This window comes from Dipteris shenzhenensis, chromosome 20 (assembly GCF_047967505.1).
Source record: "Dipteris shenzhenensis isolate YYH24624 ecotype China chromosome 20, Dip_SZ_1.0, whole genome shotgun sequence".
In the NCBI taxonomy this organism is placed as follows: domain Eukaryota; kingdom Viridiplantae; phylum Streptophyta; class Polypodiopsida; order Gleicheniales; family Dipteridaceae; genus Dipteris; species Dipteris shenzhenensis.
In genome coordinates this window covers 37532878-37604966 of record NC_141615.1, presented here as the reverse complement: position 1 = coordinate 37604966, position 72089 = coordinate 37532878, and the positions used below count along the sequence as shown (strand labels likewise).

Genomic DNA, 72089 nt, shown 5'->3' with positions numbered 1-72089 from the left:
CTCGTTAGCATATCATCCTTGACACGTGGCCATTGCACGTTAGCACTCCGTCTGCCACATGAGCTTGCATTACCATATCACCATCCAAGATGGCAGCTGCCACATCATGTAGCTAGCCCCAAGTGCCATGTCATCCAACCTATCCTGCCACATCACCTTGCTGACTCAGTAGCCACATCAGCATCTCCATGTAGTGCCACATCATCAGTGGGGCCACCTCAACAGTGCCACATCAGTAGTCTGCTAGCTCATCTACCATATCAACTGCCTAGTCAATATGTGCTAGCTAAGCACAGTTCTCTTCATAAGCATACTTTTGCTCTCTGCATGTGACCTTCCTCTGCCACATCACCCTCCATCCACATCATCATTTTGACCACCCTCTTGGGATCAAAGTTTTGCCATTATTTTGGGAGCCATAACTTTTGATCCAGGTGGAATTTTGTAGTGCTCAAAAGGGAAAAGTGATCGCCAGATCATGCTCTACGCATTGAGAACCTCAGATTTGCATTTTGACTTTTTCATAGGTCAGAATCATAAAATCATCATCATCCAAACCACCTCTTGATCCATTGTAGCATACCCAATCCAGACTCCATAAAATGAATCCAGATAAAATTCATTCGATGCATTTTGTGCTTTGACATGTAGTCTAGTTGTATACTAGAATAGCCATAGAGGAGATTAAACTTAATCAAGCCAAGTAAGCCATTGCCATATTACCTGGTTAGTTCCCACTGACATCAGTTCATTTGGTTCTATCATCGGTATATACATTCACACATCTGACACCAGCACAGTCTCTTGGCATTTGGCAGTTCATCACACTTTGTGACACTTGGTAGAGTAATCTTCCACGGATTCAGGATTGGCATTCTTCTTGCATGCACATATGGCACCCATGTATAGTCATATTCTTTTGAACTTGGCAAATTTTTTCTAGGGGCCCATTCTTGGTTAGCTATGGTTAGTTCTTAGGGAGACTCAAGGTCACTATCTAAGATGATGGTGGCTGTCAAAGCCATGAGGGAGGAGGGAGAATGATGGTTGGAGCCATTAGATTCTTGCTTTTCTTCTGTGTCAAACACACAAGCCTACACAGCATTTGATTATAAAGATGAAGATTTAAGGGAAATGGATTCAAGGTTTGATGGTCTTACAACTAGAAAGCGCAAGACACTATTTACAAAAAGAAAGTATGTGAGTGTGAAGAGGCAAAGAATCATGGCATCAATTCCAGAACCAAAGAGACATGTGATGCTATCCGAGGAGAATATGGAAAGGATGCTTATGCGAGTTTGTTGCAAGAGACTTTGCATTAGAAAAGTTGGGAAAGATGATTGTGTAGCCATACACCTTGGTATTTGGAGTAAGACAGCGCCTAATAGACATAACTATCTTCTTCAAGAGTTTTCATGCTTTCTTCATCAAGGCACTAATCAAGATTTGAGCACAGGACACTGTAAACCTAGATTGAAACCCATGGTTAATGGGAGACCCATTTGCAATCGAGGATATCAATGGTTAACTGGACTATCACATGGCACATATTGGACCATCTGGGCAGAGGTGAAAGAAAAAGTTATTCATACAATTCATGGAAATACCTACAAGCTTAAATGCCATGGAAGCACCATGAATGCAACCGCAACATTAAAGCAAGTTCTCGAAGACCATGCATTACCACAGCCTAATCTTCAACAAACAATGCTAGATGGACGTGTCGAATGCCAATAACATCTTCCTTTGGGAATGACAAAGAAGGTCGTCCTAGAGACTGTCAATAAAACTTTACAAGACAGAGACGAGAGCATGATTTCACGATCAACCTTGTACAAAATTTGGCGTAGAGATTTTTGCCATGTCAAGACACCATCAAACTCTAAGATAGCCACTTCTGATTCTTCCTTGTGAGAACCTCCAATTTTTTTCCCAATTCGAAATAGCATATCCTCCATTGTCAAAACATCCATTTCCTTCAACTCACCAGAGATAACACTGAAGATTTGATCTATGTCTTCATGTGTATGGCCGACAAGAAGAAAGCCAACTTCCACGTCTTCAAATATTTTCAAACCAACCAACATAGAGCATAAAGCAAATATATATTTATTCTTGTTCTCTCTCCAACAATTATCAGCTTGTATTCGCAATGTGTTAGGCAAACATCCCCGAGCATCTCTGACCTTTCTTATTGCTTTCATGATTGATGTAACAACTTGGTTACTATCATGGTCATGCAAACTATCAATCCATACATCACAAAAGATTCGGTATCCATGTACTAATACTCCACACAAGTGTGTTTTTAGTCCACGTTTGCCCTCCAATGCCGGTGGGATACGTCTATATCATGGCAAAGTGGTTGTATTCTGGTCCATGCCATCAATGGTGATGCACATGGACTTATCGACATGTGAAATAGCTTCCTCTCTCCAAGAAGCATACAACTTTCGAGCATCCTGCACATGACATAAATGGATTGATTGCCATTTAATATATCTTCCTCGCTGCTGCTCACATTTACTATGTTCAATGGCATTTTTTAATTCATCACATGTCTTACATGGTAGATTGGAGAGCATTTATAGAGCCACATTTACAAATAGGAGATGATGCCCTAATAGGACACACAAAAACGAACTACTTTCGGTTTCACATGCATAACAATATTCCAGTGATGCAATGGAAGCACTACTCAGTAGATGGAGATCATTTATGGAGTGAGTCATATGCTTTATTACAACGAATAATTCCATTGGAGGAAACTAGATTTGTTCTTGCAAAAAACAAATCACTTGACATAGATGAAATGAAAGGCTTGAAAGCCTTCATTAAACATCTTCAAAGTATGATGCAGAAATATCCTGAGCAATCAACTAAGAATTTGGAGACAATTAAATCAACTAAAGCACTTATCCAATCTTTAGAAAGACAAGAAAACTTAATGAGCATTGAATACTCTGAATCCTTTTGGCCGGAACAAGCTAGGTCACCAAGTTTTCCTTTGGATATAAATATGAATGCCTTTTACCTCGAAAATATTGTGGCAGGAAGGGAGACAAACCCTTACCAGAGTTTATACCATTTAATGAGATTGAAGAGGGTCTATTTGTTGCAGTTTGGGCATCTGATCCGGGTTCAGAGTTGGATGACCAAGGTGGCCCAATTTGGGTTGCAAAGGTTACAAAGATAGAAAGGGATGACAAGGGAACTCCTATAACATTTATAGCTTTATGGTATGAACCAAAGCCATTAAAAAATCTCCCGAGAAGATATACAATAAAACAACTCTATAAGGGATGCTTGCAAAAGAAACGTGAATGGGTTCCAAATAATGAGGGATTAACAGAGGTGGAAGTCAGTAGCATTATTCATTGCTGGAAATCGAGGACACGAAGTTTTAAAAAGAAGCATGGATACAATGTTGAAAAATGTATCACAATCCCTGATCCAAGTCGTGTCCATATTAAACATCATTTGGCAAGACTTGACCCATCAAGCTCAAATACATTACATGAATCTGATAACTCTGAACGAGATTCAGATGCATAAGATAATGTTTTGTATGCTTTTTTCCATACAAATGGTGTATGTATACACCACCAATAAGAAAATTTATTGTATGGTTTGTTTTTTAAAAAAGGGTGTATCTATACACCACTTATGTATTGAATTCAACAAACTCTTTTTTTTCAAAAAAATGGTGTATCTATACACCACTTATATGTTGAATTCAACAAACTCTTTTCATATGGTGTCATATTTTCACTTCATAGTGTTAAAATTGAACTTGAGTTAGGAGACTACTATTATTATTATTATAGTTATTGGATGGGGGCACCATGCATGAGTTTGGGAATTATAGCTTCAGCGAGCCATTTTTTTTAAAATTAGAGGTTACCACTTGACTTTTTACTAGCTTAATAAGGCCATATTTGTATATAAGTGACCCATTAAGTGCTCAAAAAACCCAATTTTTTAGTTCACTAAGTGAAGTTGAGTGGAGAGGATATGCTCCAAAAAAAAGTCCAAACCAAGAGAGAGAGTCCAAAAATTTTGAATAGTGTGTTGTCATTGATGTGGTGGGGGCTAACTAATTTATAAGTGATGGACCAGTGGCCTTGTGAGCTACTTGCATCCTTGAGGTCCTTAGGGTTGTACTGTTGGGGTGATTTTTATGGATGCTTGTTGAAGAGATGGCATGGTCATGTCACCAGATCCTAAATTTTGGCCAACCTCCAAGCTTTGCTTGGCATCTTACTTTTGCTCTATCGCCTCTTCTATCTCTACCCTTTTGGAGTGACATGGTATGTTGTCTATGGAACTCATTCTCTTGGGTGTGGTAGGTGTTGTTTTGTAGTTCTTTCCTAGAGGAAAATTTTGCAAAGTTCTACATTTATTTCATTGAAGTGCACCTCTTGGGTGGGCACCCAATGTCATGAGATGTGCCCAACCACTAGTTTGCTTCTTAGCGTAATTTCTCCTAGACATGTTGGAATTGGCTCCTTGAGAGTGCTATTGGATTGACATAGAAGAGATCTACAATATCATAAGACTCCAATTGACTATTCTTGGGGTGCATGGGTTTGTGGTGTGAAAGGGCTAGATCCTCATCCTATTTTAAAGCCCACTTGGCTTATTGAGGGGTAAGGGTTTCGTACCAAGGGATGTTGTTACCTAATGAGGTTTCCTATTAAGGCCTTGTTAAACTAGTGGCATTGGAGACTTGGACTTCTCCTTGGTGGTTAGCTCATTGCTTGTCCTAGCCTAGTGCTTAATACTAGGTGACCCTTCCTATACCACAAGTGTTGGTCGATTGCTTGGTGCTATTGTTCAAACCTAGTGGCAGTGGGTACCACACTCTTCCATGGGCTATGAGCATTGATGGACCATTAAGATGATGAAGTTTTTTGCCGAACAGGGTGACCTAGTACACCATTCTACTAGTTTTGGCCAAGATTGTTTTGTCCATGAGGGACCTTGGGATGTTCCTAGTGTTTTTCTTCAATCTAATGTACTCCAAAAGAAATTAGAAGAATGGTTGCACCAACTCATCGAGGGTTCAACTAAATGAACTCGATCAAATAGCCTCTCCATGGAGAAGTTTTTGCATGCACAATAAGCTTTTATTAGAGTGAACTCCATTGTTTCATTCTCTACATGCACATATTACTTTTATTGCATGATGACAAAATGTGTTGTCTTTGATTTGTGGTCCTCACATGTGCTAATTTGATGCTTTATGACATGCCCATAAAGGCAAAATTTGAAGTGCAATTGCATGGTAAGGCTTTTCCTTACTCCCATTGAGCAGTTTGGGAATCAACTTCCCTTGTAAGTTGGCCAATTGTACTATGCCATTGTTCAATGCCTCAACTCACTTGAAGGATATGTTCCTCCCTAGCTTTAGGTTAAGTTTTTTAGGGGCCAAGTTTGGAATTATATAGTTGACCTAGCATGTTTTTCTTTAGATGCTTTGGAATAATGTGACAACCATGCCATGGTTTCCTCCTTCATTCAATAACTTATTGGGCCCATGCTACTTGGGCCTTGAGCTTATCTAGCTTGGCTAGTGGTTATTGAAGCCTTGTGCTTTGTGGCTACTTGGAGGCTTGGTAGACTTCCATAGTCACAACGGCTTTTGATCCATAAGCTAGGTAGAAGGGTGCTAGATTTATAGTTGCCTTGAATGCCATCCTATAAGCCCATATGGTTGCATTTAGATTAATGTCCCAATCTCTATGATTGGCACCAGATGTCTTGGTTAGGGATATGGTGATCCTCTATCAAGATGACCTACCAAGATTTTATACTAAGATTTTATCTCAGGGCATATCTTCATACTCTATACAACCACGTTTGGAAAGGTTGCTTTCTGTATATCTTCATACTCTCTACTGCCACTGACTTGAAACTCTAAAGTCATGCTACTCGAAGTTCTCTTGTGCTAGTTCCTTCTCCACCCCACATGCTATCACCATAGTCTTCTCCCTTGCTCACCTGCCCCTTAATAATGCCTCTTCTTCCCCTAGCCCGCCGCCCCTCTTGCTTCTTCCCTTTCCAATCACGTGACTGTTTTCATCATTTTTCGTATTTCTCTTGCCTCAATCACCTCTTTCTCCTTCCATGAACATTGCTTCTTTCCCCCTTTTAGTTGGCATTATTGGTAGATCCGTTGAAGGTTAAACAATAGCCCTTACTGACCATAGCCACACTTGTGCATAAGTATAAGACAATTTGGTTTGCTGTCCAAGCCTTTTGCTCATGATTTTTTGGGTTGATGCGGTCATTCACAGTAGTTGTCCCTTCTTTCCTTTTCCTTTGGCTATACCTAGTAGTTTCCCTTCCCTTTTTTTTCTTCTTTTTTCCTTCCTCCTCCACCTCTTCCTCCTTTAGCTAGTAGGAGAAGTTCTTTGGTTTTTTTGGGGGGGGTTCATAATCCAGGTGGTGACCTTTTCTTTGGTTTGGACAGAGGAGTTCTCATGGTAGCTCCCCTGACTCACACAACTATTTGGGTTAATTTTTTCCTAGGTGCAATTTGGCCACAAACCTTAAGTCTGCCAGATGGATGGACCTTGATGGCGACAGTCTGCTGCCACAGAATCTAGCCAGGTTGACTTTATAACAGGCCAATTTGGCCACAAACCTTACATCTGACGGATGGCCCTTCATAGGTTGAGAGTGTGTGTTCACCTCCCCACCTATGAGCCCCCACATCAGGACATGGGGAGGATGACCAGCAGCATAGAATGGGTTCAAAGAGATGCCATATGGGTAGAGAACAAGGCTGCAACGGGGGCAGATCGAAGTGAGATGGGAGGGCAGCCACATGGCAGCATGCAGGCTGCCATACAAGAGCTTTGCATGGAAAGGCACAGAACCCTCACTAAGCAATGAGTTGCTGGCTACAGCAGTCCCTATAAGGGCAGCACATAGGGCAGCCAAAAAGGGCTGCCAGGGCATATTTGTAGGCCTAGAAAAGAGTCTGCAACAGGTAGGCAGATGGCATCCTAGGGTCAGCCAGGTTCCCATGGCTTTTTCTCATGAAGGAAAAATCTAAGGTGTTCTGTTGGTTTCAGGAGTTCAAAGCTATGGCTGAGAACCAAACCAATTTTAGAATTGGAACACTCAACTCAGATAGAGGGGGAGAGTACATGTCACATGCATTCCAAGGATTTTTGAAGCAACATCAGATTAAACATCACTTGACATGCCCTTACACACCACAGCAAAATCCACTCCCTGAGAGAAAGAATCGTACTCTCATGGATATGACGAGATGCATGTTGAAATTCAAGAGAGTCTCAAGGGCTTTTTAGGGAGGAGTTGTGACAGCCACTTATATTCAGAACAGATACCCTACCAAAGCTTTGGTTAATGTGACTCCATTTGAGGCTTTGTATGGCTTTAAGCCAAAGGTTAGTCATTTCAGAATTTTTAGCTCAGTGGCATATGCTTTGGTTCCAGATGCACATCGGACAAAGCTTGATGACAAGAATGTCAAATGCATTTTCGTGGGGTATAGCACTGAAAGCAGGGGATTTAGGCTTTATAATCCCGCTACCAGGAAGGTAATAATCAGCAGAGATGTTCTCTTTGCTAAGAATGAGTTCATGCAACCCGCTAGTGCAGACTTGCCACCATACGATGACACCTCTTTGGACATCATCCAGTTTGAGGATGATGAGACGGAGTCTCCTGATGCTTCCCCTTCTACTTCTCATAGTTCAGATGGCTTGCCACATGTTGAGGATGGCTCTCCCTCAAATGTTTCAGATTTGCAGCAAGTGCAATTTGCTACTCTGCTGAAATGTCAATGCCTACTCAACAGCCTAAATCCCTCGCTGTCTGACCTTGTGGGATCCAATGGAAGCCAAGAGCGATCCCCTAAGCTGGCGTGAGGAAGACGAGTGATTTAGTCCAGTTGATCCTAGCCACGGATGCCATACATTATAGCTCAAGTGCTCCCTCTGGACTCACTGTTGTGCCCTCCACCAAAAGTGTCATGTCATCAAGAAACCGAGTCCATTAGCTCCTCCTCTTCGAGGATTGCAATGAGGCCCACCACCTAGGAGCACAAAAATATCTCAAAGCTTTGGCCACAGAGAGAAAAAGAAAAGAATAGAGAGGGTTTATACCTAGATGAATCCAGGAACATTCCCAAACTCATCCTCAAAAAACACAACATAGTGTAGTTTCAAGCTCACGACAGTCACTCATAAGATTGAAAACCATAAACTCCATCATGCATAGCAGGGACTAGCTACTATGACATCCCCACTGACATCATCAGCGCCTAACAGTGGGTGTAGACCACAGTATAAAAATATGCTCACACATACAAATCCACACACCCACACATACTTAGAGCATCCGTTTATACAAAGTCTTCGTACTGAGTTTCTGTCGGCACTCCGGAGGTGAAGGGCTCTCTCTTAGTTCTCGCCCTCTCAGTTCTCCCTCCTAGTCCTCCCTCTCACTTCTCCATATCTCTCTCACTTCAATATTAGTCCCTCTAAATAGAGCACTGGTGGGCCATATCATTGGCCTCACTCCCATGCTAAGCTAGGTTCATGATTGGATCCAAGCTAGTTTGGCCCTAGAGGGTGACCACATTTGGCAAGTCACTATCTATGGGAGAGGAGTTTTTATTCTTTAGTTGAGCTCCCCCGACACCACCCAAGATCTGGTGGAGTAGATTTCTATCTTTCTTGGCTTGCATGTAGTGTATTTCATTCCTTGGTACCATGGTTTCATAGTTGATGACATCACATGCATGGTTTTTAATGAGACTTTTCTTCTTAGGGTTGCTAAAGGGATCTCGACCCATCTTATCCTCCATAAAAAAGGCGAGCTCCAGCAACTTCAATTTTGATAAATGATGGTAGGGTGATTGTTGATACCATTAAGACTTTGTCGGATGAGATCTTTTTCAAGACAGTAGATGGGGGAGATTTCTAGCAAAGGGTTGAGGTTTTTGGGCTATCAAGAAAGTGCCTTTGTTTGTAGATGGGCCACTGGGCAAGGACCTATCCTAGGGAGGCAAGTCAGATGCCCACTTTCTTGTAGCCTTGCCAGGGTCACCAAAAAGAGGACAGTCCATAGCATCTTGCCAGGTAGGAGCAAGAGTCTTAGACACCTTGGGTGTACACTTTGTGGGGGCTGACAATGGGTGGTCCATAATCTTATGAAAGATGGAGTGCACAATGGAGAGCTTACAGATGGGAGAAGAGAGATGGAAGACCACTCGATTGGAGCCAATGCTTAAGGATTGCATTACCTATCACCTTCATAACATGGAAGGCTAAGAATGATCCACACATACAAAGGGGGGTGACCACTCACTAAATAAGAACCCAAGTCCTGATGCACTAATCCAAATCCTATTCTATATCCACATCCACCAATCATATGAATAGAGATTTTAACCCCTCTAATAATTTTGATGTCTAAATCTCAACCACTCCCCCCCGGGAAAAATAATAATAAATACAAACATGATGAAGCATTGTACAATCATCAAGTGATATAAATTGGGAGAAGCCTTTATAAGTATCAAGTTTATTCCAAGGTTTTATTTGAGAAGACATGGTGTTAACTAACAACAAACAACATAAATAGGGTTAAAATAATTCTCAGGTTTGGCACATCTACACACACATTATATGACATCCCCAATCAGCCCCACTCTTGATCTCTCACACAACACAACCCACCTTTTACACTCTATTCACTAAGGGGGTGCATCAAGGACATAGTAATGAAGCTTCACAATGGTCGAGCGAAAGATCACGAGGGTTTATGCACCGAGTTTGTTGCATACAGAATTGATATCCTAGCTCCTATCCTAGCAAAGTTGTTCAATGAAGGAAGCAGTTTGCCTTGGGTTTCCATGCACATGGACTCTCAACACCATCCCTATTTCACAAGACAGGGGATCCCATGAGTCTAAAAAACTATAGGACCATTATGATTGGGCATGCCATGTCCAAGATATATTGGAGGTCAGTCGCTATGTAAAGATCCAGGGACTCAGAGCAATTGGGGTAGGTAGGTTTCTAATGTGATCATGGGACCATGGACCACATACTTACACTTAGGAGTGCCTTAGAGGAGGCTAGAGGGTCTATTGCTGCTTTGTGGATTTCCGCAAAGCCTTTGATATAGTGCCACAAGCACGCCTCATGAGTTGGGTTATGGCCAAGAGATAGTCTAGGCTATTATGGCACTATACAAGAGGGTTTCCGATAGAGTTGGGACGGGTGGTGGATGAGCAGGTGAGATCATGAGCACCATTGGGGTCAACCAAGGCTGCCCACTTTTGCCGACCTTGTTTGGCCCTTATATAGATGAGCTTGAGTCTTTTATGAGGACCCTAGGGGGAGCAGGTTGCTCTCTTGCCGGTTCCTTACTCGAGATTCTATTATATGTTGATGATGTGGTGCACTTATCTTCATCCACTGAGGGGCTTCCGAGACACCTAGATGCTCTACTGGTTTTTTGTGAGTCCCATGACTTGAAGGTCAACCTGGGTAAAACCAAGGTTATGATCTTCCACACCTCCCGAGAAGCTGTATGCAGAGAGCAGTTTACTTTTCACGGGTCACCGATTGAGATTGTCTCATCATACACGTACCTGGGGGTTTTATTTCTGGCCCTATCTACATGATGAGACCGGTGATGCAGGTCCACCTGAGTAGAGGATACACCTCCCTTGCTTGACTGGAGAGACAATGCTTCCACTTGCATTTCTAGGATCCACGGACCAAGGTTCTCCTTTTCGACTCGTTGGTCCAACCTGCAGGCATGTATGACAACCCTTGCTGGGGGCCAGGCCTATTTGATATAGAGTGGACTCGAGTGGAGAGATTACACGTTCTCTTGTTATCACGGATGATCCGCAATAAGCTATTTGCTCCCCATCTGATCATTTAGGCTAAGTTTGGGGCATCTCCATTGCAGTTAGATTCCAGACTATCACTTATCTATGACTCCTATACTGTAGGGTGACATAGACTACCTTGGATGGTGCTATCCTCTTCTAAGGTATTAGTAGCTCAGGGTGATCAGAGATGCTGGTACGCACACATATGTAGATGGTTCGAGAGACTGGTTTTCCATATAGATAGAGGTTGCCACTCTTCCAATATAGCGTTGATGCTCCATTTGTCCCGTTTTGGGGCAACGTGTTCAACCCAATCACCCGAGAGAATCTTTTACAGTTACACATATTCAGGACCTGGTTGGCACATACAGAGCTTCCTGTGAAGCTCAACTTCTATAGGGACCACTACTTATGCATCTCTGAGGAGGGTTCATTATCCTGCCAGGATACACTCAGATCCACCTACCACACTCACTTAGTATTGCCATTGGGTAGTTTTGTGTGTCATCGCATCGACTCAATATCGAGAGTGGATTAGCAGAGGGGATCCCCAGAGAGAGTCGTATTTGTATACTATGTGAGGGACATGAGGTTGAGTTAGAGGAGCCTACTGAGTCCACTACGAGATCCATGGATGATACCACTGCCTTTCAAGAGATGGCTTCGGGCCCCTTTCCAGACTTCTCTCATACCCAGAGCAGAGGTGCCTTGCCGCTTTCATTCATGAGGTGGTTCGACATAGAAAGCGTCTACCAAATCACACAGAGACAGGGATGGGAGGCCTTATCTGACCCATCTCAGAGTGTGATCACAGAGTTCTTCCAGCCAAAGCATGTTACCCCCCTAAAAGAGAGGCAAAGATCCTGAGATTGAGATGTGACACATTCGACAAAGGACAGATGCATAGATCTTGCTAGCTGACATGTCATCATGTTTAGACCTAAGATACGATCAACAAGGGTTACTATGGCGCTTGTCAAGCGAAGAGCAGCTGCCAGGAGGGGATAACGGACTACTCCTTTGGACACTAGACAGTGATCTATCATGGACTTGTTGCCTACACTACCTAGTCTGTCACCAAGCGTATCTTGACGTTTTATGCCATGTGTGTACTGCATTGTATTGTATCGGATTAAATTATATATGTTATGATGATGATGCTAGTGAGGACTATAACTATGGTGGCATTGATGATGATGACGTTGAGTATGTCTGACATGGTTTTCTAGCATGGGTTAGGATGCTCGCTTAGTAGCTCCACCCTTTTGCTCATTGTATCGGTTTTCTATCAATCTCATATACCCATCGGTCTTTAGTAGACTTTAATAAACTCTCTCTCTCTCTCTCTCTCTCTCTCTCTCTTTGTTTCTGTCTCCGTCTCTCTCCCTCTCCAAAAAGGAAGCGCACAAGGCCAACAAATGAGCGCTTTACCAAGATGGTCAAGCATTGAGTATGGACTTCAAATCCAAGCCTAAAGACAATATTAAATTGATGTCACAAAGACCACCTTATGATAGTACTAGAATGTAGCTATGCCCTATAATACTCAAGAGCCATTGAGCCTTGTGCATTCCTTTGATTTTGTGGCTATCTAGATGTGGTAAGCCACTTTTTGTTTTTTGCACTTTGTCTCATACACCCGTGAGGTCTTCCGCAGATGTTGATAGCTCTCTCTCTCTCTCTCTCTCTCTCACACACACACACACACACACACACACACACACACACACATGCACGCACGCACGCGCACGCGTGCACGTGTGCCCATGCATGAGTGCAAGTGCTCGTGCACCCGAGGGGACCTATGCTAGAGTGTAAAAGATTGCATTTCCCAAGAAATATAACAATTTGCAGCAATTTGCAAAGAATTGAACTTAATATCCTAAGAATTCTTAAATTTTGCCAAAAATGAAAAAAGAGAAAAGTATTATATCGTAACACAAAAAAACTTAGTACATTATATTAATTTATATCTCGTTCAAAAATGCCAATGATCATTGTGTACTTTAGTCCTTTATAGTCCAAAAAATTAATGTGCCTCTCGATCCCTAGACTATAACATTTCCCCTTCAATCACATAAAGGGGGTATCAGTCTCATCGCCCACAACTACATATTGCCATGCCAAGAGCCTCATCAGCCAATTACCACGTAGCATAAGCAAGATCAATCTAGCATCTCCTTGTTGAGGTAAAAAAAGTGTACTTAAAGCTAGATGGACGTCGCCAAATGGATCGCCAAAGGTTACACCACAACCTACACCTAAATGCCTATCCTACAAAAACGACCAATAGAAGCCAACCATCAAGAGGCAAAATAATTAAAGGGCTATGAGCAGCAAGGTAGGAAGATAGGACTAGGGCGGAGAGAAAGGATAGAGGGTAGACAACAAGGCAAATGAAACAGAATACAAGGCGACTTGTGAGGAAGGGAGGGCAAGGTTGAGCATGGGTTGCCAATACTAGTTCTCCGGATGGAAATTATCTGCAGCTAAATGTCTCATCTAGAATATTTATACAGCACGTTCTCCATTGACATTTCATAAGGGTACACAATTTTCCATTCACTGTGATCATTGCAAGAGATTCTACTTGGGGAGTGCATGGAAAGAATACAACCCACTGAAGATCTCATTGGGTTTATGAAGTATAGCAGTAACAACACTTAAATTCACATCAGGCACATGCTAGCTCTTCATCTTGCTCGTCTTAAATGTTAAGTAATTGTGGATCTAAGGGGCTTGATAGCCCGCTTAGCAACAAAAAAGTTAGCATAGTACTCAGACAGTACATCAAGAACCATGTATAGGCTAGGTGGGGTTAAAAGCTGGTCCCAATAAGGCTAAACAATCTCTATTGTCATGCCACATGAAATCTTTGTATCAAAAAACAACATTGAAACCTGTCCAGGTGACCTCGGCGTATCAAATTTTTCAAGATAGCATTTACTTGGCTCTCTAGCAAATGAATAATTCGGACTAACTATCATTTGCCTTTGTTAGCTGCAAGTAACTGTACGTGCACATGCCGCGCGTCTGTTTCAACACCCCAAAATACATGGCAGACATTCTTCAACACCTCAAAAGACCCGGAAGTCTTCTAAACTGCACGCGTCTTTCAGCCTGCTTGTTAAAAACCTTCCAAGAAAAATACTTAAAAGGAATGGCAATGGGAGATATTATTTGAATTAGTATCTACATACATACATGCCGAGTCTGTAAGTTTTCCTCTTGTAAGGCAAAGATGTGAAGGATGAGCAAGGAAAAGGTGCAGTTGGAAACCAGTTATCGACACTTGACCCTTGAGGCTTGTGCAAGTGTATTGACACTCATCTATGTTCACCCAACGCTTGCAAAGTGCTTCTTCATTGCACGGTCCTTCCTGTGATGGTTGTCATGCTCCCTCCTTGACCCTCCCCTTCCACGATTATGTGTCCCTGTACGCCCTGAGAAGTCTGAGTGCGTGGGTCCCTGAACATTGGCTTGAGGAGTTGTTTTCCTGTCTGAAGCTTGAGGAGTTGTTTTCCTGTCTGAAGTTTCTTGTGGCTTGATTGGGACATTGCCACCACGTCCAAGTCCATGAATCATTTCTTCTTCTTCTACCTTTAGTGCCTCCGCTTCCTCTGCACTGGAGACAGCTATAGAACCTGCAACCTTGTAACTGTAGTTCTTTCCATCCTTCACGAAGTACTGTGCCCGAGGCTCCTCTCGCCTGCCTCTACCCATGCCTCTAATTGGGTGGAATGGAAGTCTGTTGTTTGTGTCAGAGAATCTGTTGCCAGTTTCTCTTTCAAATGAGGTACTCTGAGATTTGGAATTCATTGGCATCGCTTCCGATGCTCTGGAGACACCCCTGTCAACTCCACTCCATATGCCTTTGGGCAGCCCATCACTTTTAACTCTGGTAGGTACACTATTTGTCCATTCTTGGTCAGCTGATGGACCAATTAATGATTTCGATGCCATCAGATCAAGAAGACTTTCGGTCTCTTCCACTCCATCAGCAATATGCGTGCCAAGGTCATCAAACGAATCATCATACTCATCCTCATACTGGGCAGCATATGCTGCAGTACGAAGGGCATCCTCTGCATCTCGTTCGTCAAGTAATTGTGCTGCGTTTCCCTCCCCCTTATCTTTGCGTACAAATCGCCCTTTGAGGCTTTGAACAGAATCTGAAACTAAAACCTTTGAAGGTAATATTCCCCCTAGTTGCCCAGCACTTGAACTACTTGCTGACATTGATGAAGCCAGCCTCTGTGCTAATCCCTGTGCTTCAAAATCTGATACAGTTGAGTCTGAAAAAGTTGCATCTTTCATAGCCTCTCTCATTGTGCCTTTTAAGCTTCCATTCATGTTGAAAGCCAAAGGAGTTGCTTCATCAACCATCCTCTTTCCTTTATCCTTTGCCAATACAGTTAGGCCATCAGGTTTACATTCAACCAACTTTCCCTTACCTTTATCCTTTGTCAATACATTGGTAGCTAGGCCATCAGGTTTGGATTCAAGCAGCTTGTCTAAAGATAGTAGGCTCGGATGAAGAGTCCCTTCTAGAATTCTCTGGATTACTTCCTCCGGATTGTAGTCATATGCCTCAAGACAAGCTGCAATAAATCCATTTCCATAGTCAGGGAAGAGGTCCTTGATGTGACTGATCTTGGATTCATACATGATGTCAGCTTCTTGCTTTTGCCCACCCTGTTGATCCATGAGAGAGAAATTGGAGGAATTTGGCATTTGAGATGAAACAGAACTCATGTAGCTCACGAGTGCTGAAATAAATTCATACTGAGCACCATCCAAAGTAATCAAGCCTGCAAACATTCCAGAATCGAGGGTTCATAAAGTGAAAACATGACCATTGCCCCAAACAAGGTTACTCTTGAGAAGTAAAATGGATCAAGCACACAACTCCATGTTTTTGGATAAAATGAAACACATCTTCGTGGGCCTTTCAAGATCTCATTGAATTATGGCCCCATGCTCTTCTTTCCAACGAAGAGCACAACAACCAGAGAGCTACCTAATTTGGGCAATGTTGGATAAAACATTTACATCAGTACTATGCGACATATGTCAAATACACACATCATATTCTAACAAGTTCAGTATTATGAAACAGATGTCAAATGAGACAAATTATATTCTAACAAGCTGAGTGATATGTTTATCTGCTCTTTGCTTTTTGGATAGAAATTAAACACTTTTTCTTGGGCCTTTCAGATCTCATAGAATTATGGTCCCATGCTCTACTGTCCAAAAAAGAGAAAAACAACAAGAGAGCTACCTAATTTGGGGATGTTGGATAAAACACCTATGTCAGCACAATTTACTGTGAGACATGTAGAATGACACACATTATGTTCGAACAACAATAACATGCTGCGTGATATCGTTTATCTGCTCTTTGCTTTTTGGAGCAGCTGAGAATGCCTCTGTAGTTTTGAAATTTCCTTGTGTTTGTCCCACTATTTTTCCGTGAACTATTATCAAGGAAATTAAACAATTCTGAAAGTACTTGGGACAAGTCAATGGTCTTGGCATAGTAGCAATTGAATCAGTTGTCATCAAAGCAAGAATGGCTTGTTCTCAGGTACGTCAAAGGAATTCAAGAGTATGGCATCAGATACAGCTCAAGGGATATGCTCAGTGGTTTTTGTGACTCAGGTTGGGCAGGAAATCTCGTCACCCAGAGGTCTACTTCTGGATATTGTTTTATGATTGCAGGTAGCTGCGTCTCATGGTTGAGCACAGTTGCACTGTGAGAAATGAAAGCAAGATGCACAATGGTTGAGGAGAAACAACTCGCTGAGCTGCTGTGTTGAGAATTATAAAACCCTACAACCCTAGGTGTAACCCAACTGGGGCTAAGACCCTTAACCACTAACTGTAGTGAAGGAAAAGACTGAGGGAAAGTGCCCCTAGCCTTATTACTGACCTAACATTGACCTTGCATTAATATTTCAAACACCACCTTGCAATCTCAATGTCCTGATGTCCAAGGTGTGATCTCAATCACGAAATGGAAACAAGCTTCATTAAAGCTTTGCGGGAAGCCTCAAATTTTTCTAAATTAGTGCCTCAGTGAATAGACCGGCCACATTCTGATGTGTCAGGCAAAAGATCAGGATGATCTCTCCTGCATGTAACTGCTCTCGGACATAATGATAGTGGATTTCAATGTCTTTCGTGTTGAAACAAAATATTACATGCTATACAATAGCGAGAATTAGAGGGGGAGACTCCACTGATGCATGCAATCATCACAACCAAACACATTCAATTGTTGTTGTGAAAGCTGCTGCCCTATACTCAGCTTCACAAGAGGAGGTAGTTGAAAAATAACGAGAAATGAGAACTTACCCCTTAGTGTTAGGGTTTCATGTCTCCATTTCAAGAACCTGTCTAGACCTTCGCATATATATAATTTACACCATTCGTAATGCCCCTCTTAAAATTGCACTACATAATTAGAGGGTGATTTACAAAATCTCCAAGTGCTCGCCGGGCTTATGCGACAGTGCTTTCACTCTCACTTTCAAGATCTCCGGACCAAGTCTCTTCTCACTGATTCTTTGGTCCGCCTAGTTGGTAAATGGAAATCCATGCTAGGATCCTCATCTATCAGAGGTGGAATGGGTGTGGGTTGAAAGGCTCCAAGTTCTCTTATTGGCACAGAAGATCAATAGTAAGCCATCAGGTCCCACACTAGATCATCTTGGCTAGGTTTGGGGTCCCTCCACTCCAACTTGATGCACCATTCCAAGTGACCACGTACCTCCATCAAGTCAAACATTTTAGTTCCTTGACCTTGCGATGATGTAGGTTGCCATGGCTAGCCTTATCTGCATCCCTGACATTAGCAATTGAGCGTGATCAAAGGTGTTGGTATGCCTGCACATACAAATGGTTTTGAAAGCTTTGGACTGCACATAGATAGACTTCCCCCTTTCCAAAGGCCCCCTCTATTCCCCTCACCTATCATGAGATTAACAGCATCATTTGGAGGATCTTGTATAGCTACACACATACAGGACTTGGTTAGCACCTAGCGAGCTCCCAATGAAGCTTCTACATAGATCACTACATACAAATATCAGAGGAGGGCTTCATCAGCCCACCAGGCTATATGCAGATCCATCTCTCCCACTCCCCAAGGATCTTGATTGCGCAGTTCATGTTTCTTCACTCCAACTACATATTGAGACTGGATAGATTTTGGGCATACCTAGAGAGGGACACAGCTACACCTTATGTGATCTAAAGGAGATTGAGTCAGAGGAGAACTTCACTTTCAGTTGTCCTATGTACTATAAGATTCAAGGTCATCACGAATGTCTCTTCAAAGATGGATTATCTCTTGGTCTGTTCGGATCACAGACGTTTATGGACATTCATTCATGAGGTTATACAACACAGAGACACTTGCTTAGGACACAAACGAGATTGGGATTGTAGGAATGGGAAGAAGGTGGAAAGGAGGCAAGGGAGCTAGAAGGAAGGAAGCATAACTTGAAATAGAAATGAAAGGAAATGGAAATGGAAAGAAAGGCAAGAACCAACGGGAATCACTTACATGACCAAAAGCTCCACTTGAGTTGATTGATGTGACAAGTGAAAGTACAACACTCATATAGAGTGGACACACACACTCAAGTACTGTATGTACATGTGATAACTCCCAAGATGCCACATGGCACTCTCTCACACAAAGACTGATGAACTAGTTCCTAGTACACACTAGAACACACTCTTTGACTATGATTTCTCCAACATCCCCCCTCTGAGCAAAGAGCATGAGACCCATCACGCAAGAAGTAGACCGATTCTCCCTCCATTGCAATACTGCAAAGAGGAAGGCCAACTATCCCGGAGGGGAGCAGCTTCGGTCCACTCTCACATCTAATCCATTTCCATGACCAGGTCTGCATTGGGGTCTATCGATGGAGATGCACCAGCACAAAGAGACACTACTACAATATATCAAAGAGCAGCAAGAGGCATTTAGGCCACAGGATATAGAGGTTGACCAGGCACAGTGATGTGTCACAGACTTTTATACATTTGAGTCAATTCCAAGACACTATGGAGTAGAGGAGGAGGAGTTAGCTGATATGAGGGCAGCCACGATCAACAAAGAGAGCTGACACGGTGTCGCAAAAGAGAGGGACGTAGAGACCACGCGCAAGATAGAGAGCACCCAGAGCACACTCAATCGAGGTCCGATGTATCATAGCTTTGCTCAGGGGGGACCAACGAGGGGTCACTTTGGACATAGCCCAAAGGGTTCAGAGATCGAAGAGACCGTGTTCCCCGTCACAGCATGAGACAACTCGACATACGTAGATCCGAGATATCTTGACAGCTCATCAGAGAGCCACCACTGTGCCGGGCTTCGATTTTTGAGCTCCAGCTTTGAGATTGATTAAACTTATGTCAATTTGTATTTGATTGATTGTGATTTTTCTAGAGCCACTGAGCTCCGCGCCCTTTGCTCCAACGGAGATAGTGCAGTCATACACATATCTAGGAGCAGTCTTCACAGGACCCATCTTCACGATGAAACATACAACCCAGGCACGACTCACACGAGGGCATAGTGCTTTGGCTAGACTAAAGTGGCAGTGTTTCCAGGGGCACTTCCAAGATCCACCAACGAAGGGCTGGCTTTTCGACACACTAGTGCGACTGACTGTCATGTATGTAGCACCTTTCTGGGGGTGTGATCTTCTGAGGACAGATTGGAGGAGCTTCGAGCGGCTATAGGTGACGATGGGATCCAGGATGATCCGATGTAAGCCCTCAGTTCCACATGAGATAGTACAGGCGGAGTTCGCCATGACACCTCTCCAGGTTGATGCCATCTTTCAGACAGTGACTTTCGTCCACAGGGTGTGGGACTTACGAGATTGGCCCTAGAGTCATCCAGACGACTCATAGAGAGCAGGGCAGACACATGGTATGCACACATATCTACATGGCTTGCCAGGCACAGTATCCAGATGGATAGGCTTCCCCCCTTTCAATACAGCATGGATGCACCTCCTGAGTTGATCCCACAAGATGAGATCAACCGTATTATATGGTTAGACCTCCTCCAGCTTCACACATCCCGGACTTGGGACGACCAGGAACTCCCCACCAAGACCCAGTTCTATCGCGACCACTTCTTGCGAGTATCAGGGGAGGGATTCATTATCAGACCCCAGTATCTTGAGGATAGAGGAGTATCTCATGCACTGATGATTGGTAAGATGCGGGTTTCATCCCATCAGCTAAGGATTGAGGCAGAGAGAGCAGTGGGTATACCTAGAGAGCAGTGGATCTGCATGCTATGTACGTTGGGGGCGGTTGAGATAGAGGAGCATTTCCTTTGTGTTTGCTTGCCCAACCTACTATGAGATTCGAGGACGCTACCACTGTCTCTACCTAGAGGGAAATGGCTTCGGTCCTTTGTCACGACTGATCCATTTCCATGACCAGGTCTGTACTGGACTCTATCTGATGGAGATGTGGCAACACAGGGAGGCACTTCTACGACAAATCAGAGAGCAACAAGGGTTAGTCAGACCACTACAGGACATAGAGGGTGACCGGGCACAACGACACGTCCCAGACTTCTATACATTTGAGTCAGCACCGGACACAGTGGAGTGGAGGAAGAGGAGCTAGCCGATATGAGAGCAGTCTGGATGAGCAGCCGGCATAGTCCCACCGAGAGAGGGACGCAGAGGCCACATGTGCGACGGAGAGCCCCCAGAGTACACTCTATTGAGGTCCGACCTATCACAGCTTTCCTCAGAGGAGACCAATAGAGACGAGGGATCACTCTAGACATTGCCCAGAGAGTCCAGAGAGCGAGGAGACCGCGCCCCCTGCCACAGCTCGAGACAGCTCAATAGACACAGATACGAGATATTTTCGCAGCCCACCAGAGAGCCATCACTGTACCGGGCTTTGGTTTCGTCCCAACGCCTAGATAGATAGATTGATATGATATGATATGATTATGATTCTGTTAGCATAGATTAGTACTCAGCAAGGGTCCTAGCATACCCTTTGCTTCAGCCCACTGAGGCTTGTATGAGTTCGCTTTTCTGTGCACTTTGTCCCATAGGCCCGCGAGGTCTCCCGTGGACGTTAATATATCTTTCTTTCTCTCTCTCTCTCTCAGCCTGGGGGTTAATATCAACAAAGGGGCTTCTCAGCTTACACAGGCCAGCAACACGGAGTTCCCCAAGATGAAGACCTTCGCTTCGACCCCAAGTAATCCCTCCTATTCTGATATTGCAGCTTCATCTCCCCTCCCGTACATCTTCTCAAAGACGCCCTCTCCATATGGAAAGACATATCTGCAGCATAGAAAGCTTGTAAGCATGACAGACCCGCAAGAGCACATCTACTATTTACGACAGGAAATAGGTGAGCTCAAGCCTAGAATTGTAGCTCTAGAAAGGAAAAACAATGATATGGAAGGGACAGGCAAGCAGGAATTTATTCAAGAAGTGTTGCACAAATGCACTTCATCTCCACCAACACCTCAGCTGGTATCCATAGTGAAGGAATTGATCACAACTCAAGTAAGTTCTATCAAGCAGGAGATGACTGCAAATGTCAATAACAAAGTCAACAAAGCTGATTTATACATGGAGGTTAAAGAGCAGCAAACCAGAGTACATCGGGGGGTTGCAAGATGGATGCATTGGAGGCGGTGAGGAGGGTCTTATAGAAGACAGGATATTATGCCTCAAGAAAGAAATATCACAAATCGATTGGGATGAAGACTACATAAGCGATGTTACTCAAAAAGGAACACAAGCACAGGTACACTTCAATGAGAGGGCAGCAAGAATCAATATTCTCAGACAAACACGCAAGCTAAAGGGTACAAGAATTTGGATATTTTGAGGAGTTCACTCCAAGCCAGCTCAAACAAAGACACGTCGAACTCACAAAGGTGAAGGAAGCACGCAAGGAAGGTAAATGGGAAGTCTATCGGGATGGACATGCTTTGATTCGAGATTTCAAATCTAAACCCAAAGACTCTCAGTCTTAAACTGATGTTATCCAAGCCATTTTTCTAAGATACAACTAGTATTTAGTCATGCATCTAAATAATTGGGGCTAAGCTGCCTTGAGCGCTCCCTCAACTCTCTGGGTATCCAGATGTTTCTGCAACTTTTTGGTGTGCGCTTTGTCCCATAGACCCGTGAGGTCTTCTGAGGATATTACTCTCTCTCTCTCTCTCACTCACACACACACACACACACACACACACGCGCGCGTGCGCACACAAGGATCATGGATAGTCAATCACATCCTCTACTAACTCAAAATGTCTCAGTTTTCAGTTTTGAGTACTCATTCCTGAGTTTATTAATATAGCACTCAGCAAGGGTCCTAGAGCGAGCCCTTTGCCTAAACCCATAGTGGCTTGTATGAGTTACATTTTTTATTGTACTTTGTCTCATAGGCATGTTACTCTCTCTCTCTCTCTCTCTCTCTCTCTCTCTCTTGTGCATGTGTGTTTGTGGGTGCAGATGCCCGTTTCGTGGGTCCACCCATTCAGTTCATAGACCCTTTGGTCTTTCGAAGACTTGTAATAATGTCTCTCTCTCCCTGCACTGGATTCATCAACACTGAAGAAAGAGCAGGTGCATAAAGTTGCAAACAGAATGTGCGTTGAAAAGTCATAGCAATCAATGCAACAATCAAACAAGGACAAAGTCAAAAATGGGAAGGAAAAAATCATTTGCAAGCACATTAAAATACAAAGCATGGATATATACACCGGTACCCTTTTGACGCAGACGAGCCACCATATCCACAAGCTTGTGCTTTCTTTCAATGTTCCTAAGAAGAGCTCCTGTGCTAATCAGCTCTTCTTTTGCACCTCCAGGGATTTGATCAAAACCCTCGCTTGGATATGCTGCCATATTGGACAACAATTGCACAAATGCTTCTCCTCTTGCTCCTGGATCAATCATCAATGTCCTGTGCAAAGCATTAGCTGTACCCTCATAATGGCCCACTAGACTGCTTTCATTTAGATACGAAAGAGAGAGTGACTTCCAAGCAAGTTCCACCAATCTCACTCTAAGCCTTTTCATTCGCAAATCTGCAGCAGCTTCTGTGTGATTTGTAACAGTAGGAGGCCCAAGAAGAGTCAAGCTTCGGTGTATAGTTGGTAATAAAGCATCATGAACACCAGCCAGAGTAGGAAGAAGCTGACCTTTCCAATCACTGATAACAGGCACAGCTTAATGAGTGTGGATACTGGTAAGGAAGAAGAATAATCCACATGGAAGCAGGAAAGATCACCAAAATGATACCTCTGGGTTCCAATCGAGACTAAGATAATAGCACCTTGAGGATAGGCACCAATGAAAGAATAGAGTGAAACCACAACATCGTTCAAATAGTCAAGGATCTGCCAAAACAACTAGAATTGGTCATGCTTTTCTTAAGACCATTGTCCAAAATTACTGGTAACACAATTGGCATCCCTATGCAAGAAATCAATAGTCACCTCAAAGAGCTCCAGCTGCAATTTTGGGGCTACTGAGCCTTGTGAATTCGCTGTTTGCTTTTCCAGCTGAAAGAAAAGGAGGCATGGGAGAAAAACTATTAGCTTGAATGGTGGAGTTGACTGACATGGCAAAACAAAGCCGAAAAGAGTAAACAAAGCAATATAACCTCTTATCAATTAGAGCTTTGATGAGGATTGCAAGCCGGAAAGAAGAAATAACAACTCAAGTTCATCAGAAAAATCTGAACCAGGGAGATAAAGGGGGCATGTAAAAAACCACCAGGACAATGGACGGACACGCAGTCAAAAATCTATGCCATTATGTTGCAGCTGGCACTCAACGCTGGAGCACATTGTGATTTATACAGATATACCATCTAGTTCACAACTTCTGGAACAAATAATATAATCATATACCACATGGTATCTGTGAAGATAAATAGATTTTCAGGCATGGCCTATGGTGACAGATAGTCAGGTTTTTGCAAAGGCTTGCCTCAGGAAACAACCTTAAGCACAGACTAGGTATGGGTGATGTTCACCATACATGTAATCTACTAGACAAGCACATATTGCTAGCAGAAAACATGCTTCCATACTGAGAATGAGTTGTGTATCTACGTTTTGGAAAAAGAAACCTTCTTGTTAAGCAAGTCAAACAGGTGGAAAACCTCACCCATGGTTGTAAGTAAGGGAAAAGTGCCCCTAACCTACTTATTACATTACATTGGTCACTGCTAAATTATAGCAATAATTCTAACATCCCCCTGCAGTGCCAATGTCATGTACAAGGAAATGATCAATCACCAAAAGGAGATAAGTTCAGGGCATTGCGAAATGCCTCAAACTTTTCACGTAGAAGTGCTTTCGTGAAAATGGCTGCAACATTGTCATGTGTTGACACATAGATCATGTTGATCTCTCCTGCATGCAACTTCTCTCTGACATAGTGATAGTGAACCTCAATGTGCTTCGTGCGAGCATGAAACACAGGATTCTTTGCCACTGCAATAGCACTCTGACTATCAGTGAGTATTGGAGAAGGACCCTCCAATGAAAGATGAAGATCAGCAAATAAACGACGCAGCCAAACACATTCAACTGTCGCTGTGAAAGCTGCCCTGTACTCAGCTTCACATGAAGAGGTAGCCACTGTAGATTGTTTCTTGCTCAACAAAGAAATACAAGCTTTGCCCAAAAAGAAACAATTGCCACTTGTGGACTGCCTAGTGTCATAATCTCCAGCCCAATCTGAGTCACTGTAGGCATGCATCTGCAAGTCACCCCCCCTGGGAAACATCAAGCCAAAAGACTTGGTACCTTGCAAATAACGGAAGATGTGTTTTACAGCTTGCCAATGCATAGTCTTTGGGTTGTGCATATATCTGCTCACCTGAGAAACTGCAAACTGAATATCAGGTCATGTATTGCAGAGATAAATGAGGCATCCAACAGCCTGACTGTAGAGTGTGGCATCAAATGATTCACCTGCTTCATGCATTGTAAGCTTCAGCCCCGGCTCCATGGGAGTAGCTATGGGCTTACAATCCTGCATGTTGAATCTGTCCAAGAGTTTTTGCACATACTTGGATTGAGACATACCGATGCCACTTTGCTCTTGAGTGAACTGGATCCCCAAATAAAAGTGTAGCAGCCCCAAATCTGGCATGTCAAAAGTGGTCTACAATTCAGCTTTAAAATCTGCAATATTATCTTCATTTGACCCTGTGAGCAAGTAAGATCTACATAAAGAATGATGACTAAAATATCCCCCCCATCCTTCTTGATGTAGAGGGGGCTTTCAGTTGGACTGTTGTGCAGCCCCTTTGCTGGTCAGAAAGGCATGAATCTTTGCATACCATGCACGTGGGGCCTGTTTCAGCCCATACAAAGCTTTATTGAGCTTGCATACCTGAAGTGCATTTCCTGAAATTTCAAAGCCTGGAGGTTGTTTGACATAAACCTCTTCCAACAAGTCTCCATTAAGGAAGGCTGTTTTTATGTCCAATTGATGAACATTCCATTGAAAATTTGCAGCCATTGCAATAACTGACCGGATGGTTGTCATTCTGGATGTAGGAGCAAAGGTCTCCTCATAGTCTATGTCCTTTTTCTGAGCATATCCTTTTGCGACCAGCCATGCCTTGTACCTGTCAATGGTGCCATCTGGCTTTCTTTTAACTTTGAAAACCCACCGTGTACCTATGGCATGTTTACTTGGTGGCAAATCGACAACTTCCCATGTCTGATTTTTCTGAATGGACTGCAACTCATCGTGCATGGCATTCATCCAATGCACATTATCCTATGCCTCTTCAAATGTCTCAGGTTCCTCCTCATCAAGAAGAGTACCTGCATAAGCTGATTCAACTCAAACAGCACCTCCCCCATGCCTTACTGCACTCCGAGTTTTGCCAGGCAATGGAGCATCAATTTTACTCTCCCTGAGAGTCTGTAACAGCCAATTTGGGACTGTTTTTGCTTCATGTATATCTGCAATTTCTTGCTGAACAACCTCTTCCACGGCTTGTGGAGGTGGTATGACATCCTGTGGCTGAATCGGAGCATGTGGAGGTATCTAAAAATTCTGATTTTCATCAGATATATCAGTAGGGGAACCCAAGGCAATGGGTAGTAACCCCTCAAAGACATCATCGGAAGAAGAAGGCATATCAAATTCAGCTTGAGTGTAAGCTGAATTTTCTGAAAATATTACATCTCTACTGACAATAATCTTGCGTGTGATAGGATTGTAGAGACGGTAGCCCTTGCTCTCTGCACTGTACCCAACAAAAATGCATTTGATTGCCTTATCAGACAACTTATGCCGAAACTCAATGGGCACATGAGCATATGCAAGGCATCCAAAGACACGGAAATGATCCACGGAAGGCTTTCTCTTGCCAAACTTCATAGGGAGTCTTGATCTTCAAAGCTTTTGTGGGTGCCCGATTCAAAACATGATTTGGCACACATGAGACCTTCAAGCCAAAATTTGTGAGGCAATTTTTTGCTTTTCAGCATACATCTATCCATCTCCATAAGAGTACGATTTTTCCTCTCAGCTTTGCCATTTTGTTGAGGAGTTAGCCTCACTGTTAGCTGATGTACAATGCCCTTGTCTTTCAAAAAAGCATCAAAATCTGCAGACATGTACTCCCCTCCTCTATCTGTGCGTAATGTCTGTATCTTGAGTCCGGATTCATTCTCAACCATGGCTGCAAAGTGTTTGAAGACCATAAACACTTTTGATTTGCATTTCAGCCCATAAACCCAAGTGTAGTTGGAGTAGTCATCTATAAAAGTGACAAAGTAAAGATGACCACCCAATGATGGAGTCCTCATGGGACCACAGACATCACTATGGATAAGCTGTAATTTTCGAACAGCTTTAACTGATCCATCCTTCTTAAAAGAAGATCTGTGCATTTTACAAAGAATGCACCCTTCACAGGCATGTGGAGGAGGTGTTTCAAGAGGAGGCAATGCATCAACCATGGAATGTTTTTGAAGCGTCATCAAGCTGCCATAATGCATGTGTCCATATCTGGCATGCCATAACTCCGCATTCTGCATAGCAGCAGTAGAAGTGGAAACTGCAAGAGCATGTGCTGGTCTTTTCGCATACATGTCAAGCTGAAAAAGACCACGCAACAAAGTGCCAGACAATCTCAAGGCATAGTCATGCTCTCTATCATGGACTGCACACTTGTCATCTTCAAAAATGACCTGAAATCCAGCTCTGTTAAGAGTGGACACTGAAAGTAGATTTTTTGTGATACCAGGCACATACAAGACATCAGAAATTCTGAATGTTGAGCCATCAATGGCTGTAAGTTCAACTTCTCTTGTACCATGAACTGAATAGGAGTTGTTGGCACATGTGACCTTTTTACCAACGGGTGGTGGATGCAGAGATGTGAAGAGACACTTCCTGGAAGTGATATGTTTTGAGGCACCGCTGTCAAAATACCATGTATTTTGTGTCTCATTGACACTGAAAGCTGATGCATCCTTGGAAGAATCATAACTGCATTTCAGAAAAGCATAAGTGTCATCATTACAAGTGGCTGTACTATCCCGAGCAGCCAATTGAGAGTCTTAAATGCAAGACAAGAAGGTATAGCCGTGCTCCACAAAGTTGCTTGTAGCTTGCTCATTGTCAGATGCATGAGGAGCTGAATCTAAGACAGCTATACCGGAGCTGTTTTTCTTTTCTTTTGCAAGCCTTTTCTTGCATTCTCCAATGTAGTGACCTGGCTTTTTGCAGTAATGACATATTCCCTTCTTCTTGAGCTTACCTGCATCACCCTTAGCCTTTTGAGAAGGCTGTCCTGAACCACTGGAAGGCTGATTTGCTGAAGTCTTTGCCTGTCCCTTTACTTTAGGCTTGAATTTTGAGAGCATGGCATGTTCACCTCGTGAAGCCATGTTTTTCCTGGTTTGCTCTTCCTGCAGCAGAAGTCCTATCAACTTGTGAAAAGTGAGAGGATTTGCACCCCCCCTCAACGACAAATTCAGCGAGGTATGAAAGCTGAGATAAGACTCAGGAAGAGAATTCAGAGTAGTGGTAATCATCTCTGAATCAGGAATGATCTCATCAATATTCAGCAACTGCTCTCGTAAATCCTGTAGCTTTGTGAGGTGCACTGACATGGAGTCACCCTCTTCCATATGTGTATGAGACAATTCTCTTTTCAAAAAAGACACCTTGGCATCATTCCGAGCTGCATACATGCTCTCCAAAATATCCCATGCTGCCTTTGAGGTCTTACACGACCGGATATGTGGAATGATGAATCTTTTCACTGAAAGAGAAATACACGACAAAGCTAAAGCATCACGTGAATCCCCTCACTTTTGCTCTGGAGTGGTAGGTATAACTGCACCAATAACTTGTGCTGCAGCTGTACCCTGTGCATGACCTCTGCCTCCTCCTTGTTGGGGAGGGGTATTAGGTGCCACATTTGCTGGTTGGAACTCATTTCCACTTACATAGTCCCACAAATTACGAGAAATCAGAATATTGCGTACCATAAAACTCCAGAGGGAGTAGTTGGTACCATCCAGCTTGTCCTCTTGTGAGAGACCACTCAAACCGAAATCATTCTGATTTTGCTGGGCCATGTCTGAGAAAGAAAATACAGCAAACGCAAATCTGAATTCCCTTGCTGGGAATGGAGTGCACAAATCCCAAAAAAACACAGCCAAACACTGGCTAAAAATGCAACTCAAATCTCTGTAATGTCTCTGTCAGAAATCTGCCAGAGCATCCAATCTCTCCCAAAACCTGCCAAAAGTGCTTCAAAACACTCACAGAAAAGCAGTGTGAACTGAAATCTGCAAAATTGCTCTCCCAACACAAAAGCCCCAATTTGTGGCTTGAAATTGCAACCAGAAAGGGGCAAATGGTCTGAAAGCCCCAAATGTTGCATAAATTGCTCTCTGTTTGCAAAAGCCCCAAATTTCACTGCGAAATTGCAGTGTAATTGCAAAAGCCCCAAATGTTGAGGTGAAATTGAGTTGAAATTGGGGCAAATCCAAGAAAAGCCACAAATTTTGCAAAATGCCCAATTCAAATAATATGCTCAAATCTGCCCAAAAAACAGCTCTGCCAAACAATGGCTTCTTGCAAAATGTATCTTCAAAGAAAATAACCTGCATAGAGAGTCCTTTCTAGCACAACACCTGCAAACGAAGCAGTCCCGTACTAGTTGTACGGACTACTGCAGGAATATGTTGGCAGTGTACGGTTGTACAGAATAGTACGGATGACCGTACTTTTGTACGGACTAGTACACGTCGATGGAGCAGCTTATGCAGGTACGTACGGTAATGTACGGTAGGTACAATAGCACCTGTACGGATGGACTGCAGGTGTACGGAATAGTACGGACGCCTGATGAATTGACGACGAAATGACGCAGGAGCAGTACGGTCAACACAGGTGTACGGCTGGCGACGACGAACCGTACAGAACTGTACGACGAAGATACCACCTGGCAGTTTGTACGGATGAGACTGCAGGCTGTACCGCGCCTGTGTACGGAATGGAGCTGCAGGCTGTATGGCGCTGCAGTTGTACGAGCGACGATACCAAATGTGATGCAGGCGGCGTTGGTATGACGACGCAGATGCAGTACGGACTATACGGAATCAGTCCGTACATATTGTACAGACTGTCTGTACGGACCACGAACTGATGGAGCAGGGAGCTTGCGGGTTGGAGCTGGAGGACGAGAAGCAGAGAGCAGGGTCAACCTGCTCTGATACCAAATGTAAGAGTAGAAAGGGAGCAAAGTGAGAGAGCTGAAGCAGGAGAGAGAGAGAGCTGAAAGATAGTTGCAATTATATGAGTGTCTTACAACTGAATGGAGTGATAGGTTTTGTCTAAGTGACAAAACCTTATCCTTCACTAACCGTAGTTAGTGAACTAACTGTGGTTAGGGGGAAAAACCTCTGAGGGAAAAGTGCCCCTAATCTACTTATTACATTACATTAGGGGGATTGCGTGATTAGTAGTGGGACACACCTCAAGCCACACAAATCGATGTATAGAACAAAGGGGTAAGGAGTGAGTTAACAAAGTTGAAGGACAACAAGCCCCCCCAACCCCAACTATATAAATGCCTCAAGGGTAAGAGAAGCATATTGTTGCACCCAAAGAAAGCCCTCCTCTCCTTGCCTTCCACGCTCTCAAACGCCTCCTTTTTGTCTCCTATGATGAGTGTTCTCTTGTGACACCGATGGTGCCTTCCACAAACCTCCATAGAGTGTCAAGACGGGTCCATTTTGTTTCCCAAGTCATGAGATGTACGGTTTGCATTAGTTCACCATCCTAGCTGGCCATAGCCACAACTAAAGGAGTTGCAAAATGGGGAGCCATGACAAATGGGCCCCGTTAGGCACCAATGGGCTACCCAAGCACGCAAGACTCCAAGCATTGAAGCTAATCAAAGGAGTTGCAAGATGGGAAGCCAAGTCAAACAACCCTATTTGGCACATACGGGCCTTCTATAGCAAGTTGTCAATGATTCTAGGTGGAAAAAGTAGTTATCATTGTAAGCACCACAACATGAAGAAGGAACGATGGGTCAAGGAATGGTTGGTTATTCCTTCTTTTATGTGGCCAATCATCCCTCCTTCATGAGAATGATAATAACGATGAGATCAAAGCCTGTAATTGTGGAGAAAGCAAGCGGAATAAATGTTGACCAACCTTGAACTAGTCGCCATAGCAACTACCATCAACAAATAAGACTCCCGTTGGTTCCTTTTCCTTGCCCTGAACAGATGCCTGCACATCAAAGTTGGAGACCATGGAGGGATCCAAGACATCCTCATGTAAAGGGTCCAAAGAAGAAATCTGTGATGCAGGCACTTCATTTGAAGAGACCTCTGGAGGGTTGGTTAAAGTGTCCTACGGTGTGGTGTCCTTGGATCTGCACTGAGATCACAAAGAATAGCGAGCACTCCTCAATGCCATCTGCAACATAGAAAATCGAGAGTGAGACAGGACGCATGAAATAAAGCCTTTTTTTATATGCATCAAACTTATAGCCCTGGCAGCAAGCACCTGTACCCGTGACCTAAACCTAGGTTAAACCAGGTTGTAGGCAGTCAGTTGAGCAGCAAACCTAATCGTGGCAGTTTCTAAATCTGGCTGATTGTAGCTAGAGGAAGGGTCATGTGATATGGGACACACGATCTGACCCTGATGCTAGCAAGCTTTCCTGCTGGTCTAGACCTCAAGCTTGGAGGTGGCTCGAAGTATTGAGCCTATGGCTGGGAGATGAGCTGCTAGCCAACGTTAAGAGGCTTCTATTTGTGTGTTTTATTAGTATATGATTCTTTCTCAAAGGGTTAGACCCTATTGAGGTCAAAATCGACTTGACCTAGTTGGGGGTGTTTCAGGGATGCACTAAAAGGGATGTGAATATAGGTGCTCCTGATTCAAATCCTACAGCATTCCATGATGGTGTAATAAAACAAAAAAATGTTGAGGGTATTTTCAAATGACAACTTGCTTTAACTCCAGAATACAACAACAAATATGCCACAGTGCAGATTAGACAGGGCACAGAGCTCAAACACTATAGCACAGAATCAATAGGATGCAGGAGCATTGAGCAAAATGAGAGAAATGCCATAATACACAATCAATGCGATCCACTATATTACAAAATCAATACGATCCAAAATATTACATCAAGAAAATGGATTAAAACTACCCTTAACCATACTTTCATTCATTTAATAGTGCATAGAGGTCAAGTGTCATTTGAAAAAGCCAGTACACTCAAGAAAGGAGACAATGAATTAAAGCTACCCTAAACCATTTTTCATTCATTGAATAGTGCGAAATGGCTTCACCATTAATACAGAAAAACATCTTTCATGCATGGTGTGGAGAGTCTTCAGAAGAATAGGAACAACTTCAGCCAAATCTGCATTTAACTGCTTCTGCGCAGTAAAAACATTGCTCACCTGCACAAAAAGAGCCAGTCATTTCAGTCACAGAAGACAAAGACGGAGGTAGGACATTCTACATACAAATAACTCAAGTTGAGGTTACAAGATTCTTCAAATCTAATATGGTTTTCAAAGCAGCATGCATTATTGTTGAAATGAAGTTACTCCTTGCTCATAAGGTTTGATAACTTGGCATTGATCCTGCTAGCAAATTATTTTGGATGAGTTTCTATCACGAGCACATCCTCCACCTATAACCAAAAAGTTCCATTGATCTCTCAGACCATCTAAGCATCAAACTTTCACACATATACACACATAGTTTGGGACAGCTTAGGATCTTCTCAAACCAGCTCTTCATAGAGATAGGGATTATACAAAAACACCCTGAGAGCAGTGTGCCAGCAAGCACTAGTGTTTCTACAAGGAGACAAATGATCCACTATCTGCTTCTTTAAGCACCTTGATCCATAGGGCTTGGCATTACAACTGATGGAGAGGAGGTCTTATCAGAGAGCAACAAAGAAAGGGAGAACACCGAAATTGTGGGTGCTAACTCACCCAAATCAAGGTAAGCTCTTATTATGTATGTATGGTACAAAGGGATATATACTAGGCCATTGGCCTTTACCCCAACAACCTCCCACTTAAAGGCCAATGCGCCTTTAAGGGAGAAGATGGGCATCCTAATGTCATCCGACACCCATCAATACTTTGCAATATGCAAACCGCTCTGAGGAAAGACTCTTTGTAAGAAGATCTGCAGGGTTCTCACCTGTGTGAACCTTGACAAGCTGGATGCGCTTGTCCTCAATCACCTCTCTGATGAAGTGATACTTCACATCAATTCGCATGAAGACAGGATTCCATGCCAACTGGATGGCACTCTGACTATCACAGTGCAAAATTAGAAACCTCTCCTGCAATGCTCAAGTCTCCCACTAGACGAGTAAGCCATATAGCTTCCTTGCATGCCTCAGTGGCTGCAACATACTCTGCCTCAGTGGTAGACAAAGCTGTACATGGTTGCAAATGAGAGACCCATGAAACTGCACCTCCAGTGAATGAGAAAACATATCCTGTACTAGACCTCCTGGTGTCTACATTCCCTGCAAAATCAGCATCTGCATATCCAACAACAGATGTGTCCTTCCTCCCAAAGAAAATGCACATGTTCTTTGTACCATTCAAGTATCTCATGATACCTTTCACTGCCTCCCAATGCTTCTTGCCAGGATTTGCCATATACCTGCTAACAGCTCCCACTGCAAAAGCAATATCTGGACGTGTAGCAACCATGGCATACATCAAGCTTCCTACTGCGGATGCATAAGGTATCTTTGCCATTTCAGCCCGCTTCTCATCTGACTTAGGGCTGTCCGCTTGGCTGAGTTACATATTAAGGCAACGGAGTACTTATGGACTTCTCCCTCTCCATATTGAAACGCTCAAGTACCTTGCTAATGTACTCTTTCTGTGACAAATGAAGGAGTTTCTTGTTCCTATCCCGAACAATCCTCATGCCAAGCATGTGACTGGCATCACCCAAATCCTTCATGTCAAAGGTCTCATGCAACCCTTTCTTCAAGGCATCCACATCCAAAGTAGATTTCCCAACAATAAGCATGTCATTAATATATAAAATCAAAATAAGAAGGCTGCCATCTGATGCCTTCTTTGTATAGAGGCAATGATCTGTCTCACTCCGTGTGTACCCTTGGGATCGCATAAATGCATCAAACTTATGGTACCACTCCCTAGGAGCCTGCTTCAGCCCATGAAGACTTTTCTGAAGCTTGCATACCATCCGTTCTTTGCCTTGCACAACGAACCCTCTGGCTGTTGCATATAGATGTTCTCATGAAGATCTCCATGTAGAAAAGCTGCTTTTACATCCATTTGGACAAGTTCCATGTCCTCTCTGGCAACCAATACAAGCACTATACGAAGGGTAGTCATCTTCACCACTGGGGAAAAGATCTCATCAAAGTCAATACTCTTCTCCTGCTTAAAACCCTTGGCTACCAACCTTGCCTTATACTTAGGCAATGCATCTGCTGGAGACATCTTCAGCTTGTAAATCCATTTGCATGGCAATGCGTGCTTTCTTTTGAGCAAATAAACAAATCCCAAGTAGCATTCTTCATCAAAGAATCCATCTCTGACTGCATAGCCTTCTCCCACTTATGCTTGTCATTTCTAGACATAGCATCCTTAAAGCATGAAGGCTCACCACAATATGTCAACATGACATAATCTAGAGATGGAGCATATCTCTGTGGAGGTCGTGAGACTCTAGTGGAACGTCTCAATACTTGCTCACCATGAGCATCTTGCTGTCCCAACTGATTTTCCTGCATAACCCGAGGTTGTCCACCTAGATGTGGCTCTCCCACCTCACGATCTATGGGCTGTCCATGCCCTGCATCATGTGGAACAGGTTGTGCATGCCTCTCATATGGTGGTTGTCCATCCTCTTGAAACACCACTCTGCGTATCTCAACAATCTTTTCTGGGTTCTTGTGCATCTTGTCCTCATTAAAGATAATATCATGGTTGCGTACTATCTTCCTGACCTTTGGATCCCACAATCGGTATCCCATCTCGCCTGAATCACCATATCTAAGAAAAATGCACTTCCTTGACTTTGGGTCAAGCTTGCTGCGTTTTTCCTTAGGGATGTGAACATAAGGTGGAAAGATGCTCCTAAGTCTAGTATCCAATTTTGTGACAATACATCATCACTAGTCACAAGAAAAGCATGCTCAAACATAGAGGCATAAAGAATGTCACCCTCATTACTATTGTTACTTATGGCATTCACTTCCTCTATATTGACCGTGGATTTCTCTTCCTTCTTGGACTACACATTAGCTTTGCCTTTGCCTTTATCTTTATCGTTCTTCCATTTGTAGCAATCCTTTTTAAAATGGCCTTTCTTCCCACAATAGAAGCATTCCAAATCCTTTTTGGCATGGGATTTTCCTCTAGAATTGCTTGTATTTCTGTCGTGGTATTTCCCTCTGGAATATGACCTCCCTCTCACATTGAGAGCACTTGAACTTTTAGTTCCCGCATTGTTCTTTCTATTTATCTCCTCAGTAAGAAGGCTACTCTCAACATCACTGCTTGTCAGGCCTCCTACACGGGCTGAATTGCTTATAGCAGTCCTAAAAGTGTCCCAACTTTCAGGAATGGTGACTAATAAGAACATTGTCTTAACTGAGTCATCAAACGCAATTTTCTGAGCTGAAAGTTGACTGAAAATTATGTTAAACTCATTTAAATGGCTAGACATTGAAGTCCCTTCTTCCATGCGAAGATCTATGAGTTTCTTCAGCCAATACACTTGACAAGCGGCACTCTGCTTCTCATAAAGATCATGCAACTTTGTCCACACACCATAGGCGCCACCTGCAGTATCTTTCACATTGAAATACACCGATTTTGAAAGTATGAGCATGATCGTGGAGCGTGCAAGCTCATCCAATTCCTTCCACTCTTCATCATCTTCCCAATCCTCTGTGAGGGAAGGAAAGAGGGAGAAGAACAACCGGGAGAGAGTGAGAGAGAGGAGTGACACTAAAGATGCGGGTGTGAAGTGATGAGCCACACCACAAACTCATAAGTTTTATTAGGATTAGGTTTTTCCACCCTATGACTGTCTTAAGACAGTCATAGGTGTCATATCTTTAATAAAGGGGTGGCAATGTGCCTTTACCCCAACAACCTCCCACCTAAAGGCCAATGTGCCTAAAGGGGAGAAAAGAATAAAAATTACAGCAATATACAGTTACTGTATATAAGACCATAAAATAAGAATGGTCTCATCCTAATCCCATGATGTAGCGGCAATGTGCAAACCGCTCTGTAGGCAAGCTCTTAGTGAGCAAATCTGCAGGATTATCATCGGTATGCACCTTCACAAGCTCAAGTCGCTTGTCTTCCAGTACCTCCCTGATGAAATGATATTTCACATCTATGTGCTTGGTCTTTTGATGAAAGACCGGATTCTTTGCCAACATGATAGCACTCTGACTATCACAATGCAAGACTGGCATCTCTCCTGTAATGCCCAAATCTCCCACCAGCCGAGTAAGCCATATTGCTTCCTTGCAAGCCTTAGTGGCTGCAACATATTCAGCTTCAGTAGTTGACAGTGCAACGCATTTCTGCAACCGAGACACCCATGATATAGCACCTCCTGCAAATGTGAAAATATAACCGGTAGTAGATTTTCGGTTATCTGCATTCCCTGCATAGTCTGAATCTGTAAAACCATGCACCAATGCATCCTGCCTACCATAGCATATGCATAAGTCTTTGGTACCCTTGAGATACCTCAAGACACCTTTCACTGCTTCCCAGTGCCGCTTGCCTGGATTTGCCATATACCTGCTGATGACTCCCACCGCAAAAGCAATATCCGGACGAGTGGCAACCATGGCATACATCAAAGAACCAACTGCAGATGCATACGGAACCTTGGCCATTTCAGCCTTATCAACATCTGATCTGGGGCTGTCCTCACTGCTGAGTTTTAAATGTGGAGGCAACGGGGTACTAATAGACTTCCCCCCCTTCATTTTAAACCTCTGCAGTACTTTGTCAATGTACTCCTTCCGTGACAGAAACAAAAGTCCCTTGGACCTGTCACGAGTAATCCGCATGCGAAGAATATGGTTTGCATCACCCAAGTCTTTCATGTCAAAAGACTTATGCAGTTGTTTCTTTAAAGCACTAATCTCATGCTGAGATTTACTGGCAATCAGCATGTCATCCACATATAGAATGAGTAGCATCAAACTGCCATCCTTTGCCCGTTTGATGTACAAGCAATGATCGGTCTCACACCTATGATACCCTTGGGACTGCATGAAGGCATCAAACTTCTTGTACCATTCTCTTGGTGCCTGCTTGAGTCCATACAAGCTCCTCTTGAGCTTACACACAAGCTGCTCTTTCCCTTTAACAGCATATCCCTCTGGCTAACTCATATAGATCTCATCATGGAGATCTCCGTGAAGAAAAGCAGTCTTCACATCCATCTGACATAAATCCATGTCCTCATGAGCAACAAGAGCTAACACTGCTCTCAAAGTAGTCATCTTGACTACAGGAGAAAAGATCTCATCAAAGTCAATGCCCTTCTCCTGCTTAAATCCCTTGGCAACCAATCTGGCCTTATACCTCGGTAAAGCATTTGAATCCACTTTGACTTTGTAAACCCACTTGCATGGCAAAACCTTTCTGCCTGCAGGTAGCTGCACCAAGTCCCATGTATCATTTTGAAGTAGGGAGTCCATTTCTGACTGCATGGCTTTCTCCCACTTCTTTTTCTCTGTTCTTCCCATAGCTTCCTTGAAGCTGGAAGGCTCACCACAATCTGTCAGCATGATAAAATCAGCCACATTATTGGCTCCTGGAACAAACCTGTCAGGAGGCCGTTGTACACGGGTGCTCCTAACAAAATGTTCCGGATTAGGCTGCTGTCTAGCCTGTTCGTCATGCATGACGGGTGGCTGTACCACCATATCTGGCTGTTCTACAGCCCCATTTGCTGGCATATTCAGTGGTGCGTCATTGGCAAAATTATCTGGCTGATTTTCAGCCTGTATACCCTCTTGAACAGGGTTATCTGCAGCAGCCTGCTGCTGCATATTAATGGGCATTCTTTGCTGTCCGACATCATCATAAACAACCCTCCTGTATTCCACAGGTTGCACGGGTTCTTTGTGTACACTATCCTCTTTAAAGATGACATCATTGCTGCGTATAATCTTCCGTTTAACGGGATCCCATAACCTGTACCCCATTTCACCTTCGTCACCATAACCCATAAAGATGCATCTGGAAGACTTTGGCTCCAGTTTGGTGCGCAGTTCTTTGCGTATATGAGCAAAGCACTCGCAGCCAAACACACGTAAGTGCTTATATGAAGGTGGCTTGCCAGACCACACCTCCTCTGGCACTTTCAACTCCAAAGCCTTGTTCGGCGACCTGTTAATTATGTGAACTGCTGTTTGCACGGCTTCTGCCCAAAAGCCATGGGGCAATGCAGCATAAGACAACATACATCGAACCTTCTCCTGAATAGTTCGATTCATCCGCTCACTTACCATTTTGAGATGCATTATGAGGGGCTGTGAGTTCCTGTTTAATGCCCTTAGCTTCGCAAAACTGTACAAAAGCATTTGACACATACTCACCCCCATTATCGGATCTGAGGCATTTCAGCCTGCGACCTGTCCGATTCTCAACCTGAGCGACAAACTTCTTGAAAGCATCTAAGGCATCGCTCTTATGCTTCAAGAAATAGACCCACACTTTGCGTGTGGCATCATCAATAAAAGTAATGAAATACTTTGCACCCCCTAGTGATAACTGTGGCATCTCACACAAATCAGTGTGCACTAGATCAAGCGGTGCTCTATTTTGGGGAGTTCTCCTCTTATGAGGAGTCATAGAATGCTTGCCAAATATGCAATGATCACAAGTAGGCAAATCTGAAAATGAAAGAGACGGCAGATAACCCAAACGTGACAGTTCTTGCATTCCTTTAATGGACATGTGTCCCAACCGGCTATGCCACAATGAAACCTTTGGCAGCTCGGTTATGGCAACAACATGATTACCTACACTGGAAACATAAAGAGGGTACAAGGTATCACTCTTATAACCCTCAGCCACTACAACCTGGCCATCAATAATCACCCATTTGGAATCCCCAAATGTGGTGTGGTAACCACTGTCATCCAACAAGCCAGTGCTAATCAGATTTTTCTTGATTTGCGGCACATGGCGAACACCATCAAGCATAAATATGCGTCCATCAGGGAATACTATCTGTATACTGCCAATCCCTGCAATCTGACATGCATAGTTGTTCCCAAGGTGAACAACTCCATGAGTACCTGTGTAGGAAGTAAACCACTCCCTATGAGGAGTAACATGAAAAGAAGCACCTGAATCCAAGAGCCAGGTGTGCATGTCATGGCCATCAATAACCAAAGTATGTGCAATTACAGCAGAAGAGCATAGAACATCATGTCTGTCACTGTCACTGTCACTGTCCTCTGCTGCAACATTCACTGCATCCAAGTCATCTACCTTGGCCTTGCCTTTGCCTTTGCTTCCACTGCCTGCATCCTTTGCCTCAGCCTTCTTGGCTTTCTGATCCCGTATAAACTTGAAGCACTTAGACTTCACATGTCCCTTCTTGCCACAATAAAAGCATTCAATATCCTTTTTGCCACGGGACTGACTGCGGGATTTGGACTTACTAGCAGATCTCCCCTTGTGCTGAGTCCTGCCTCTTTCCTGTACCTGCAAAGCATTTGAAGACTTGCTGCCCGCATTATTCTTCCTGCTCATCTCCTCCATGAGAAGAGAGCTCTCTACATCAGCATATATAAGAGTGACATTTGAATTAGACAGGGTGGTCTTGAAAGTGTCCCAACTCTCAGGGAGGGTACACAACAAGAAAGTAGCCTTGAACTCCTCATCAAGGTTCAACCCCTGTGCAATCAGCTGTGTAAAGATGGCATTGAACTCACTCAAGTGTGAGGTCATAGCTGTACCTTCCTTCATGCGAAGATCAACCAGCTTCTTCAACCAATACACCTTACTGGCTGAACTCTTTTGGGCATACAACTCTGCTAGCCTCTGCCATACGCCATAAGAGGTCTTTTCAGCCTGAACATTGTACACAAGAGAATCACTGAGAGTAAGCATGATAGCAGCCCTCGCGGACAAGTCTAGCTCCTCCCACTCATCATCTGACATCCCAGATGGCTTGACACCCTTCACCCTTATAGGCTTAGAAATCTTCTTCAGCAGAAGTACATTCAAACACTGTTCTGCCCATAATGCATAATTGTGTGCCCCTTCCAATTTCTTTATGTTCAGAATTGATGATTCACTTCCCCCTGATGCCATATCAGATAAGGAAAGTACCTGACTCCCTGTAAGTCAAAAATGACTGAATAAAATTCTGATTTCTCAGAAAAAACCTGCTCTATCAAGAGCCAGGAGCACTCACAATAGTGCTGTTTTTACTGTCAAAAAATCTGCAGCAAAACAGAAAAAATTTCCCTCCAGTTACTGTACCTTCTGACACACTGTACCGTGCTCAAATAGGCATAAAACAGTAATTTCAGAATGCTGCAGCTGTTCCACAAGTGCTTTAACAGTGCATCATCAGCTGACGAAGCACAAAACACTGCTGTCCTGATCACTTCTCCCACCTCAGATGAGGTATTGCACTGCAACAGAAAATGGGACAAATCCCAAACAATCACCCTTCTGCCAAGGGGATAAAAGGCATCTGAAGGTCTCAAACAGTAACCCAAGTGCTCTCAAGCAAAATCTGGGTAAAAGCCCCTTGATTTGACACCTGTACCAAGTGAAAAACACCTCAACACTGAGGTAGCATACAAAATACAGCGCTCTCCTGGCACTTTCACCTGACAATGCAATGCATAAACAGCCCTGTGTACACAATAACAACACAGATCCCAACGTACAAACACTGAAGAGAAAATCTTTTGAGCACTGTCAACGATGGACAATTAGGGACCGAGTAAACTCGATGCACCCTGGCCAAGCGTGGCTCAACTGAGATTTTCAAGGTGTCGTACACAAAATGTGACCTGCAGAAATGTCACTGAATACACTGCGGAAACAAGACCAATGTGGGCTCCCTGGCTCCACACTGCCTCAAGGCATACACTGCATAAGCTTCCAGGCAAAAGCCCTTTGAAAATGTCACCCAAAAGCTGAGATTTGCACTCAGCAAAAGCATAAAAATCCTCTGCAAAATCAAGGCATTACCTTCCCGAAACAAGATAACTGTGCAACCACCACACACTGTGGTACTAGTCACCTCAAGCACGAGGGACAAGAGTGTACTTGCTGTACCTCAAAAAACACAGTTTGAAGGACTGAACAGCCGGGAATGCTCTCTCTTTGTCTTCTTTCCCCAAAAGAAAAAAAAAACTGCTGTACCTACTGTACTTTCTGTACCTGTGTACTTGTGCAGGGTACCACTGTACCTGCTGTACCTGTGCAGGGTACAGATCCAAAAAAAATTTTCAAAAATGCCCTTCTCTGATGCTGCTCCCTGACGAAAATTTCTGATGCACGTCCCTGTACGTACGGCGGCGTCCGTACAGTACGGACGCCTGTACGGAGTCCGTACGGCGGTACGGCCGGCCGTACGTCCGTACACGCGCGTGCTTGCGCGCCGCCCTATTAGAGGCCCGGAGGCTGTAGCAGCTAGCAGCAGCTGCTGGCGCTGCTCGGCGCCGCCCTGCTGCAGCCCGGGCTGTGCCCTCGCTACTGCTCGCGCTACCCCGCTGCAACCCGTGCTGATGCCCTGCGCTGCCGCTGCAGCTGCCCGCGCTACGCCCTCGCTGCCCCGCTGCAGCCCGTACTGCCTGCGCAATGCCAAGCTCCGCCCACGCTGCCTGAGGGCACGAGTCCCGAGGGGATAAGGAGGGGTAGAGGGGGAGGTAGGCAGGGGTGGGGAGGGAGAGATGATGGCTCTGATACCAGTTGTGAGGGAAGGAAAGAGGGAGAAGAACAACCGGGAGAGAGTGAGAGAGAGGAGTGACACTAAAGATGCGGGTGTGAAGTGATGAGCCACACCACAAACTCATAAGTTTTATTAGGATTAGGCTTTTCCACCCTATGACTGTCTTAAGACAGTCATAGGTGTCATATCTTTAATAAAGGGGTGGCAATGTGCCTTTACCCCAACATCCTCTGGCTTTATGCCTTTGCGTTTTATAGGCTTTACTTGCTTCTTCTGCACCAGAACATTGTAGATTTACTCCTTCCAATAGGAGAAGTTTGTGCCATCCAAATTCTCAATGTTAAACAATCCATTCTCTGATGCCGAAGCCATCACAATGGATGACAGAACAACCAGGATACACTGCACCAATGTACCAAACTCAAGCCAAAAAAATATCAACTGCAATGACAACAGCCACACTGTCACTGTCACAAATACATGTTCTACTGTAAGCGACCTCAGGGCATCCCAAAACTAGCCAATAGCTTTTGCACGGTAGCTCCGATGCAAAAAGTAAAAATAAAAGAAATGTAGCTTGTAGAAAACTCTACAACTTCTCAGTTTACAGCAAGTCTAAAATCCTTACAGATTTTCTTATATCTACTATTGGAAACCACCACCTGCAAACTTTTACTTCTGTAATAACAGTTTGCAATAGTTTTGGCCTGTTTTGAACTATCAATATCTTCCCAACCGTCACTCGGTTGCCTTTGCAGTAAACACCAAAGTTGTAAACAACCAATAGATCTACAAACTTCTAGTTTATTGCAAGTCCAAATTCATGATGGATTTTTTGATATTCACTACTGAAAGCAACCCCCTGCTCACTTTTTCTAGCTGCTGTCATAAACTGTCAAAACTGTAAATCATGGCCATACTGGGCATCATAACTTTTTCTCTAAATCTCGAATTGAAATGCTTTCAAAAACAAGATTGTAGAGACACTTCATGTGGAGCATGTGGAGCACACTAAACGACGCCAACGCAATGAAGATCATGTAGAGACACTTCATGTGGAGGATGTGGAGCACATTAAACGACGCCAATGCAATGAAGAGCTTCTTGGTGATTCTCTATCAGGTAGTGAGAAGCTCTAATACTTGGATATGTTAGATGATTTTCCATGTCTCTTTGCAACAAGCTATTCACAGGTTCGACTAGTCTCTCTAGTGGAGCACAAGATTGAGTTGAAGCAAAAAAGCAAGCCAGTTGTGCAACACTTAAGGCGATTGGGAGTGATCCAAGCTGAGGCACTAAAGAAAGAGGTAACACAACTACTTGAGGCGAGATTCATCTTTCCTGTTGATGATTCAGAATGGATATCTCCTGTAGTTGTCACACCAAAGAAAGGAAATAAGTGACGGGTTTGTGTGGACTTTCGTTCTTTGAATGCATGCACTAAGAGAGATCATTCTCCTTTTCCATTCCAAGATGAAATACTATATATATATATACCTTTGTAAGACTAGAATAAGTCCAATCATACAAATTTAGAATTTTTTGTTGTTCTAAAGATCAAAAATCTACAAAGAAAATAAAAGAGAAAATGAAAGAGAAGAAAAAAGAGGTAAACAAAAACTTTTATGAAAAGCAAAAGGAAGACATACTTAGCAAGCAAAGCAACACTTATGTCGTCATCAGTGCCCAAGCATAAGCAGCTATACTTGGTTTCTAAAGACCCGCGGAGTCTCTTGGGATAACCCAGTGCTTACTAAAATACGTCCACCCAAAAAAAAAAAAAAAAAGAAAAAAAAAAAAAGAGAGAATTAAAACAAGAAATAAAGAAGAAACGAAGCAGGTGACTTTAGCAAAAATAAACAAGCAAGTCAAGAAACAAAAACTTCCAAAAAACTAGAATCTCTCTCTCTCTCTCTCTCTCTCTCTCTCTCTCTCTCTTATAAAACATAAAAAGTTAAATGGCACTTTACACTTATGTCTCCTTTCTGCAAAGAGGCAAAAATACATTTCTAACTTAGAAAGCACAAGTATACTCAAACAAACTCTCTTTTGAAATACTAGACCAAGTAGCAGGGCATGAGATGTATTCTGTATGTGATGGGTATTTTGGGTACTTTCAAATTCGTATTCGAGAGGAAGATCAAAAGAAAACATCATTTGTCACACCTTGAGGAGTTTTTGCTTATAGAGTGATGCCTTTTGGATTGACCAATACACCAGCTACATTTCAAAGGTTCATGAGTCAAGTGCTCGAGCCTTACTTGGGAAAGTTCATAAGGGTGTTTTTGGATGATTTTTGCATTTATTCTCGGCGCATAGATCACATGGAGAAGTTAAAGATGGCCTTAGCTAGGATTGATAAAGCAAAAGGGTGTCTAAATCCTAGCAAGTGTCATTTGGCTCAAACAAAAGTATTCTTGTTGGGGCATATTGTGTCTGAAGAAGGCCTGCAAATGGATCCTGACAAGGTTCAAGCAATCATGGCATTGCCAAGTCCTGAAAGTGTCACTTGTGTTCGTAGAATTCTAGAAAAGAGCAAGTATTATCAACGCTTTTGTGATGATTTCACAGAGATAGTGCATCCCATGAACTTGTTGACAAGAAAAGGAGTTTCTTTCCAATGGGGTGTGGAGCAACAAGAGTCTTTTCAGCAACTTAAGGAGGCCATGAGTAAGGGCCCAATATTGAAGCCCCCTGATTAGTCTCAAGACTTTTATGTAAATCCAAGTGTATCTTTGCATTCAGTTAGTGCTGTATTGCTACAAAAAGGAGAGGCAGGTAGAATGCAACCCATCTATTATGCCAGCCGACAACTTACAGAGGTGGAAACAAGGTATGAAGAAATGGAGCAGCAAGCTCTCTCTTTGGTGTTTTCAGTCAGAAAGTTTATTACCTCGACCATTTTTCTTTCTTATCTGTCAGTCTGTATTAGCATATCTAGTTCGCAAGCCTAATCTTGGGGGGAGGTTTGCAAAATGGTTGTCAGAGCTTCAAGAGTTCTCTTTCTATTTTGTCACTGAAAATACCACTAGGTCCACTATCGTAGATTTGCTCACAGGACGGGAGGATCTAGGAGAAGAAAAGAAATGTATGGAGAACATTAAAGATGAAAGGGATACACCACCAACAGCTTTTGTTTTGTATTTTGATAGGGCTTTTAGTCCTTCACGCCAACAAGGAGCCGAGGGGATAGTCTTGATGAATTATCAAGGTCAAGAGGTGTGGGTAAGAGGACAAGAGCTTCCAGATATCACAACTAACAATGTAGCTGAGTATAATGCTTTGATTCTTGGTTTGGAGGATTGTCTTCAAAGTCAAGTTAAAGAATTGGAAGTAAGAGGAGATTCTCAGCTTATTATAAAGCAAATGCAAGCGCACTACAGGACAAGAAGTCCTCATTTGAAGAAGCTTAATCAGAAGACTATGGCACTATGTAGTTAATTTGAGTTTTGCAAGTTTGTTCATATAAACAGAAAAGAAAATCAAAGGACAGATGAGTTAGCTACTCAAGCCATTGTAGTAAAAGACCGGGGGGTGGTTTCTTGGGTAGACACTGGATGGCCATAACTGCAAGATGTTCAGCAATATGTGAAAGAAGGCATGTTTCCTCGAGGGTTAACTCCACAACAGAAGCAGAGATTGGTTACTTTTGGCCACGCCTCCATAAGGATGTATATGAATGTCACGAATGGAACCTATCAGCTTGAGGATGTTGATGGCATGGTGATACTGTTGGAATCGGAGTCCTAGTGTGTGTGGTCCTAGAGTCGTGTCCTAGGAGTGTCCTACAGTTGTGTGAGTGTGAAGAGTCTTGAGGCCACTTGTGCCACCTCATGTGGTAGGTGTGATTCCTCCCCTAGATTATAGGATGTAGATTCTCTTGTGTGAGACCTCATCTATGAGGTGTCTGTGTGGGAAGATAAGGCTTGCCCAGCTGTTGGGGTTAAGGCCCTGTGCCACCTCATGTATACTTTATGTTACAGTTACAGTGTGAACACGGTTCACTCCGAACAGGTTCCACCCAAAATGTCTATCCTAATATATTCTTGAGGGTTGTGGTGTGCCCTTGTTTTTTCGATTCACACCCACCACTCTTGTGGTCTTGGTCTTGCTCTCTTCCACTCGCTTCTTGATCCTCCAACTGGTATCAGAGCTTTGGCTCATCATCTCCATCCCGCATCCTCACCCTCATCTCCATCCCGTTTGCTTCCCATATCAAAACTTCCTCGATCGTCGTGCACGTTGTACGGACCTTGACGCGTGAACTTCCTCGATCGTCGTGCACACTGTACGAACCTTGACGGGCGAACTTCCTCGATCATCGTGCACGCTGTATGGACCTGTACGGACACATTTTTCGGACTGCCCTACGCGTCCTTTTTTTTCGTGGGGTTGCGTGCCGTTGTTCTATGCCCTTCGTGGGTCGTGACCTTGCTAATCTCGCGTGTGGGAACATCCTTCTTCGAGGTATTTCAGTCGTGGTTCTGATGCAATGCAGCCCCAACACATTCCCCACAAGCATCACAATCCACATCAAATGGCTGATACAAATCTGGAACTATTAAGTTTGGCTCTGTAGTCAACCTCTCTTTGAGTGTGGTGAAGGCTGTCTTTTGAGAAATTCCCCATCTGAAAGCTACATTTTTTTTAGTAAGATCGTGGAGTGGAGCGGCTATATCTGCAAAATGCCTGATAAATCTTATGTAGTAAGAACACAGGCCTAGAAAACTTCGAACTTCATGCACAGTTTTCAGCTCTGGCCATTCCTGAATGGCACGCACTCAGAATGCATCTGATTCATCTTTCCAGTGCACAAAGGCATGCATTTTCTCTTTTCTGCAAATCTCTGATTACTCTGCTTTACTGCTGCTTTTCTGACAGTAAAAGTCTGACAGGTAGGTGAAATCTGCTGGCAGAAACAGTCTCCGCAACTGTCTTTTTTTTTTTTTGGAATTTTTAATGGAACAGTAACTGGCTGGGTAACCGGCTGGTTACTCTAACCGGATGGTTACTGTCTGCTCAAACTGACCAGACTGATTCTGTTCTGGTCTGGTTTGGTTGGGCCAACTAACTAGACCTCTGACCAGGGTTAACTAACCAAAGTTAACTTAACCACTGGCCTGCCAAGCTGGCTGCCATGTGTCTGCTCTCTGCACATGCTTGTGCCATGTCAGCATGCCACGTGTCACTGCCACGTCAGCCACACGTGATACTTGCAAAAGTTACATTCTAGTCTACAACATTATGATAAACACACCGTTTTGCACAAGCATAGATTGGTTCATCTAAAACTTTTGAAAATTCAAAGAGAGAGATTGACAAAGCAAAGAGCTCGCCGTTGTACCTTGCCCCTAGAGGTACTTCAAGTTATTGATTTGCCATCGCCACACAAAGCTCGTAGAAGGCAACCCAATCTACAGGTTGAAGGACGCATATGAGGAAGAAACAGAGAGAGAGAGAGAGAGAGAGAGAGAGGAGTATTTTGGGAGGGGAGAGTAGTTTGGGAGGGAAAGGACATTTCAGTTGGTGATGTATTTTGAATGAGACATTGTCAGATAGTAGAATCGTGTCACTAGCTTGACCAAAATTTTTATTTGTTATTGATAGTTGTACATGACAATTCAAAAATTTTAAAATTTCCCCACGTTATAACCATTGGCCCTATGTCCATTGGTTGAGAGCTATTTTTCATTTTGGCCAAAAGGCCCCAAAATGAGCTCCCTTTTTTCCTAATGATGCAAAGGAAAACTGGAACAAAAGATCCAAAGGCAAAGGTAAATGTTGAGCCATTTCCTGAGGATGCAAATGTAGAGTAGGTGTGAGAGGTAGAACTGGTGCCAAAGCGAAAGGTAGATGAAGATGCAAATGCATGGTAGGTGCCTCAGACAAAACTAGTACCAAAGCAAAAGGTAGGTGTAGTGCCTTGGATTAATCTAGTTGAGGAGGAAGTGTAATAGGAAGCTAGGGGCTACACAAAAGAAGGGTGGATCTTCAGTGTCCTGATAATAAGAAGATGGGCCACTATAAGAAAGAAAGAAAGATATTTAACGTCTTCAGATTCCCTCGTGGGACTATGAGACAAAGCGCACACACCAAAAAGGGTGAACGCCAACCTCCGTTATAGACTGAGAGTCTCTTGGAAGTGCATATACCACTCCCAAAGTTATTATAGATTAGCTACATTGTACTAAGTAAGATAATCGTCGTGTATTACATCAGTTTAAGATTGAGAAAGAAAGAAAGAAAGAAATATTAACGTCCACGGGAGGCCTCACGGGCCTAAAATACAGAGGACTCCCGAACTCAACAGTGCCCTACAAAAATTATTGATATAAATGGGGCCCCAATGGGGTGCTTATGTCAACATAGAATTCTAGGAGATGTGAGACCTTGCTAGAGTAAATTCTAGGAGATATGAGCCCCTACTAGAGTACACATGTTGCCTTGAAAATTTCAAAACCCTAAGTGATATAAAATACTTGATCTTTCTCACAGATTTGAATTATTTATGGTCAAATCTTGATTGTCATCACTTATTGAGTGTGATGTTATGCTTTCTACATCTATGAATTTTGAAAAACAGACAATGACATTCATAATTCAGAATTGTACAATCTAGATTTTGTACTGTATTAAAAATACGACTCTTGTTCTGTTTCATATATTGATTTGGCTTCAATTGTTTGATGCATAAAAAACTCACAAAGGTGGAATAGACTAATTTCCTGCATTAAGGAGTGGGCAAGGCAACATGTGGTAGAGGGAGGCATCTATGAGCCATCCACTTTTCTTGTTAACAAAAGGGGGTAATCTTATCATCTATATTCTTTAAATTGGACTACTTGGTCATAAGGGTGTGCTTTATCAAAATTTACCCCAATGCTCAGTTGACCACATACTCCAACAGTAGGTCAATAGTCCTTCACTCCTCCGGAGTCCTTTGATCACTGCACCTACTCTTTTTTCACTCGTGTCCACACTTTATAAGTAGATAGAAGCTAGTCTCTCCATTGCCTCCCCCTTTCCCCTTTGTAGTTATTTAGTAGGTCTACCTTGGCTTCTTGGAAAACTTGACATCACACATCCCACTTTCAGTCAAATTCATTATGAAGTTACTTTTAACTCTCAAATCTTCCAACTATATTAGATATCCAAAAAACGAAAGGATGCATACATCTCAAGAGGTTTTTTAATTGTAGTTTCTCCATGTTTTGATTTTGTGATTCCATTTTGGAAATATGCATCTTCACATGAATGCTTGCTTGAGGGATCTTTTGTAACTTAATTAGTAATGATTAGTGGGAGATTTATTTTGATTTATTATGTATCTTATAAGAAGTGGGCTGAGAAATGATATATAGTCGACCACCGACATCACTATGTTGTACTTAGGACTTAGTACTGCCACTCTGCATTTTTGGCATTTTGCATTTTGCATTGGTATGGACGCTCGTTTAGTAGCTCCACTACCACAGCTCGTTGTATCAGGATTTTCACAGTCTCATAGACCCATTGGTCTTCCGAAGACTTTAATAAACTTTCTTTCTTTCTCTCTCTCTCTCTCTCTCTCTCTCTCTCGGAAAGATCTGGTTCAATTTGGGAAAAGATCTCTCTTTTCCTCTCATTTGCTATCTACATAGCGTTTCTACTCATTTTGGCATTCCAAGACACCTTGTAGACTTGAATGTCATTCGAACTCAACTTTTCTTGTTGATTTCATTCCATGTGTCATGCTGGCCACATCCTATGGAACAAGATCAACATGAAGAATGAATTCCATGTTGATCTCATTTCATGTGTCATGTTGGTCAAATCCTATAGAACAAGATCAAATGAAAAGTGGATTACAAACAATGTTCCGTTTCTAATCCAATGAGTTAGAGTTTGGAGCTCCACTATGTTGAGGGTCACTATTCCAAAGCATCTTATACCTAAGAGATTCAAGAATCCCTCCTAGCACTAAAGAAGTTAGGCATAGTAGCCTGTGTGATGACCAACTGTCCAAAGTTGACACACTATATTCTCAATTGGATATATATTCTATGAGGAGAACTATTGCAAAATAATAGGTGTGTACTTTCACAATAGTTATTCATGAATGGGCAATTCCTACCCCAAGGTCCTACCAACCCCGAAGTTGACTATGGCATGAGGAGCAAATCATGTGAGTGGACTTGCTTACATACAAGGCCCCCCACTATCAAGACACCTATTTGCCATGGAATTTGACACAACTAACAGGGCCACATCCTTCAAACTATTCCAAACTTGGGAGAGAGAAGGTGACAGGAAGGAGGCATATGAATTTTGGTATGCCCCTCTCCCCAAGCCAGAGTTCTCTTAGAATTGGATACACATTCTGGAAAACATTGATGTCCCAGAAAGAATAGGATTCCAAATAAAATCCCCTAAGCATGAAGAGTTGAGTACGATGGTGCCCCTCAGAATGTTTAACATGCTCAAACCCCATGAGGTGAGTAGTGGGAGAGTAAGGGTCAAATCAGACCTCCATTGGCTAACGTATGTGGGTGCCACTACTACTCACTATAAGTTTTCCTCCAATTGGGGATCTCAATTGAGTAAAGTTACCTCCACAGTCAGCTCCATAAGTGCCATGAAGGAGCCCCCCTTAGGTCCGAAGCTCCCAAGTTCCAAAAGCCTGAAGGCTCCCACCAGAGCTAAGAGGGAAACTGCCCAAAGGGGAGTGGAGGAGGAGGATTAAGAAAAGGAGGACCTACCGTGGGTACCTTCCCATTATAAGGCCTATACGATCGAGGATCGCAAGATCTTATACCAGCATGCCAAGAAAACCTAGGAAGAAGGGTGCTTCCAAGGATATGACGGCCCAACTAAGGTTAAGGAAGTAAACTTGGCACTGGAAGGGGTGGACCCACAACCAGTATACATAGCAGATGACCTCACCCCCAATGAGGAGCATGCTTTAATTGCCCTCCTTTGAGAGTACAAGGACTACATATTCCGGAAGTACACAGACATGAAGGGTGTGCCTACTGAAGTCGTGCAGCACACGATACCTCTGCTAGATGATGTCAAGCTAGTAAGACAACATCCCTATCCTATGAATCCCAAATATGCACTCATAGTGAGGGAGGAGATCCAAAAACTCATAGATGCAGGATTCATCCATGTGATAGAGCATACAGACTGGGTGTCACCCATTGTGATAGTCCTAAAGAAGAATGGAAAGATTCGAGTTTGTGTAGACTTGAAAAAGGTCAATGCCACTACAAGGTGCTACCACTATTCATTGCCTTTCACAGAATGTGTTCTAGAAAGAGTAGCTGAGAAGGAAGCTTACAACTTCCTAGATGGATTCTCAGGATACAATCAGGTGTCCATCACACCGCAAGATCAACATAAAACTGCCGAATGGGGTTTGTATGCGGCCAAAGTGATGATATTTGGACTTACCAATGTGCCCTCCACATTTCAGTTGATGATCACCATCTTTAAGGAGTACCTAAGGGACTTCGTAGAAGTCTTCTTGGAGGACGTGTGTGTGAACTCGACATGGGATGACCATCTGAGATACCTGAAACTAGTCCTTGAGAGATGCAAGTTGTACCGTATATTATCCCTGAATCCTCTCAAGTGTCAATTTTGGGTCAAACTTGGCATGATTCTCGGTCACATAGTGTCCAAGAATGGCAGCTCCACGTATTACAACAAGATCAAACTCATTCTAGAGTTACCTCCCCCCACGAATGCCAAGGGAGTGCAGCTATTTATGGGCCATATGGGCTACTATCAAAGGTTCATCTTGTTTTACGTAGACATAGTCGGGCCATTGTACAAGCTGTTAGGAGTCTTTGATTGGACCAAGGAATGTCAAAAATCCTTCGAAACCCTCAAGTTAGCTTTGGCCACAACACCGGTATTGCGGGCCCCATATTGAAATCTAATATTCCACGTCCACATAGATGTTTCTAGCTTTTCCATCTGATGCGTGTTAGCCCAACCATGGGAGTACAACTTGGACTACTCGGTGTACTTTTTCAATCGGCAATTAAATGATGCCGAGGTTAATTACATGACAACAGAGAGGGAAGGCTTGGCCATGGTCTACACAATTAAGAAGTTCAGGCATTACTTGTTAGCCACAACAAGTTCGTCTTTTTTTTAAATCAAGCATTTCTGTATTTGGTTAACAAGCCCTGCATGATGGGACGCATCAGAAGGTGTATGCTAATCCTTTTGGAGTTTGACTTCACAGTAGCGGTGTGTAAAGGAAAGACCCACGTCCTAGCCGACCACCTCTCAAGGATTCCCTATGGGGAAGCACCAACAGGAGTCAAGGATAACCTCCCAGATGCTCCCCTATTTCTCATTGACATAATTTGGAATGGGTAGCCAAAAGAGGCCACTACTTGGCAAACGGGTTGCCTTTGGACAAAGCCCTCAAGAGGGAGAGCTCACAAATTCATTAAGAAAGCAGCAGCATATCAGCTAATTGCAGGCCACCTCTACCACATGGGCAAGGATGGCATCATGCGTAGGGGTGTGTGCGAACATGAATATATCGACATGCTCAAAGAAGATGATTTCAGGATAGCAAGTGGTCACTTAGCCCATTGACGTTACCGCATGCAAGGTGTTGCAGGCAGGCCTCTGATGGCCAACTCTCTTTGGAGATGCAGCCGAGTTTATCAAGAGATGCAATCCTTGCTAAATAGTGCAAATTCCACACAAAGCGGACATGATGCCCCTAACGGGGATATTAACCGATCAACCCTTTGAGAAATGGGGCATAGATTTTATTGGTCCCATAAGCCCAGCAGCTAAAGAAACAAGCTCATTGCAGCATTGTGGACCTACCAAATGTCTTACAAGGTGGCAATGAACTGCATCCCCTTCAGCTTAGCCTTTGGGGTGGAGGCAGTTATGCCAATGGAGTATGTAGTACCCAGACTTTGCATCACGGTCAAGGAAAGGCTTACAAAAAATGCCTTGGCGGAGCGCTTAATCAATCTTGAATGACTAGGTGAAACCAGATTGCATGCAGCCTATTATTTTCGAGTGGAGAATGCAAGGCAGAAAAAATGGTTCGACCGCAACCTCGAGAAGGGGGACCTAGCACTCCTCTATAGCATCCGTAACACCAAGTGCAAATTGAAATATAGGGGCATGGGTCCCTACCGCATAGTGGAGATTACTCCACAAGGCGTGTGCCAAATAGCTACCCTAGATGGAGTGGAGATGGATGGCTACCTTAATGGTAGCAAATTGAAAATATGCTATGGTCCCCTCACTCTATAAACCCTCCAAGCCATACATAGGGAAAGGGAGCTCAAGGCTAAGGTAGCCCAGATGAAACACCAGGCCATCGAAGAAGCCAAGGCATATAATGCCAAAACTAGACAACGAAGGCAAATGACCTTGTGTAAGGCAACAGTAGGACACCTAGGGCCAACCGAGGAACTAACCATAGATCCGGCTAGGTTGAGTGTCCAATTGTAAGGTCTAAGTACGCGCATCGAGGCACTCGTGGATCCAAGAGCGAGCCATAATTTCATCTACAGCAAAGTATGGGAAGTGCTATAGGTACCCCTAACCCTTATAGTTGCTTCAGTTTGATCAATCAATAGTCAACTCTTACGTACATTGGGGTGTGTAGACTTGAAACTAATTGTGGTCCGCCAGGAGGTAGAGATTCATTTTTATGTTCTCCCCACAGAGGTACAACTCTCACAAATGGGGTGAGAACTGCAGTAATTTCACTATGTAAAGTTCATTCCACTTCCCCAACAGTACAACCACCCGCAAGAGACAAGGAAATTGTAAACGAAGACAGGCCCAAAGCTCCAGAAGCCTCCAGTTCCCCTTGGTTTGATCCTCAAAAGGAAATCTAAACGAATGTGGCTCGAAGTTCTAATCTCGATAATGGCAAATGCTTGCCACGAACTACTCTCCCACCCCTACTTTCCACACCAAGGCTAGGCCCCTAGTCCAGAAATCCTATTAACAAAACAAGTGCATGAAGCCATCCTTTGTGCACAACGCCACTTCAAAGGGAACAACAGCCCTGAAGCCCAAAGCCGTGGAAGGGTCTACGACCCCTTCATGTCCCACACTAACACAAGCAATCCCATCAAGGAGCAGAGCTCAACATCGCCAATTGCCTCACTAGCAAGGACAAATTCCAACACCCCTCGAACAGCTGTTTCACAAGCGTTGGGTTGTGACAAGGCTCTTGGAAGCCTAGGGCTACTATCAAGGTGAGGCAAAGCTTCCAACAACACCGAATATTTGACCTCAACTTGTTGGCATTCATAAGGAAGTAACACAAGAACCTGTGTCAACTCCTGATGCAGTGCCACAAGAATCTACCCTCGAGCCCTGCACGATGAGCGCAAGGAGTGTCATGATTCCACGTATAGTGCAACTCAATGAGCCGCCAAGGTCCCCAAGGAGGCAACACAAGAACTGACTCCTAAAAGCAGGGTAGTTACACAAGAACCTTCTTCCAGGTCCATGCACACACCATTAAAGGACACCTTACTCAATGGAGAACCCGCAGTGTCACACGAGCATAATCCACCGACCACATCAAGGGTCGCAGTACCACTAGAACCTGTCCTTGCTTTGGTTATAGCCACACAAGAACCCGCGTGCCTTATTCTAAGAGAGTTCCATCAAAGTGAACACCGCAGCGTCGATAGACACCTGACAACTAGGATGATGCACAAACTCAACACATGCTCTACTTGGCTAATGACGCGGTATGCTTCTATTCAACATTCATGTCAATTGCATTCCACATAATCATCAAGTCTGGGTCTAGGTGAGTCCGTACGGTGAGTCTAGGTCTAGGTGAGTCTATTTAGCATTCATGTCAATTGCATTCCACATAATCATCAAGTCTAGGTCTAGGTGAGTCTGTACGGTAGTGTGACACTAAAAATTGATATTTTTAATCTGGCATTGGTATTGTTTTCTTTTATGTTTGATAAAAGCTTGGGTATCAAGTGATAGCCTAGCAGCTTTCACTTATTTCTATTTTCTAAGATATTGTATGGGATTGAGAGGATGAGTGGAATGGATCATTGTAAATACCATGTGTATGAATGATAAATACCTTGGTATGGGATGAGAGTTATTTGTGTATGGGATATTATGGAGTTTTTAGAAAATAGGAAGAGCGAGTCATATAAAGAGGTGGGCTCATGTCCATGTGTTCCAATAATATAAGAGAGGCCACATGCCAAGCGTGTGGAAGTCATGTGGAGGAGTGTGGACTCAAGAGGAATCCTTCTAGAATTCCTATGTGGAATAAGGAGGATGTGGACATATGGAAAAGAGAGGGTCCCTATGGACTCCATGTGGGGAGACTCTTGACTTTCTCAATATTTTAAGAGTCTTGAGCATCTTTTGATGGACACATGGTAAGAGTAGCCAAAAAGGACATGGATGGTGACATACGGGCTTATGTGATTGATGGGAAAATGAATCTACAGGCATCAATTGTAAATGGGTGAAGGAGGGTGATAAAATCTCTATAAAAGGAGCCCTCCTCTCCCTTGTTCATCATCTCTTCCACCATTAGGCCTCATGTTGCTGTAGCTCTAGTCTCCTCAAGCCTCTTCCATGAGCCTTCTCTCCCTCTTGTAGATGTTGCTGTAGCTCTAGTCTCCTCAAGCCTCTTCCATGAGCCTTCTCTCCCTCTTGTAGATATTCTCTTATATAGACTCTTGAGTCCATCTCTCTCTAATTCATTCTCTCTCTATGAGTAGTCTTGGAGCTTCCGCTCCCTCTTGTACGTATGAAACCTCTTCTTCTCCCTTGTATTTGTAGTATTTTGATTTGCATTGGAGTGGAGTCTCACTCTATTAGTAATGAAGGTTACTTCAGGTTCTCTCTCTTGAGTGTCTCTTTCATTTTTCCATTGCTTTCTCTTTCAAAGTGCTCAGAAGTGTTGTCTATTCGGCTGCTCATTGCGCATAGATGGTTTATCTATTTCCCAAGCCACAAAGGGGGCTCTTCCTTCCCTCCTCCTATGGGACTTGGATCGTTGATGAAGTCTAAGCATGGAGGTAGTATTCTCCCAAGTCAGCACCAGTAGGAGTAGGTGTTTTTCATGACAGTTTGACCCCCTGTTAGTATTTTGCTCATAACTTTTTGCTCCATCGTCCGATTTGGACGAAACTTATATCAGCGCGAAGCTCTCTTCAAGGAGCATCATCCTATATCTTTAGTTATTGTATTAAATTTCAAACAAAAAATCTATGACTCTCTGTGTGTGACTGTTTTTTTTCAGACAGTTTTTTCCCTCGTCCAGTAAACTGCCCATATCTTTCCGACCGCTTCTCTGTTTCTTATGAAACTTATATCAGAGCGAAGCCCATTTCAAGGCACATCTGGATATGTGTTTGAATATTTGATATCATGTCTTTGCTAAAAGTTATGGGTCTATGTGTCTTATGACAATTTGGAGTGTTTTGAGCTAAGTGTAAAGGTGTCTATGAAAGAGGTGCAATGTTTCCTTGGAACCTACCCATCCGACCCAATCAGCCCCTTCAAACTCCTAGATATATATCTATTATGCCAGCTGACAGCTTACAAAGGTGGAAACAAGGTATGAAGAAATGGAGCAGCAAGCCCTCTCTTTGGTGTTTTCAGTCAGAAAGTTTCACTCCTATTTATTACCTCGGCCATTTTTCTTCCTTACCTCTCAGTCTGTATTAGCATATCTAGTTCGCAAGCCTAATCCTCGGGGGAGATTTGCAAAATGGTTCTCTAAGCTTCAAGAGTTCTCTTTCTCTTTTGTCACTGAAAATACCACTAGGTCCACCATGGCAGATTTACTCACAAGATGGCAGGATCTAAGAGAAGAAAAGAAATATAAGGAGGACAGTAATGATGAAAGGGAGACACCATCAACAGCTTTTGTCTTGTATTTTGATGAGTCCTTCATGCCCCCAAATGAGGAGAGCGTGGGGGAGGGAGACCTAGGGCAGAAGATGCCCAGAGAAGAAAGAGAGAGGGGGCTGCCACATGGGCAGCACCTCACAAGAGAAGAAAGCTGCAAAGGACGGAACTTGTGGAAGGAGCAGAAGGCAGGGACAGCAAGCCCTAGATCTGACCTGGCAAGGCGCGATGACATCAGCAGTGTACGGCGCATGACACGTGGCTGGGAAGATGTCCTGGCAGAGGCGCAGATATGGCAGGGTGTGCAGGCCCAGATCTGCAGCAGGAACTGTGGCTGTCAGTGGGCAGGAGACAGGCCTTTTATAGGCTGGATATCTGCCTTGAAAGGAGGGCCACAGGACCCTGAAAGTGTGGGCCAAAAGCCCTGGGGGAGTGTGCCCTTATAGGGCTGGACCAGCCACAGACTGGTCAGCCAGTCTGTACCAGGCTGGTCGGTTTTTTTTGCCAGCCCCCTTGGGGCCTATAAAAGGGCCTCATTTCTCATCCAACAGTTCAGCAGAATCAGCAGCAGACAGGAGCAGCCAGAAGACACTTTCTTGGGCCTCATCTTGGAGGTGATGGAAAGTAGAAGGTGTGCTGCAGACTGAGCTCTCAAGGGCTGAACCTTGGCCGTCTCTCAGGGCAGCAAGGAGTTGTGATCTGGACGGAAAGTCTACAGAAGCTCGAGGTGGAGCACGCGGACTCGAGTCTACAGATAGCCAGCAGATAGGAGGAGGACTTTGTGGTAAGATCAGAGGACCACACCATTGGTGGGACTCTGGATCTGTCTCTTTTGTATTGTGTCCATAGTTGTGGACGGAAATATATATTTTGGTGGTTTCTCTATCTGGTTGGTTCATTGTCTATTGATGAGTCTGCACACCTATTGTATGCACATAAGTAAAGAAGTCTGTGATTCCACACCCACACCGCACACTGTGAGAGCTCCTGGGCATTACTATAAGTCTTCCGCTACGTGTACCCTCTGTTGGGTCTTTTCTAACACTTCATGCCAACAAGGAGCCGGGGGGATGGTCTTGATGAATTCTGGAGGTCAAGAAGTATGGGCTAGAGGACAAGAGCTTCTAGGTATCACAACTAACAATGCAGCTGAGTATAATGCTTTGATTCTTGGTTTGGATGGTTGTCTTCGCAGTCAAGTTAAAGAATTGGAAGTAAGAGGAGATTCTCAGCTTATTATAAAGCAAATGCAAGGGCATTACAAGACAAGAAGTCCTCATTTGAAGGATCTTAATCAACAGGCTATGGCACTATGTAGTCAATTTGATTTTTGCAAGTTTGTTCATATAAACAGAAAAGAAAATCAAAGGGCAGATGAGTTGGCTACTCAAGCCATTGTAGTACAAGACCGGGGGGTGGTTTCTTTGGTAGACACTGGATGGCTAGAATTGCAAGATGTTCAGCAATATGTGAAAGAAGGCATGTTTCCTTGAGGGTTAACTCCTCAACAGAAGCAGAGATTGGTTACTTTTGGCCACGCCTCCATAAGGATGTATATGAATGTCACCAATGGAACCTATCAGCTTGAGGATGTTGACGGCATGGTGATACCCGGCTGCACCAATGAGTATCGCCTTAAATTCTTCTATGCTCGACCACCTTGAGGGCCAGCAGACCCTCTCTGCACTAGATCTGCTGGGGGGGGGGGGAAGATGTGATGCTAAAAATTGATATTTTTTATTTGGCATTGGTATTGTTTTCTTCTATGTTTGATAAGAGCTTGAGTATCAAGTGATAGCCTAGCGGCTCTCACTTATTTCTATTTTCTAAGATATTGTATGGGATTGAGAGGATGAGTGGAATGGATCATTGTAAATACCATGTGTATGAATGATAAATACCTTGGTATGGGGTGAGAGTTATTTGTGTATAGGATATTATGGGGTTTTTAGAAAATAGGAAGAGTGAATCATGTAAAGAGGTGGGCTCATGTCCATGTGTTCCAATAATATAAGAGAGGCCACATGCCAAGCGTGTGGAAGGCATGTGGAGGAGGGTGGAGTCAAGAGGAATCCTTCTAGAATTCCTATGTGGAATAAGGAGGATGTGGACATATGGAAAAAAGAGGGTCCTTATGGGCTCCATGTGGGGAGACTCTTGACTTTCTCAATATTTTAAGAGTCTTGAGCATCTTTTGATGGGACACAAGGCAAGAGTAGCCGACATGGATGGTGACATATGGGCTTATGTGATTGATGGGGAAATGAATCTATAGGCAGCAATTGTAAATGGGTGAAGGAGGGTGACAAAATCTCTATAAACGGAGCCCTCCTCTCCCTTGTTCATCATCTCTTCCACCATTAGGCCTCATGTTGCTGTAGCTCTAGTCTCCTCAAGCCTCTTCCATGAGCCTTCTCTCCCTCTTGTAGATATTCTCTTATGTAGCCACGTGTAAGCGCCATGTCAACTCTGTCATACTTGCCATGTCAGCCGGTGTTCTCTGCCACATCTCCTACTGACACGTGTCTGCCACATCAACTTGGCTGGCTGCCACGTCAGCCTAAGGTTTGAGACCTTGGCTGGTTGGTCGGCGTCGCGCGTCGTGCCAGTGCACTGATCTCTTCTGGCTTCTGCAACACCTAGTGCCCGCGCACGGAATCGACGACGGAACTTGGAAATCCCGTCAAAAATCTCCAAAATCACCTTTCGTAGGTCACATGAAGCTCACGCCTTCCGGATTAGCGTTCGTTGTTTGAGCGCCTCAATTCATCGTCGGCGCACGTCTGTATCTCCGTCAAAACAAATGGGCCTGCGCCATGTATCCCCGTGAAGGCATCTCTTCGTCAATAAATCCAGAGCCGCCAAATGGAGAATCACCCATAGTACAAACGAAAAATCCCACGCTCACTCCCGCTTGCTTCTGATCCCAGCGCAAGCTCTTTCAACTGTTTCCTTGATAGTACAACTATGCTCCTGAAACAGATGTACAGAACAGAAGCATGTAACTCCCCAACCCTTTCGTCTGATTTGCACACCAATCCATCCCCGCTCTTCAAATGCGTTAAGCATTCTCAATTAACTTGGATCGTCAACCTATTAAGAAAGGGCTTGATCTGAGCTCTAATACCAATGCAATCGCTAGCTCTCTCATGGAGCCGCACGCTCATAATTTACTGCAGAAACACTCATAAGAGCTCTATCTCTCTCTCTCTCTACACAGCTAGGGCCCAAGACAATATGTCGGGCTGGAACCCCTCCCCCCCCCAAGGTATTTTATTTCTTGAAGAGAGAATCTGTTACAAAGTGTTCAGCGTGGAGCTGTTTGATACAAAATCCAACGTGAATCAATATTGCAAGAGCTTCAAGCTCATTTCAAATTGGCAACATGCCACTTGTCTAAAATCTAGACTAAGTCCTATTACATGCCACTAAGGGCAACTCTGGAGTCTTCGAAGCACTTGGTCACGCGAACCGCCTCCTAAATGCTTGTTAGGCTCCGTAGCGCTTAGGAAAATAACCCTTCCTAGTACCTGCAACAATTAATTAAAGCGCACCACCATGGCACCCATTAATTGTTAGCACTTTGCATGCAAATAACACACTGTGGACTAATTCTAGTCACGATGGGCGTCCCCACTGAACACATGTGCACACATAACAAATATAAAAATATATATTTATAATCTGGTTGACCGAAGTCAACGCTCTTGATCATAATTAAGGGACTTTGACCAAGGGTCGAGGCACCTTAATTATAGTCAAGTCTCTCCAACCGAAGTTGGCACATCTTGGTTACCCGTAGTTAACCCTCTTGGCGCATGCCAAGTTTCGTTGACCGAAGTCAACACTCTCTGACCGTAGTCAGCTCTGTGGTTCTCTGGTTAACTGCAGTTAACCCTATTGGTAATAAACTAAGTCTCCCCGACCAAAATCAGGTTTACTTGACCAGAGTCAAGTATCTTTGACCATAGTCAATTCTTTGACCATTAAAAGAACTCTTTGACCATAATTAACACATATGAAAATGCTTTAATTATGATCAGATAAATGGTTGACTGTACTTTGACTTAGGATATTTAAATGGGTGACAGTATTGACATCATAGCAGAGCAGCAGATTACCCATGTCCTTAAGAGTGTTCGGCGCAAGCTTCTCTATTAGAGCTCGGCGAGCTCGGCCAAACTCTCCCTCACAAGTCGCGCCTTAGTGGCAAACTAGGTCCTCCTTGCCACGGCCTGGTATATAGCCTCCTGCTAGTGCTTTCATAGAGGATGCATTAGGCAGCTCCGACGGATGGTATGGAACTTCCTCTGGGCAGGTTTAGATGGCACGAGGAACACTAGGGCCCGAGTAGCTTGGCAGACGGTGATCATGCAGTAGGCACTAGGAGGCTTGGGTATCATTGATCCGGAGATGCAGAGCAGGGCCCTTCTGGCCAAGTTGGTGGTTCGTGGCCTCACCCCAGGGGCAGAGCCTTGGAAGCTCCTCTTACAACAAATGGGTGACCCAGAGAGTGCCCTGGGATGTTCGCTCCAGGTTGTGGACGCGGTTGTGGTCTAGCTTGCGGCCGAGGAAGATCATTATCTTTGGGCATTATTGGCTGTGGGAAATCATTATAATTATGGCGATTGGGACTCCTTGTTTGCTGTGGGAGGTCGGGACAGCTGGAGGGAGCCTTCCTTTTGCAGATGGACAGGGAGTCTAGACTTCTCTTGGGGTTACAGGAGGGAGGGAGGCAGACTTCTGGAGCGGTTGGACCATTTCTATGTCAGCGATTGGGCGCTAGGTAGAGGTGGAGAGTCAGGAGTGGTTCCAGGGACGACCCTCTCTGACCATGCCCCAGTCATCCTAGTCCTGGACTCAGCCTCTCACTCCTCACCTCCACGCTCATGCCAGATCCCTGACTCCATCTACTCCAGAGCAGCGGTTCGCAGCAGGATAGTGGACCTATGGGAGCAGGATTGGGACCCCATGGGGGATATGGCAGCACAGGTAGCTTAGGCACTTGCCGAGCCTAGTCTCATCTGTCAACAGGAGGCGATTCAGGTCAGGCAAGGTGGGCGAAGGAGAGGGGTCTCAGACGAGATCTCGCCTCGATACAGCGGATGCAGCAGTCTTCTCCAAGCTCTAAGGAGCTTAGACGGCAAGAGGTTAGAGCCCGAGCCATGCTAGAGGAGATCACCCAACGACGCTCAGAGTTCTCGTTTCATGCTTCCAAGTCCGTTTGGGCTAGGAAAGGTGACAAGATGTGCAGAGAGTTCTTCAGGACTCATGGCCGGGCCGTTCCTTGACAGAGGTGGAGTGGGACCCAAGGGAGTGGCGCTGGCCACCATTGGAGACCTCAGAGAACCCTACCCCCTTCTTCTCTTACAGTGCACGTACTCGTAGGCGTGCTCTTGGGGCTCTCCAGCGCCGACTACCCACACAGGCACATAGTTGGTATGCCCAAGGGATATCTCTGGTCTTTCTTCGCACATTCTGGAAGACTCTTTGGGCAAGCTGGCGGCCGAGGAAGATCTTACTTTCTTTGGATGGTGGCCCACAAGGAGCTACCAGTTGGCAGTTGGCTGAGGCAGATGGGGCAGGAGGGGCCAGATGTGTTTTCAGGAGGAGTCGTCCCTGAAGCACTGCCTTTGGAGCTGCTCGCATGCTCAGATAGTTTGGAAGGGAGTCATGGGGATCTTAGCGAGGGCTGCACCTGAGCTAGGACCGGTCACTTGGGGAGCCGTTTGCTGGTGCAGCATCGAGATGGGACACCACTTGGCTTATGAGTTCTCTAGGCAGGATCCAGTTTTCTTCATCACGCAGGCCACCTGGGCATACATGGACAGCTTCCCTTGGCATCTGATAGAGACAAATGCAGGAGCGATGACTCGGCACCCAGTTTGGGAGATTATAGGGAGTATTGCAGGCTGGCATGTCTGAACTTCTTCTGCTACCCAGACCCTAGCAGACATTTGGAGCACGATCATTCATACGCTCAAGGGTCAGTGGGATCAGATTTAGGGGGAGTCCCGGGCAGGGAAGGAGAAGAGATGGCGCTTCCTTCGCGACTGGGACCATCGAGAGCTGTTCTTCCAGCACTCTGCTCAGAGTCTTCAGTGGCATTACTCCCCCCCACCGTGGCTGTTTGTCCACACTCCGATGATTATGCCCTGAGAGGCTTGTAATTAGTATTTTGTTACCTCGGGCTGTATCCGTTTTGCGATTGCAGCCCGCTGGCCCTTAGGCCCTCTTGTACTCTCGTTTTCAAGCAATATAACTAGCACTACTTTTTACGCCAAAAAAAAAAAAAAAAGGCTGTGGGAAATGTGATAGCCATAAATGTGATACTATGGCTATCATAAGCATTGGCTACTATGATAATTATTGGCTGTGAGAAATCATTATGATTATGGCTATCACATTTATGGCTATTATTATAATTATGGCTATCATTATAATTATGGCTATCACATTTACAGGTTGTGGATGCGGTTGTGGTCCAGCTTGCGGCCGAGGAAGATCTCATACTTCTTTTGGCTGGCAGCCCATGGAGGATTGCCCATCGGCCCATGGTTGGAGCACATGCAGGTGGAGGGGCAGTGCCATTGTTGCTCCGATGGTGTCCTGGAGATTATCCCGCATTGCCTATGGAGCTGTCAAAGCGCAATCATACAAATTTAGATTTTTAGTTGTTCTAAAGAATAAGTTTAGCTGTTGGGGCTTTTGCACCTGCGTAAGATAAAGCGATGTAGTTGAACAGCTGATCACCACTTGGACGAAAATTCAAAGAGCAAGTATAATGTGATAGCTATAACCCTCGCCATAAATGTGATAGCCATAATCATAATGATTTCCCACAGCCAATAATTATCATGAAACAAAACTTTCAAGATCCCTTGTAGCTTTAGTGTACAGTACTATGTCCATTTGTATTTTTTTACCATTCTGGGCCAGATTTAAACACAAGACCTGTTGTGTTTTTATTTCTACTTTGTCACTAAACATCATTCACAGGAGCAAAACTTGAATATCAAGGCATCCCACAAGGCATCCCACAGGTTGTCTAATGCCATAATATTACAGCAAAGAAATTGGAACTTCCTAGTTGCACATATTTCCACCTTTTATCAACAGTTTTGTGAGATAAATATCAACTAACCAGGTGTCCTGTCAAATCTGGATTGCCATTGTAAAAAATTGCACATATATCTAGTAGCTTTGGAATGTCAAAAAGTTTTTTATCGTGTAGAATCTCTGCTGACAAAATACCAATCAAAAAAAAAAACGTCAGTCTGGTAGGAGAGTCATTCAGAGCTCAAGCTCAATAGTATCTGCACATCTAGAGAAGGCCAGAATTCAATTTGATGCTAGGAAAGTCAAAGCCCCAATTTCTCAAGACCTGCATGCTGTTCAGGAGATAAACAATCAATTGGAGAGGACCCAGGTTCGAAATGTGATGACCTGTACATTACAATTAAAAATAGAAGTTAAAAACCACCTGAATTTATCACACCAAAATAAATTATGTTAACAGCAAGCAATCTTAAAGCTCAAAGAAGCCAATCAGATCTTGCCCATAAAGAATTCATCCGAAGGGTTAAGCAAGTATTTACATGCGAAAAAGAACCATGAAAACACGGCGACACAACTCTTGATCCCCAACAACCATCCCAGCGAACGATTTCCTGTCTTCATTGGCAGGTGCATCATACCAGCGCCTTCGAAATTGCAAGTAGCTGTCTAATGATACTTGGATAGAGTTGTCCACGGTCACTGTGTAGCACAAGAATCAGATCTGGAAGGATAATTTATAGACTTCACATTATTAAGGTTTCTTAAAATTCTTAAGGTAAGTGACTTCACCACATTTCCTCAAACACTATTTTCCTGAGTACCCTTGAACTTCTCAGGAGTGAGAGAATGGGGCATTGTTCCCTGTTCTGTTGATACTTTAAAAAATATGCTACTATAACAGAGTTATCAGATGGATCACAACTTGCAAGAATAGCAACTCAAAAGTTGGTAAACAAACCGTTGTCACCAGAAATGTTTCCAGAAACGTGTTTCACAGGTTTCATATAGAAATGTTTTGAGAATTTGCCTGGGGTTTCACCTAGAAACGCATAAAATATTGTATATAATATAATTTATTGTTAATATATAAATAATATTCTCTCTCTCTCTCTCTCCATGGCACTGGCAGCAGAGGGTGACCCAAGGTGTTGGTATGCACGCACATGTAGATGGTTTGAGAGCTTGGGACTCCACATAGACAACTTACCTCCCTTCCAGTACAGCGTCGAGGCTCCCTCCATCGTGCTTACATATCACAAGGTGAAGCAGGTCATCCGAGAGGATCTCTTACAGTTACATACATTTAGGACCTAGTTGGCACCGCGGGAACCCCTTGTCAAGCTCAGGCCTCCAAAGGTGCACAGTAGGGTGCACCTCCAGCCCCGACTCGCAACCCTAGGCGCCTCCAAAAGTTGCCACGCAGCACATAGGCTGACCTAGGAAGCCTGTCCCCTGCCTGGAGACAGTGCACCTGCACATGGAAGGATCTCGCTATCCTCACAGGGGCACACCCACAAACGAAGGCCATCTCTCTACCTACCCTAGCCTCACACTGGGCTGGCACACCCACAAGCATGGGCTAGGTGACATCAGGAGATGTTGATCTCCAACAGCTACTCTAGCCACATCATCCTCAACGGCAGTGACAACGCCAGCGGACCCTGTATTAGTGAGAGAATGGTAGATCCAGGATGCGCAAGCCTTGGCTATCATTGTGGGAACAATGGCGGAAATGGTCCTGCCTCATATTCAAATGGCGAACACTTCTTTCGAGGACTGGACGGCATTCAGGGATATGTATGAGCTCGATAATGAGGAGAGAATCTTGGACTTCGAAAGAGAGTGAGAATGGATGAAGGGGAATTGGTACAGAAACACATCACCAAGCTAAAGGTGGTGCAGGATTAGCTAGCGGCAGTTGGTCAAAGGACGAGCTCAACCAGGATGGCAACGCTGATGTTGGGAATGCTCCCTCGGAGCTACAGTAGTTTTGTGACTATGATGACTGCAGGGCATAGGGCGATGGGTAATCCCGCCACAAAATTCATGGACATACTCTGTTGTTTCTTTTCAGGTATCTCCAAAGGACGCAACAGACCTCCAAAGCGCTCAGCTTTATTGACCTAGCACTTTTGACAATGTCAGAAATATGGTTCGACATCAACTCGGGCGAGGATGTGGTTGTAAGGAAGAACAAGTTGAGCCACCGCATTTTAGGAGCACTTACAACAGAGACCTCAAAGACAACCCTGATGTTAGGTGGAGACTTTTGAGGAGTCTAATAGATTGGGAGATAACCCTGATATCATCACAGATCAGAAAGAAACCCTCATATCATCACATATCAGAAAGACAAAGCCAACCCAGTGGATTATCAGCTCATACATTCAAGAGCCGAAGACATTATATGAAGTGAGGGGTGACTCAAATTGGGAGGAATCCGTGAAAACAGAGATTGACTCCATAGGCCAAACTCATGCTTGGGATATAGAGGCTAGGTCTCCAAAGATCAAGGTAACGTACAAGTCATATGGTCCACTAGACAAGTCCAAGGTTCTATAGACTAGCAGACACACACCAAACACACTGTGTGAGCTCTTGGGCTATTCTATCAGTCTTCTGTTGTGCGTACACTCTGTTGGTTGATTTCTAACACTTAGATGAATGAGATCTGCTAGCTGAATTATGATTCTATTGGTGCTTGTTAGAGCCATGTTGAATAGGGCCCTGGAAATCATTGAGTGCTTTCAGCACACAGCATAGCCTTGGCTGTGACTGAAATTCTCTTTTAAGATATCACAGTATGTAACGCGGGGTTCAAACATGATATGAAGTCATGCAACTTACCATCATCTGCAAGTCCATCATAAGCTGATGGACGTGGTAAACAGAAAACGTGTTTGCTCCAACAGAGTAGTCGATAACGACATTGGCACGCACAAACTACCTATCAATGGCACAATCCCATATCGTCACAACTTATGCCTTTTATCATTTATGACCTTTAGGCATTTCTATGGGCATCGGCAGCCCATGGCATGGCTGTCTATGTGGCAACCCTGCAGCCCACAGCAGGACCCAGGTACACAGCATGTACAGGTGCAGGACAGGCCTGCACAGTTAGCAGAGGGCTGACATCGGCAAGACCAGCCATACAGATCGGAAGAGCTTGTACATGTTGGTAGAGCAGGCAGCAGCCAACAAGAGGCTCTCACATGTGGATTTAGACTCAGCTAATCTGTAGATTTACAGACAGTGTCTGGCCATCCATAAGTCAAAGGCTAGGAAAGGAACACATGACAAATGTGACAAGAAGCTCAAAAAATCTTAGAGATTTCAAAATAACAGCTGTTGTGCTTCCAGCAGCTTGCAGCTTCCAAGTGGTAAGACACTCCAAGCCCAAGCATCTATGCTGCAACTAAAGATCATTCAGCTTTCAAAAGCTGGCTTGTTGCTTCAGATTGAGGCGAGACTTCCTTTTCATGCTTGACCAGTAACGAGCAAGTTTGTCAAGGGAACTGCAATTTCTCAATGTGTTTTGCAATCTAGGTCAGATGTATTCCAAAAGGTCATATGCCAAGAGTGCCCACAAAGTGGCAAGACGCTACTACTATCCTATTTGATAGCATCAAAGAATGTTACATGCTGATTCATTCAGCTATCACAAGCGGTTTGCTGCTCTAGATTGGGGTGGAACTTACTGTAATGTGTAATGTGCTTGCAATCTAGAATTTACAATTAAAAAGAAAGAAGAAGATCCAGATAACTCTGTGGTTGAGAAATAAGAAGGATAAAACCCATCTATGGATGTATTTCACTTTCTAAGGCTGCGGCACCCATAACAGACACACCGGAAACTATGTTCAACTAATTTGGACTGCCTTTCACCTAACCTCTCCTCGTATAACAAAAAGCTTACCACAATGCCCGCTAGTACAAACACATGTAAGAGGGAGTGTCGAGCCAGATAATTGGTTAGATTGAATGATAACGCATTGAACTCATTGGCAAGCATGGCAATATACGATGCCACGCTTCGGTAGAGGGACACCAAGTGAGGTCGTCTCATCAAAGGTGCTGCATTGGCAGCAAATATGCAGACCTATTGACTCTTTGGAAATTTAAAGCGCCAACACAATCTCTACCAACTTAGAGGCGAAGAAAGAAAAAAACACACACAGAGGAACCGACCGGAGAGGGAATTACAGTATCAGCTGAGGCACCTGTTATCCAGAATTCACTAGATCGCATCTTTAACAATTTGCCAAGCTCCTCGTTCAGAATATCGGTCACTTCCTGCGCCTCAAGGGCGTCTATTGCACCCTGGTGAGCGCCCAAACCTGCCGCTACTGCATCGTCGTGGGGCAAGTAGGGGACGAGAGAAAATCGCAGGGATGAAGGATCCTCGTTAAGACTAGAGAATCTAGGATGGTCTGCTTGACCACCAAGCTGAGCCAAATCGTGCTGATTGATGTCAACAAAGCTAGAAGCGGATGGTTTGGAATCCGACGAGGGGCTACCAATGGAGCTCGACGCCGATCCTTGAGAAGGCTGTCCAGCATGAGGAGATTTATGAGAAGTGTGACCTTTCGAAGAGCTCTGTTGACGCGAAGGCCTCCATTGTCTGGAGCTTCCAACAGCCATTGTTCCACAGAGCTCTCTTTGCATCAATCAAATAGACATAAACATAGACATGTGGATTGGGAGTAAGTCAAGTATACTAGTAGCAAGCACGTGTTATGATGTTATTATGCTCACTTTTCATGAAACTTTGTTTTTCCATTTTGCTAGCAAAATCTATTTTCTATATTAGGCCCCTTCACACCAAGAGACGAGTCTCCCGCCGCTATTGCCCGCTCCTCACGTAGTCTAGTCATTGGCTTTCATGGACCTACATCGGCCTCTGACTCGTGCTACTATGGGTGTCTAGCCCTTGGGCTGAGAGGAGCGGGGGATGGAACTAGCACAATAATTAAGTGTAAGACCAATAACACTAACCACATCAATATCAACATGAGATTACTAAAAATACTGGCCATGTAGTATGGCAAATCATATCCTACGTAGGCGCCTTCAACCAAACCATACAAAGCACTTACTAGGATTCTTGTTGCATTTGATGTGCTCCTATGGTTAGACTTGATCAAGCAATGACATTTGGACTTTTGAGATCTCAATTGGTATCTTTGCATCAATTCTAATCCCTTGCACTAGTTCTATTAGTTGTACTTTAGCCGTCAATCACATTAGTTGTTAACGGTCAATTGAACGAATCACCAAGCACAACAATCAAGCATAAGACCATTAACACTAACAACATTAGGCACGAATCACAAAGCACAATAGTCAAGCACAACAATCAAGCATAAGACCAATAACACTAACAACATTAGGCACCTCCAGCTAAACCCCATAGAGCGTTAACCACAACCCTTGTTGCATTTGATGTGCTCTTATGGAATACTTTGTGATAGTTAGACTTGACTAAGTAACAACATTTTAAGATCATAATTTAAGCATGGAAATTGAAGCTAGCTGGAAATGTGCTATGAGCATTTCAAATTTGGGCACTTAAGCATGGAATTGCAAGGTGCTGTAAATAAGGGAAGGTGTGCTGGAGGATGCCCAAGTTGTTTCAACGCAACTGTTGGTAATTGATGTGTCGGTCTAAGTTTTCTTGGTTGTATTTGCTTTTGTAAATGTTTCAGTATTTTGTCGTTGTTGAAATGCTCCAACTCAAAAGTTGGGTGGCTAGATAGTCATGGGAATTGATGAGGCTTGGAAATGCTGGGAAAAACTGCTCGGGCATCCATTATTCCAAAGCAATTGTTGATAATTGGTGTACTTGTCTAGGCACAATGGATTTCAGGTGTGTAGACTACTCTATGGTGGAAGTGTGGTGCAATCATTTCAAGTTCATGCACTTAGGCATGGAATTCTAAGGTGCTATAAATAATAGTAGCCACGCTGGAAATTGATATGCAATGTAAACACGACTATGGTCAGTCTAATATGCTTGAGTTATTGGTAATCGGTGTGTTTGTCCACATATGCTCAATTTGAGATCCGTGGATTGTTGTCGAGTCTTTGTTTACTAAGTGCATATGATGCTGTTCCATGAGATTTGCTAGTTGTATTTTTTAGAACATTCAAGCATGTTGATGTTGAAATCTCCTAAAGCAAAAGTTGGGTAGCTATATATTTTTGTAAGCAATTCTTGTGCTAGGTGCTCTAAGAAAGTGTGAAGGTGACATGCCTCGATTTGATATATGGAAATAATAAACATTGATTGCCTTGAATTTGGTTGGGAATGTGGTGTAACCATTTCAAGCCCAATTACTATAAACATTCTATGTGAGCATAAGGAAAGCCAACATTTGTATATAAGCGATATACCCATTCCCTGGAAAGCCGATTGTATATGAGCGATGTACCCATTCCCTAGAATGTCGTGATTGTAGCAACCTTTTGTTTGTTTATATATTCAGCTAGACGTGCAGTCCAGATTTCAATGAGATAGAGTAAGTCAAATGCTGGGAGATTATAATCTACATTTAAATTGGCTGCATATAATTGCAATGAACAAGTGTTCAATGTTTGTAAGATAATATGTGTTGTACTCCAATTTTCAAGGCGAGGTACATTGCATTGCTAAGCTACAGTTGTAAGAAGCCTTTGTGTTTTTATAGCAACAGCTACATGGAAGTGAGTATTGTTTAAGGGTTTTATGAGGTAAAGATTTTCCTTGGCATGCACTCTTGAAAGAGTTGTATATGTGATGCCGTATTGTGGCCTGCTTGTGGGGTCAAAGCATAGTGATTCTAATGTTGAGTCCTGTGCATGATGCACTCTTCTTGCTTATGCTAGTTGGAATTAATACTGTGTTCGTGTGACAACACGGTTTGTATTATTTCCTACTTGGATTTATTTTGTAATTAGAAGTATCGCATCCCATTGTTGGTTGATATGATCCTTGTCTAAGTACCGATTTTGTTGTCGTGTTTATGCTCCCACATTGGGGTTTGAAAATTCAATCCAAATAGTGAATTATAAGTTGTCATTGCTTTAAATTGTCCACATCAGCTCCATTTACAAGACCATCGGATGTGTTGTAGTTTTCAACACATAGCTCAATGACCATACCTATTTTTAGTTTTATTTCTTTGTGGAGGCCAGATAATGAATCGCTATTTTTATTGTTTATATAGATGGGAAAATGTAAACATCACCGTCAGTATGCTGGAGTATGTGTCTGTTGTGTGCATGTACCGATTTGTTTGTATAGAATAAGTAAGGCAATGCCAAGTCTAGCAGTACCTTGCAGTAGCATACAGAGTTGATCGCACTAATGTCTTCTAGATGATGCGTGTGTGTTCTAAATTGGTTTAGGATGTTAGTGACACCATGACGCATAATGGTGTTAAGTTGTAATATGTGAGGTTTTCTTTCCAACAACTTTGCTTTAAAGGGTTTTGTTCTTAAAATATCCAATTGTCACGTACATGAGGCAATTGGTATAAGTCACATGTTATTATAACATCCAAGCCATCGAATGGTAAATTATGAATGTGTTTGATGGCATGTAGTCTTCGATCCATAAAGTTAAACATTCTCTCACCAATTAGTAATATCTCATCTAAAATTATTATTTCAGCTTCCATGTATTCCTTCTTGAGTTTGTCTAATTTTTCGGTAGCAGTTAATCAGGCATGTCCTTGCAATTTATTGATATACCTAATGTTGAATGTAGAAGATCCCAAAGATCAGAGGTGTCATCACCACACAAGAGGGAGTTGAGATTGAAGTAGTTCTAAATGATGCAATAGCGGATAAAGTGCCTTAGCTATCCTCTCCCTTCATACAGCTACTTGAAGACAATACCCAATACCTTATGTCTCAACTCTTCAACAAAAAAGTTGAGGGTCATTTGTTGACCAACATGTTTGGGCTTGTCATGGGTTTCATTCCTACAAAAAATGATCTTGAGTAATTGGTACTATTGTAATTGGGTTTAATTGTTTGTAGTTGTAGCCATTTCAACTATTTGATTCTTGAAGTTTTGCCACGCTTCAGTGTTTTGGTCTTTTGAATTTACATGGAAGTTGAATTTTTCTTTAGTCTTAGAAGTTTGGTTTGCAGCCCTACAGTAAGCATCTTGCCAAGTTTCATTCGAGTGTCTTAGAGTTTCTTCTGAGTTACGGGAAGGAGTATAAAGCATGAGTTGTTCTCTATAGTAATTGTCAAGGTCTCAATGTTGGTCATAATGTGTGAATCTAAGTATTTGTGGCCTTTAAAAAAAAAAAGGGTTTTCTTATTGTATGCTGAAACAAATTCTCTGAGGCATATTGATTCAAGTGTTTCTGGTCTTGCTATGTACTGGGAACTAATTGAAGCGCACATTATATCACTGGAGTAATTTGGTAGTGTTTGCAATATTGTATCAAGTTTCAATAAGGCAACCGGTTGTTGCAACGGTGCCTCACAAGAAGCAAAACATGCTGATTTGTACTCAGCCTCGGTAGAAGAAAGAGCAACTATGGGTTGCTTCTTGTTGACCCATGACACAGCTCCAGATCCTAGTGAGAAACAGTAACCTGTCACTGATCTCTTGCTGTGCACATTTCCTGCCCAATCCGAGTCACAGAATCTGGTCAAGATGTTGCCCTTGGTATAGGTGATGCCATAATCAAGTGTGCCTTTGATGTATTTTTGCACCCACATCC

General features: G+C 43.6%; 1 protein-coding gene across 3 annotated transcripts; it reads right to left on the bottom strand.

The window, feature by feature from the left end:
• Positions 1 to 13690: 13690 nt before the first annotated feature.
• LOC147889616 (Ubiquitin system component Cue protein) lies at positions 13691 to 68056 on the bottom strand. Of its 3 annotated transcripts, XM_087391574.1 has the most exons (10): positions 67590 to 68056; positions 63906 to 64065; positions 63692 to 63753; positions 63452 to 63549; positions 31788 to 31901; positions 23415 to 23480; positions 23218 to 23315; positions 22683 to 23128; positions 15329 to 15699; positions 13691 to 15289 (listed from the first exon to the last, which is right to left on the bottom strand). In XM_087391574.1, the coding sequence occupies exons 1-10, from the start codon at positions 68032 to 68034 to the stop codon at positions 14225 to 14227; spliced, it is 2925 nt and encodes a 974-aa protein (XP_087247700.1). In that variant the 5' UTR covers positions 68035 to 68056; the 3' UTR covers positions 13691 to 14224. The 3 variants fall into 3 exon arrangements, with proteins under 3 accessions (XP_087247700.1, XP_087247698.1, XP_087247699.1); XM_087391572.1 differs by having other exon boundaries at positions 13691 to 15699; XM_087391573.1 differs by having other exon boundaries at positions 13691 to 15699; positions 63452 to 63546.
• Positions 68057 to 72089: the final 4033 nt, after the last annotated feature.

Excerpts from the sequence above, each read along its gene's own strand:
- LOC147889616 (XM_087391572.1), bottom strand. The coding sequence starts at position 68,034 with ATGCAAAGAGAGCTCTGTGGAACAATGGCTGTTGGAAGCTCCAGACAA. Across the intron at positions 64,066-67,589 it reads TAGTGAATTCTGGATAACAG|TGACCGTGGACAACTCTATC; the intron begins GTGCCTCAGCTG and ends TGTGCTACACAG. Across the intron at positions 31,902-63,451 it reads CAGATTTGACAGGACACCTG|GTGAGCAATGTTTTTACTGC; the intron begins GTTAGTTGATAT and ends CTTTTTGTGCAG.